This window comes from Haliotis cracherodii, unplaced genomic scaffold (genome assembly GCF_022045235.1).
Source record: "Haliotis cracherodii isolate W230 unplaced genomic scaffold, xgHalCrac1.p SCAF_29, whole genome shotgun sequence".
In the NCBI taxonomy this organism is placed as follows: Eukaryota; Metazoa; Mollusca; class Gastropoda; order Lepetellida; family Haliotidae; genus Haliotis; species Haliotis cracherodii.
This window is the reverse complement of record NW_027266285.1, coordinates 3,391,746-3,463,834: the sequence shown is the minus strand read 5'-3', so window position 1 is coordinate 3,463,834 and position 72,089 is coordinate 3,391,746. Positions and strand designations below refer to the sequence as shown.

The 72,089-nt window shown below is 40.4% G+C and overlaps 1 protein-coding gene across 1 annotated transcript; it reads left to right on the top strand.

Annotated features, from left to right (window-relative positions):
• Positions 1-27,124: 27,124 nt before the first annotated feature.
• On the top strand, positions 27,125-68,016 carry LOC139473512 (cephalotocin receptor 2-like). Its single transcript, XM_071256132.1, has 3 exons — positions 27,125-27,229; positions 51,074-52,112; positions 67,481-68,016. The coding sequence occupies exons 2-3, from the start codon at positions 51,089-51,091 to the stop codon at positions 68,014-68,016; spliced, it is 1,560 nt and encodes a 519-aa protein (XP_071112233.1). The 5' UTR covers positions 27,125-27,229; positions 51,074-51,088.
• Positions 68,017-72,089: the final 4,073 nt, after the last annotated feature.

Here is a 72,089-nt window from a genome sequence, read left to right as displayed (position 1 = left end):
CCTTCCTGTGACAGTCCTGATTAACGTCGATGTCAAGATTTGGATGCAATGCCATTGCATAAGCTAACATAACCTCACATTCCCATTCACCGTTATCAACGTCAATTATTTCACGGTAGAAAAATCTAATAAGACTCTGCAAAGATTGTCGAACATGCACTCTGAGACGTAGAGTTGAATATTTGTTTATGACGGATACAGTATCTAATTATGAGAACATTTAGAATTCATGCTGTTTCATTTCTTTGACATATGAGAAGTGGATGGAAGTGTTGTATGGTTTTACCACAGCGTTAAAGTCACTTTGTAGGTTAAAACTATGTCACATTATTCACAGAATTGGAGCTTCATTTACCCTTCGAACATTTACCTTTGTATCCAACACAACCCAAAGCTGTTAATCTTCAGAAAGGCTTAACGTAGGACAAAGGGGCAAAAGGAGAGTTTTTGTGCTTGGAAACCGGAATTTTTGTTCGCCCGCATGTTATTGATTAATAAGGGTATTGGAAATATGCTAACTGCCATTTGAATTGCCAAAGTTTCACTATATCATTTCTATACATGTACATCCTTTACATCTAACTGATATTTGCGTTGACTTTTTTTAATTTGATTTTGGCAAACCTTTATGTTAGCCGATTAAGCAGGATCTCATGAGAGTTGGCGATTGACACAAGTAAAGGATATATCAGGACAAATCATTAGTCACATATAAAGGAATCACGATGGCTTTGATTAAAGACAACTTAGTTATTAGCGACACGAATGTTGCCCTGATTACCGATTCCATGTATAATTCCAATCGACAGACACAAAAAAATCAATTCACTGGCCGTCTCGTAAACCCTTCACCGTTAATCACTATGGATTATTCCCAGCAGGTTCAGAGGCTTCGTCATTAATTAACTCAGTGTATTATTTACTTTGATTTCCAAAGGAATAGCTGTAATTGTGAATGGCCTGGAACACGCGTAAAACATATATTATTGTTCCTATTGTGAGGAGACTAATAATATAAGTTGTGGGATGAACAAAGTGACTACCAGTCGTAAATGACGTATCCTCTCACAGCTGGTGGGTACAAACTGCATGTGTTAACAGAGTGTTCCAGAAATGAAATGGTCACCCTGGTGGCGACAGTGAGGGCAAGAAAACAGAACATTCCAAGACTGCACCCAGTTCAGTCGTATCATATCCAATCGGAAATTTAACATGGTCTCCAGTGGGCAAAAGTAAATTTAGAACCTCATTAGACTACATTCATCTTTTTAGGAACTTCCTGACTCCCGATATGAAGCAGTGGTTACCAGCTTGAACACGTGAACACAGCATATACGTACATTGTGGTGGACAAAATGTCTACTTTTGTCCAATAGTTATTGCCCTGTCATATTTATTGTGCACCTTTGGTATTGAGTAAACACGATGAAAAGAGCGCCAGCATACAAGTACGTTGCGCATTGTACTTACCAAAATAATCATAGCAAGGACTACATAACTGGTTCGACAGTTTCTGGGGAATGTGTAAAACGTATATTTGTTTCTCGAATGCCTGATTACTAAATGCATGCAGAGGTTGAATTGCGAATGTAGCAACCCATGAGAAAAGTGTGAATAAGTCGTGTTTACCAAAGCTAATAGATACTACATTCACTATCGCTAGTATACACGATGTTGTGCTCATAGTGAAATGATAGGTAATGTATCTTACCTTTATCAGGTTTGAATGAACAATTCCTTTTGTGTCATTTTGATACGTTTTTCCATTTCTCTTTCTTTTTTTAAGCAGAGCAATTATCCGGTGGCTCTTTCGTGATAAGCTGGCACAAATACCAACGTAACGCTAATCAACCAGAATATATGTTCTTAAAGCGAATGAATCACTCATGATCAGGATTCAACATACCAAAAGAATAATTGATCATTACCTGTACATATGTAGGTATTTCGACAGCAAAGCGACATACACATACAGCAATTATTAATGCTATGACTGAACAGCATCAGAAATGGCGTATGCACAAAATATACAAAATATGACCTTCAATACTCAAAGTTATATAATTATGTAACAGCAACAAACGCTCACATGCACACTTAGATAAAGTTATATACTCGTAACAGCAACAAACACTTACATGCACACTAAGCTAAAGTTATATAATTATGTAACAGCAACAAACACTCACATGCACACTTAGCTAAAGTTATATGATTATGTAACAACAATAAACACTTACATGCACACTTAGCTAAAGTTATATAATCATGTAACAACAATAAACACTCACATGCACACTTAGCCAAAGTTATATAATTATGTAACAGCAATTAACACTTACATGCACACTTAGCTAAAGTTATATATTCGTAACAGCAATAAACACTCACATGCACACTTAGCTAAAGTTATATAATTATGTCACAGCAACAAACACTTACATGCACACTAAGCTAAAGTTATATAATTATGTAACAGCAACAACACTCACATGCACACTTAGCTAAAGTTATATACTCGTAACAGCAACAAACACTCACATGCACACTTAGCCAAAGTTATATAATTATGTAACAGCAACAAACACTTACATGCACACTTAGCTAAAGTTATATAATTATGTAACAGCAACAAACACTCACATGCACACTTAGATAAAGTTATATAATTATGTAACAGAAATAAACACTCACATGCACACTTAACCAAAGTTATATAATTATGTAACAGCAACAAACACTCACATGCACACTTAGCCAAAGTTATATAATTATGTAACAGCAACAAACACTCACATGCACACTTAGCTAAAGTTATATACTCGTAACAGCAACAAACACTCACATGCACACTTAGCCAAAGTTATATAATTATGTAACAGCAACAAACACTCACATGCACACTTAGCTAAAGTTATATACTCGTAACAGCAACAAACACTCACATGCACACTTAGCCAAAGTTATATAATTATGTAACAGCAACAAACACTCACATGCACACTTAGCTATAGTTAAGATTTTTGGCAAGATGGCGGCAGGCGGAGGTCGTATGTGATATCGCTCCTTGTTGTGTTGCAAATTATGAAGACGCAAAGACGATCTGAAGTAAATTACACATTCTAATTGTACAAATACTATCAGAGTACACTTCAGAGATACCTTGTGAGCAGATTTCTCGACCCAATCACAGAATTGAGCCATGATGTCGACTCGAGAGGGCCGAGAGAGAGGAAACGCAAGTCAACAAAAACACAGACAATACAGAAGTGTGAGTGAAAAACGGAAACCATCAGGATCACCAACGGACTCAATACCACCTAAGACCCCGAAGCAGATGGTCCAATCTACACTAAACATGACTGATGTGTTTACGTTGGGAATGAGCAGCACACCAAATACAACCGACAAAACCAACATGGCGGACACACCCCAAGCTGGGGCAAGTGAAAACGATCCACCCCAAGATAAGTCCCTCAACGTCTCAAACCCGTCCTCGCTATTCAACTTCATTAACGAAGCGTCAAACGACGTCATCACGACGAAACTTATCAACGCTCTTATGATGCCAGAACTTCAGGACAAGTTCCGAGAATCGTTTACGTCCGTAGCGACAGCAGTGATAAGTGGGCTTGTAAAAGATATTGTAGCTCCCCTACAGAAAGAGATAGAGGATCTGAGACAGGAACTAGAAGAAAAAACAGATGAGCTGGAACATTACAGTCGTCGAAACTCAGTGAGGATCACCGGTTTAAAGGAGACTGTGGACGAGGTACCCGAGGAAACAATTCAAGACATCCTGAAGATTGTACATCCCAAGATGTCGGCCCAGGACATAGACAGGTGCCACCGGGTGGGAAAGAAGATGCCAGGACGAAACAGGGCTATCATCGTTAAATTTGTGAGCTACTGGGACAGGAACCAGGTGATAATGAACAGAAGAAAACTTCGAGGACAGATGAATTCGGTGTACATCAATGAGGACCTAACTCAACGCAGGAGCTTACTGTACAAATCTGCCAGAGAATTAAAGAAACAAGGAAGGTTTGATGGCACATGGACGTTTGATGGGAGAATCTACACCAGAGACCAACCAGAAGGGAAGATCCGCCACATACAGCGTGATGCTGATTTGGACAGATACCGCCAAAAGAACTAAAGATGCAAAAACTGCTTTGTGTAAAAACATTAGCTGTCAAGAATAAACTTGTGATATCGTAAGGGACGAAAGTGTATGTGGATTTATATGTGCCATTTCAAAGGATGTATGTGTAAGGATTTCGGTGAACACTTAGCTAATGTTATATGATTATGTAACAGCAATAAACACTCACATGCACACTTAGCTAAAGTTATATACTCGTAACAGCAATAAACACTCACATGCACACTTAGATAAAGTTATATAATTATGTAAAAGCAACAAACACTCACATGGACACTTAGCTAAAGTTATATGATTATGTTACAGCAATAAACACTCACATGCACACTTAGCTAAAGTTATATAATTATGTCACAGCAACAAACACTCACATGCACAGTTAGCTAAAGTTATATGATTATGTAACAGCAATAAACACTCACATGCACACTTAGCTAAAGTTATATAATTATGTTATAGCAATAAACAATCACATGCACACTTAGCTAAAGTTATATACTCGTAACAGCAACAAACACTCACATGCACACTTAGCTAAAGTTATATAGTTATGTTACAGTAATAAACACATGTACACTTAGCCAAAAGAACTAAAGATGCAAAAACTGCTTTGTGTAAAAACATTAGGTGTCAAGAATAAACTTGTGATATCGCAAGGGACGAAAGTATATGTGGATTTATATGTGCCATTTCAAAGGATGTATGTGTAAGGATTTCGGTGAACACTTAGCTAATGTTATATGATTATGTAACAGCAATAAACACTCACATGCACACTTAGCTAAAGTTATATACTCGTAACAGCAATAAACACTCACATGCACACTTAGATAAAGTTATATAATTATGTAAAAGCAACAAACACTCACATGGACACTTAGCTAAAGTTATATGATTATGTTACAGCAATAAACACTCACATGCACACTTAGCTAAAGTTATATAATTATGTCACAGCAACAAACACTCACATGCACAGTTAGCTAAAGTTATATGATTATGTAACAGCAATAAACACTCACATGCACACTTAGCTAAAGTTATATAATTATGTTATAGCAATAAACAATCACATGCACACTTAGCTAAAGTTATATACTCGTAACAGCAACAAACACTCACATGCACACTTAGCTAAAGTTATATAGTTATGTTACAGTAATAAACACATGTACACTTAGCTAAATTTAGCACTTTAATTAAGTGTTTCATCTGTTTGAGGTTATTGCCTGTCTGCATCAACATTTTGACGTAATGCTTGAAAACTATGTCTTGCTGTGACATGTCCATTGTATGGCGTCATAGAAATGGAGCGACTGACCCTGCACGCAGTCAGTTTATCAGTATCAAATACATCGGTATCTTTATGATTGTTTCAATAAAGTGTTTGCACACAATGAAATAACGCGGGTCAGTGGAGAAGATGAACCTGTTGAATATCTGAATAACCAGTTGAGTTGGTTAAGTGTGTGATGTTGTCAGGCAGAATGCAGGAAAAACAGTAAAAGAGTTAACAGAATTGGAATAAGCCCATTCTGTCCCAGACACCAGGTTTATAAAATCCGTATAAAGAGACATATATTGCCTGGTCCAGCAAATGTGCCACCAAATCCCTGTCGCAAATGTATTTCCACAAACATATGTTCACAAGCATTGCCTTCATGAAATAGACGTTGATTGATTAATATTCTATTTGGACGTCAGGACATACATCAACGACAGAAGTCCATGTACGATGACATCATATTGTGTTGACCTCTAATGGGGACCTCTGACCCATAACATAATGCATGCATTAACTCTGAGTTCTGTTTGTTACAAATCGTTTGCTGAAAGCCGAACCTCCACCTCATTGGTGAAACCCACGAGCAGAAGTATGCTGACTGACCTAAGATGAAAATCAAGGCTGAAGTTGGAAACGACAGTTACCACTGACAAATAATTTCTTCTACGTATTACACCTTCATGCGCACTCAAAATTATTGCTAAATATATAAAAAAAGATTTTTTGTATATAAAAATACTGTAACCAAACTGCAACTGATTTCTTGAAGTGACACCTAACAGAATGGTCAGTAACATTGTGACAGTCAACTCTGAACCACAGCGACAGTCCAACTCTGAACCACAGCGATATTCCAACCAAACTCTGTCATTCTATTTAAAACTTTTCTTCCCATCAAAACAGCTAAGAAATTATTTTAGCACAATTTCAATGGAATATCAGTTTGTCAAACTAAACGCAACAAGTCTCAGGAACATTCAGATGCCCAAATATCTTTGTCAAATTGGAGGCTAAAACATTGAGGCAAGTAGTAGGTATCCCCAATGGTACTAACTGACCCTCGCCTGACTAGTTTAGTTAAATAGAAGATATGACACTTTGCTGAAAAATTCAACCTCAGTTTTATATAAATATATATATTAACAACGGCCAGTTTAAACAGCTGTCCATGTGTCTTGCTGATTGTCTCATCAGAGTGTTGGTTTAGCCATCTGATGTAACTGCTGCTGTACGGTTGCATAGGTAACGAACGTGCATATTCGTTCATTGTTTATTTACCAGTGACCTTTGAATAATGTGACGAATGACATCCAGCCACTTCAGATTGTCTCTCGTTAATTATTTCTAACTGATCATAATAAAACTGTGAAGTTTAACACGTTGTATATCATTTCTTTATTTACGTTTAACACCCAAGTCAAAGGAGCCCCGTGACAAGGTCATACAACAATGCAAAGATCAAAGATCATCTTCATCCTATCTATCCACCAGATATTTAAATCAACTGACAATCGATATTCAGTCCCAGGGCGTGGAAATTGAAAATGATGGAAACCACTGTATGACAAGATGGATGATTTCGATTTTCCAATCGTGATTTTCTAACCAAACTGACAGTCAACTCTGACCTAAATTGACAGTCAACGCTGAACCACAGTGACACTCTACCCTGAACCACAGTGACAGTCAACTCTAACCCAAACTGACAGTCAATCCTAACCCAAACCGACAGTCAACCCTGAATCACAGTGACAGTCGACTCTGACCCAAACCGAAGTCAACCATGAACTACAGTGACAGTCAATCCTAACCAAAATTGACAGTCAAAACTGAACGACAGTGACAGTCAACCATGAACTACAGTGACAGTCAACCATGAACCACAGTGACAGTTACCTCTGACCAAAACTGACAGTCATCCCTGAACCACAGTGAGAGTCACCTCTGACCCAAACTGACAGTCAACCATGAACTACAGTGACAGTCAACCATGAACCACAGTGACAGTTACCTCTGACCAAAACTTACAGTCATCCCTGAACCACAGTGAGAGTCACCTCTGACCCAAACTGACAGTCATCCCTGAACCACAGTGACACTTAACACTTAACTCTGACCAAATTGACAGTCAACTCTGACCTAAAGTCATCCATGAACCAAACTGACAGTCAACTCTGACCTAAATTGACAGTGAACCACAGTGACAGTCAACTCTAACCCAAATTGAAAGTCAGTTCTGACCCAATCTGTCATCCATGAACCACAATGGGAGTGATCCCTGCTGAATCACAGTAACAGTCAACCCTCAACCACAGTGACAGTCAACTCTGACCAAACTGACGATAAACTCTGACCCAAAGTGACAGTCATCCCTGAACCACAATGACAGTCAACCATGAAGTACAGTGAAAGTGATCCCTGAATCACAATAGCAGTCAACCATGAACCATAGTGACAGTCATCTCTGAACCACAGTGACAGTAAACTCTGACTAAACTGACAGTCAACTCTGACCCAAATTGACAGTCAAACCTGAACCACAGTGGCAGTCATCCCTGAACCACAGTGACAGTCAACTCTGACCCAAACTGACAGTCATCCATGAACCACAGTGACAGTCAACTCTGACTAAACTGACAGTCAACTCTGACCCAAATTGACAGTCAAACCTGAACCACAGTGGCAGTCATCCCTGAACCACAGTGACAGTCAACTCTGACCCAAAGTGACAGTCATCCATGAACCACAGTGACAGTCAACTCTGACTAAACTGACAGTCAACTCTGAACAAAAACTGACAGTCATCTATGAACCACAGTGGCAGTCATCCCTGAACAAAAGTGACAGTCAACTCTGAACCACAGTGACACTTAACTCTGACGAAATTGACAGTCAACTCTGACCCAAATTGACAGTCATCCATAAACCGCAATGACAGTGATCCCAAAATCAGAGCTGAAGTCAACCATGAACCAAAGTGACAGTCATCCCTGAACCACAGTGACAGTCAACTCTGACCTAAATTGATAGTCATCCATGAACCACAGTGACACTCAACCATGAAGCACAGTGACAGTGATCCCTGAATCACTGTAGCAGTCAACCCTGTAGCACATTGACAGTCAACTCTGATCCAAACTGACAGTCAACTATGAACCAAAGTGACAGTCAACTCTGACCAAATTGACAGTCAACACTGAACGACAGTGACAGTCAACTCTAACCCAAATTGAAAGTCAATTCTGACCCAATCTGACTGTCAGCCATGAACCACAATGACAGTGATCCCTGAATCACAGTAGCAGTCAACCCTCAACCACAGTGACAGTCAACTCTGACCAAACTGACGGTAAACTCTGACCCAAACTGACAGTCAACCATGAACCACAGTGACAGTGATCCCTGAACCACAGTGACACTCAACTCTGACCCAAAGTGACAGCCGACCCTCAATCACAGTAGCAGTCATCCCTGAACCACAGTGACAGTCAACCATTAACCAGAGTGACAGTCATCTATGAACCAAACCGACAGTCAACTCTGACTGAACTCACAGTCATCTCTGACCTAAATTGACAGTCAACCATGAACCAAAGTGACAGTCATCCATGAACCACAGTGACAGTCAACTCTGACTAAACTGACAGTCAACTCTGACCAAAAACTGACAGTCATCCATGAACTACAGTGGCAGTCATCCCTGAACAAAAGTGACAGTCAACTCTGAACCACAGTGACACCTAACTCTGACGAAATTGACAGTCAACTCTGACCCAAATTGACAGTCATCCCTGAACCACAATGACAGTGATCCCTAAATCACAGCTGCAGTCAACCATGAACCACAGTGACAGTCAACTCTGACCTATATTGACAGTCAAACCTGAACCACACTGACAGTCACCCCTGGACCACAGTGACAGTTACCTCTTACCCAAACTGATAGTCAACCCTGACCCAAACGGACAGTCAACCCTGAACCAAAGTGACAGTCATTAAACCACAGTCAAGAATTTGTCAGTGAGGAGGTGATGTACTCATGACGAAGTGAACATATTGTCTCTGAAACACTTTGATGAATACATACGTTATTATTACCAGATATAATTTGTTCTTGAATGAACGCGTTACATATTAAAATCAAGAGTTATTTTTTTTAAAATGACAAAAGTACTTGTCACCCGAAAAGAGAAGCAGGCTCTCTTCTCGGCCAAACTTGTATTGTCTAATCACGATTCCATTCCGATGTATTGTGTTGTCAGCATGCTAGGTCGGATAAGTCTCCCTATCTCGGCTTCTTTCAGACAGTCTGCGATGAACACGGTCCGCATCATTACCTGTGTTCCGGTAAGCTACTTATGGATGTTTAGTATCGCCTGTGATGAGTAACTGTGACTCACACCCTCTGGTTATGAGCTTTGGACACAAAACAGATTCTTTGCATGTCTCTGTAATGTTAAAACATCAAATCATGTAAACTGTGTTTTGCTCTTTAACGAAGAACCACAAGAACTAATGGGTTACCTTTCAAATTGTTGCAGTTGTTGCTTTGATATTATCACAGATGCCCCTTGCAAGTCAATTTGTGCATCATGCTAAATAGTTTTCATTTGCATCTCATGTCTTAGCTTGGTTCTTGGTTTGCTTTTTGATAAGCTACAGTTAAGGCACTACGGAGATAAGCCATCAATGAATACATTACAATGTTGTCATCCAACTACGTCAGTCATATATACTTTAGGTGAGCAGGGGGCTAAACTTGTGTAACAGAAATATGAGTAATCAACTACAACCTAATATGTCACAGTTGCAAAACAGAAAAAAACACACATTTTTAAAATCAATACACAATTTTAAAAACACTCTGTTTTGACTGGTCGATAACAATCACAGAAGCGCGCAATTACATTCAATTCAATGTACTGCAGCTCCCTAGTGTAACGTATTCATCACCAATAAAATTGCATTTGTATTAAAGTAACTCTTAATATTATGCATTTGCAGATATAATGCCATATATTTAATGTCCTATTTTTGTAAACCTGAGTTAACGTTGCTGTTCCTACTGTGTATATTATCTAAAATATGTGCTGCTTACTGTACTGTTACAGTGTAACTTTCCATGGGCCGCTTGTTTTCAACTGGGTTCTACTAAGCACCTGTGCTAACTACAATCTACCTTACATGTGACATCCATTAACGTAACGTATTTTATGAATCTCTACCCCGTTTGGTATAAACGAAAATCATACAACTTATGTAAGGTTATTACAAGTATCCATGTACTAGGGCTGGTCACAAATTTCTAGGCCTGACTAACTTTCAACTATGTGCCATAAAAAAGTGAAATTAGTAAATTGTTTGGGTAGTGCAAGTGTATTTGGTCTGTTAAGGCCGTTTGTATATTATTGACAGCCCGTTGAACGTGATTGGTATCCAAATTGACACAGAAATGGAAAAGAACGACTACCGAGCAGTCATCAAGATTAGAGAAAAGTACTCCCCAAGAAATCCATGAACGCATGAAGTGCACGGGAATAAGTGCCCTAGGCATGCCACTGTTAAACTTTGGGCTGCTGTGTTTAAGGCTGGGAGAACAAGACTTGATGATGACCCTAGGTCTGGACGTCCCTCAACTTCCATCAATGAAGATTCAATCAATGCGGTAGGAAAAACATATACAGTCAGATAGACATATTACCATTGCTTGAGGAAGACACAGGTCTAAGCAATGGGTTCATTAAAACTATTATTCATGAACATTTACAGAAGAATAAGATATATCCTCGTTGGGGGCCAAAGTTTCCTAAATTCTGATCTAAAGGAAAATTACCAACAGACATTGCGAGAGAAATTTTAGAACTAATTGAGGAGGATTCAAAAAGAGATTAGTAACGGGTGATGAAACATGGGTCTACCACTATGATCCCGATTCAAAATGGACTTCAAGTGAGGACGTTTATGGCCACTGTATTCTGGGATACAAAGGGTGTGAGCCTTGTTGATTACTTAGAAAGACGCAATTTCGGTGCCTACTATGCTGATTTGCTTACTAGTAATCGCCTGAGAGATTCTAAGAAAAGCGGTGAAGAATGCTGATTGTTGGAGTTCTATTACTTCATTATAATGTCTCTTCTCACACCTCTCGACTTGCAAAGGCTGCTGTGCTGTGCTGTGTGGGTTCGAAGAGCTTCCTAACCCCCCATACTCGCCAGACCGGGCACCAAGTGATTTCCACCCGTTTCCTAACTGAAAGAATACCTTCGTGGAAAGCGCTATAGCTACAACGATGACCTCAAAATTGCGGTGAATGGGGTTTTCATGGTGGCTTAAGAAAACTTCTTCCTGATTTGAATTGAAAAGCTTCACTATCGATATAAGAAATGCATTTGAAAAGCAGGGAGATTATGTTGATAAATAAAAATAAAAACAGTTTCACAATTGTTAAAGCAACATAAAGCAAGAGGACTCACCTCATATAGTTCGCAAGACAGAGATGACATTGTATGTCATTGAAGCTGCTTGTGTCCCCTTTGCCATTTCTGTCTGCGAACTATACTAGTATTAGGTCATTCCTCGTAAAGTATGTCGGGTCTTGTTTTACAGGCTATACACCTTCGGTTACTTTCCCATGTTAAAGTGATTAATACATTAATATACACTGAACAGATAAAGAAACGTCGCAAGAATACAGAAAATAGTGAACCGTTTATTCAAATGTCAATAATGCAAAATATAATTGTCAGAAAACAACCACCTTTGGCACAAAGGATTGTTTGAGTGTCAGTCATGTTATTGCAATGTCATATTGAGGGTCTGATCCCGTGATCACCACAGATGGAGGCTGAAAGCCAGTACCTGGTGTATCCACCTTGTGCGTTGATAACGGCCCGGTATCTTCTGTACATGGAGTGGCACAAACGGTTTACAGACGCCATTGGAATCTGCGCCCAGACCCCGAGGAAAGCTGCACTGAGTTCTGCCGCATTTCTTGGACGCGGTTGGATATGGTTTAGTCGTCTTTGGATGTCATCCCACAAGTGTTCAATTGGGTTTAAGTCTGGGCTGAGTGAAGGCCATGGCATTACTCTGATGTTATGCTGTTGGAGGAAGGTCCTGGCGGCTATGGCAGTGTGTGGACGGGCGTTGTCATGCTGAAAGGTGAGGTACAACGTGGGGTCGGAGAACCTGGTCGATGTAACGGGCGGCTGTGACTCCATGGCCTCTGCCTGGGCCAATATTCTGGAAGGCAACAGGTCCAAGTTTCTGATTGATGCCGATTGCACCCCATACCATAATGCTTTGTCCTCCCCACGTGTCTCTTTCACCCACACACTGTTCTGTAAAACGTTCACCTCTCCTTCGCCACACTCGTACTCTGTCATCTGCGGTGGAAATGCAGTACCGTCTGAGAACACTTGGGTCCTCCACTGCTGATGCCGCTGATGTTGTCGTTGGGTGGCCCACGCAAGACGTTGCTGACGATGATGAGGAGTGAGCACTGGACCCCTGTGTGGACAGCGACAAGACAGGTTCTGGGAGGCGGCCGATTTCTGACGAGCTGTCTGTGCCGCTGTGGTGAATCTGTCCTGCAGTGCTTTTGGTGGTGTTGTAACGAATCCGAAGTCTTCAATGGTTCGTACACTGCAGTTAAAAGCAATGACAATGACTTTGGTACGTTGTCCGGCATTTAATCGTGCGATGGCTTGTTCACGTTGTTGGGAAATGGCATGGTTGCTGTCTTCACAAAGCAACTGAATTCTCAGTAGGTGTCAGGTGGTTCTTATACAGATCCCTGGCACATGTTTCACGTGCATTTCAATTCTCCTGTGCATCACTTGCAACTTGCTCCCACGGGCATCTCACAGTTCCCAAGGTTCACAACTGTTACACCGAACGCAATTGGTATTATCAGTTGAATGTCATAAACTGGCTTTTTTCAAAGTCTAAAAAACATATTCATGAAGAAAAATAACAATTTTGATCCTGTACAATCATGTCCTAATAATCCAAAAAATACGACGTTTCTTTATCCATTCAGTATATATTATATATTTAGGATGTAAACCTTCTGTGTTTTGAACTTTGATGTAGTCTAACTGTAGATTAGATACCTGCTATTTTACACAGTATCTAACCGACATATTAATCGCCTTAAATTTGAAAACACAGAAGATTGGAACTCTTTTGGAACGAATAATTACACATGGATAAATAGGTCAGCTATCTTAGAACATTACGAAGAGGGATCACAAGTCATGAAAATGTTACTAATATTACTCAGATTTATAAAATACTTACTTTCTTGCCTGGTTCAAAAGAGGTGTGTCACAAACTAAAATCTTTCCATCCCGAACTTTGATCTGGCTGAAGTTTTCCATAGTTGACAAAATAGTGCTATAAATTGCATGAACCTAGATGACAACCCCAATCTCTACTCATGTTGAACATAAACACCTTTTACCTGAAGACGGGTCGGCCTTGCACCTTGTCTTTTTTAAGTCGGTGATTTTCATGATATCCCGGTTTTCGACGCCACTTTGTAAAGCAACTGTGACCGTTGTGGCCCTGACTGAGTAGTTAGTGTATATTTTACCTACGTGTTTTTAAATATATTACATCATGCTTGATTAGTTGTTATCGAATGTATAGAGTTCTGATGTGTTATCGGCAGGTATTGTTATATGCATCGATATGTAGGCTATGGTAGATCGATGTGTTCAAACGCAATTGTCTTGTGAAACGGCTTGTTAATTATGAAGTATTAGACACCTGATTTAAATCTTAGAATCGTGCATTATTCAGTGTCATGGTAGACTGTGTCATTGACTTTGTATACCTTTGGCGTGTTGTACTTGGTGACTGATTAACATCAATAGTCATTGAGGATAAACATGTATGCCCTTGTCACTCATTGGAGACATGTTAGTGTCCTCTATTCCCATGGAGATAAAAAGATCGAAAGGCCATAAATATAATGCAAACAGAAATAGGAAGGATGCATTTCCTCGATTTTCTTTATATCACGATAGTTTCAAGGTCAAAGTTTCAATATGTGTATGCTCATCATCATCAGTTGATGCAGGGATGCGTCAGATGAAATGATGAATAGTCAGTCTTGAAGAAGCCTCCGTATCTCACGATAATATACTGTCTCACCTGAACATGACAGTTTGCTTATGTACATCATTAGCTGGGACATTACTCGTTTTCACATCAGAAATGTCAGACATTTGTCTTTACTAAGTTCAAATGTCCAGGCACACAATGACAATTGGTTTATGCCATGTCAACATAAAATAATATATTTGCTGGTATGCAGATAGAATAGTTTGGAACATAATCATGTTGTGCAAAACCCATGCATGTTGTTGATTTGATAAATATTCACAATCAGTTATCAAATTGTCTCTCAATAGATTTCCGTTTGATCGTTCACAAGGAGTCTACAAGGTGGTGTTTTCTGCCCTCAGTCGTTAATGAAAGTAGTCGATTTTATAATTCAATACGTGACTACATAGGGGCACAAGGAAACGGTTTCAAGAACTACATGTTGACAGTGTTCAAATATTTACTTAATCTAAAATCCTATAACATTCCAATACTTGGCATATCGACAAAGAAACTATGACCCCTGCAACAGTTAGTGGCATCGCGAGTCCAACAATTTTCTTAGGAGGATCGACCTTATCACTTTAAGGTAATCCGGCAGGAAGCACTTGACTGCATTTGGGAAGCATCAACACATTGTTGACAATAAACCGATCCAAATATGAACTACTTAATCTTCAGTATTTTAGGTGCAAAAGTGAAAGGTTTTTGGTTTGAATTTCCGTAGGGAAAATAATGCTCATGAGCAACATTTCCTAGATTTGATCATTTTTGTTCATTTAAAGACCATTCATAGATAAGGTATGTGTAATGGACAGTATTTATTGTTTCATGCTGTCGAACGGATAGTGACGTTCCTGGCAGTCTAAAGAAACAAAGAAGCAGAGAGCCAGACAGGTGCAACAACGACCTTCTGGACCAAACAAAGTCAACTGCGCTGGTGACTTGTTCATCAATCGTGTAGTTTATGTTTGATGTATCAAAGCAAAATATTTACATTTAGTACTAACTACAAAATGACTTTATCGCGCGTATCCAAACCATTGGCTAATTACGCCCGTAACCCAATCACCCCTCGTAACTCAATCACCCCCGGGTCACCACTCTGCACCGTGCCCGGGGAATAAGTCCGCGCGAGCATCATCCCGCCTTTGTTAAAGCCCCTCATTCGCGCACTGACCCTCTTCAAGTACATACGCGTTTCGCTTTGTACGTTTCCTTTGCACCCAGTTGCGACCGTTTCGCCGATTACGCTTTGAATACCACCTATTTCAGCACTCGCCGTATCGCATTTATTTCGTTTTACTCCCGAACTTCATCCTCGGGACATTTTACACTTGTGGAATACCAACTCACCACCTCGACCTTTCGTGATGCCTCCCAAGAGAAGATCAGCCGTCAACCACAAGCTTGTGAGGGGAGCCAAGCAGGCCAGGACAACCAGAAGACAAACCCCGGGAGTACACATTATGCAGGAGGCAAAAGCTGATGGTGAGTCTTCCAATTACGGAAATATCGAAGTTGGCAACACAATTAACGTGCAATCGGCGCAGCTCGTAAATGCCGCCCAGACTGCCAACTCGGCTACCCAGGTAAACGAGCAGCTGGAAAAAATACTCCAGTTGCTGGAACATTCAGCGCCCGGCCCGGTTAGCGCAAACCAACAGGTAAGGCTTGGTTTTAGTTCGCCCGCCATTTCGCCCAACATAGGGAGAATCCCCGATGCTCACAACGAGGCCGACGGTGACGCGGCTTGGTCAGCCAATCCGAACGCAAGATACGGGGATTCCCTATCCTTCCGTGCGGATGGAATATACGCACACGTCAAACAACAAGTGAGGGAAAAAATCTGGCGTGGCGAGTTTGTCGACCTCGGCACAATCCTACCAAACTCCGAGGGAAGTCACGAGGATGGTACGATTACCATGGCGTACGACTCCTCAGGTAAGATAATTTTTAAACCAATAAAGCAGCAACCACATTTCCATGTATATCTATGTTTGTAGGCACTCCGAGGTCCGCACAACCCAGGGGTTGCTGTCCTACATGGAAACCATAAGAACGGCGGCACTTCGATTCGGAGGGGGAGGCCTGGTCAACCTACGACCAACAATTCCAACACAGAATGTCAAGGGACCCCTCACGACGCTGGGACAACATCGACGGGGAGTTGTGGCTGAAGTACATGGTCACACAGCCGGCACGACAACCAGAATCAGGCGGACGGGGCGCAATGACACGCGTACAGGGGGACATTGCCAGTCAGGTATGCTGGGATTTCAATAAATTTGGCTGTAGCAGGGTCAACTGTAAGTACACTCACAAATGCGGTAAGTGTGGCAAGCTCTAAGACCTGCTTTCGAGGGAATGGGGTCCAACCGACCCCATACAAGCCCAATCAGCCTTTCCCTAACAGAAAAACAGCCGTCAAGGCAGGTAAATTCAATGGCCCCTTCCCCCGTGAATCTCAATGAAATGGCAGCCAGGCTATGGTCAGCATCTGGGTAAGCATGCGGAGGAATTCGGTCTAATTCACCATCTATCCTATCCCAGGGGTAAATCTATAAACGACTTGATAGACACAGAGGCCTGTTCTGTTGTGTATGCCAGATTTGATGAAGCTACTCATAAGGTTCAACAACTGGGAAAGGGAGCACTACTAGCAAAATTCGACATTCAGTCGGCCTTTAGAATTATACCAGTCCACCCATCCGATTTCGAGCTGCTAGGCATCAGATTCGAAGGTGAGTTCTATTTCGATAAATGCTTACCATTTGGCTGCTCCATATCTTGCGCCATATTTGAAACGTTTAGTACCCTCTTGCAATGGTGCATGAAATCACATCTTCCAACATGTCAGATAATGCATTACCTGGATGACTTCCTAACGGGGGGCACAGCAGGCACCAGCCACTGCTCAGACAACCTCAACGGATGCGTGCATACACTAGAACAGCTTGGGGTTCCTATTGCGCACAACAAGACAGTGGGCCCCACAACCAAATTGACATTCTTAGGGCTGTAAATTGACACCAATGCAATGCAGAGCAGAATCCCAGAGTCCAAGATCAAGGAGGCGACAAGGGAAATCCAAGACAGCCTGTCAACAGGTAACATCAAGGTCACAAAAAGGGCCCTTCAGTCCCTCATAGGCAAGCTTAACTTTATGTGCAGGGCTATACCAATGGCAAGGGCATTCAGCCGAAGGCTAATCGATCTGCTAAGCCAAGGTAAGCAACCATTTCACCACATTAGGATTACCAGCTGGGTCAAGGAAGACCTACAAATGTGGTTAACATTTCTTATGAGTTATAACGGCATTTCAGTGTTTCAGGACCAACTATGGGTAGACAGCGATTTCCTCCAGCTGTTTTCAGACACAGCGGGTGGTGCCGGCTTTGGGGCCTACATGCAGGGCAAATGGTTTAAAGGCGCATGGCCAACCCAGTGGGTGACGGATGGAACTACATGGGACTTGACTCTCCTGGAGCTGTTCCCCATCACACTAGCCATCCAACTTTGGGGCAAGCAACTCGCAAACAAAAAGGTCCTCTTTTACTGCGACAACCAAGCTGTCGTAGCAAAAATCAACAAACAGTCTACCAAGGCCCCCAGAGTGATGAGCCTACTCAGTCGCCTAATCCTGCAGTGCCTCCGATATAATACCATGTTTAAGACCAAGTATGTATGTTTCACTGCTAACACTATTGCCAATGCTCTCTCGAGGTTTCAGCTCAAACGCTTCCGAGAGGCAGCACCAGCCGCGGACCGGAACCCCACACCTATCCCGTGCAACATATGGCTGATCTGAGGCAGGAGGCCGGCAGACTCCTACAACAATCACTGTCTACAAATACATGGGCCACTTACCAAACAGGGATAAATGCCTTGCGCCAGTTCTGGTCCACACACCAGCTACAAGAGTTTGGATGGTGGGATCCAGCTGCATGGCCAGGGCACGGCAGTACTTGCTCCTGAAGGGCACCAGTCCGAACCAACCGAGGATGCTATGGCTGGCACGAGGGGGGGATGAGGTGGAAGGAACTGGACACCATTCTAGATGCACAGATCAAGGCGACACGGCGCAGCCCCAGGGCCCTCATCATTCACCTGGGCTCTGACCTGTGCTCGGTCAAGGGCAGCCAACTCTACCTTGACATGGTGGCATCAATCCTTCGGATACAACTCCAGCTTCCTGACACCAAGATCATCGTATCCTCAATGCTGCCCAGGTGCTACTGGCACAATGCAAGGGATCCACTAAAGATCGAGGGGATGCGGAAGAATATCAACCGCCGACTGGCCAACCGAGTCAAAGAGCTCGGCGGTACAATAGTGCCACATCCCCAGATCCTGGCATCAGACAAGACATGGTACGCCTGGGAGGGCGTCCACCTCAGCGACAAAGGACTGTGTGTGTTTACGGATAATTTATTGCATGCCCTGGCGCTTGTTTTGCGCCAGTAAGGATGTTATCTCCACAGGTTAGTGTTTCTTTTCAGTACACAGGCAAGCTGGGCAATAATGCTATCTCCGCGTGGCCGTGGGTGTGGGGTAGCACTCTGGTTCTTTGTGGATGGGTTCTTGTAGGCTACACTGGTAGTAACAAATTAATTTGCTTACAAGTTAATACTCGTGCTTAAGGCTACCTGCTTTTCAGCGAGAACCTTTCCAGGGTTACCTGCTTCTCAGTGGGAACCTTGTCTTTCCCGACTTTTCAGCCGGGGAATCGTAAAATAACATACGTTGGGGCAAACAATTGCCATGTATATGGGCCCGGCGGCGGAAGTCGTCTTGTCAAGCGGTAGCTGACAGTTGGGTCCGCGGCGGTAGTCGCACAATGGTTTTGCTAATGGGGCCAGGCAGTGGGATCTGCTTTGGCCGTCTACCTGGGGCCGGGCAGCGGTAGTCTGACTTTTGGCAGCGTGGGAGTTGCCAAGCAATGGTAGCGTTTAAATATGCTACCGTGGGGGCCGGACAGTGGTAGCAGTCTCAGGCCAGCAGCGCCACCTGCGAATCGCCGTTGGCCACGCTAGTGGCCATGGCAACGGTAGCATTTTGGTATACACAACTAGCAGTTTAGTAGCCCACTGGCACCTGCACATCCTCGGCCATTTAACCCAATCTCATCTTCTGTTTTTACTATAGGCACGGGCCTCCACGGCTCGGTGGCCCGTGCCTCTCTTGGCATACCGCGGGATAAATTTATTAGTTTCATCATACTACCCCAGACCCTTCGACATTTGTACATACATATGGATCATTGCACAACCCCGCGTAGGTTTGATGTCTCACATGTATCTGCCCTTTACTGGTAACCCAGGATAATGTGAACCAGCTCACAAAACGCGTTTGAGACAAGTAGGCGGTGCTCAGAATATGGGCAAACCTATTTCGATTGTTGCAGTAAAGAGGGTCTACGCTGTTGTGCACGAGCAGGCAATGACGATGAAATTGACTACGCTCCCGTGGACACACATGTTGCTTATAAGACTATCATGTTAAAATGTCGGTGTGACAAGTCGATACCAGAATTCTCTGAAAGTCGTTTGATAGAAGTTAAAATAAAGATGTCACGGCTAGGTAAGCATGGCCAAATCATACATTCTCAGGCTGAGAATTGTCATATAATGTCATAAATTACATGGCGAAAGCATGTACAAATAAATCTCAAGCATTGTCAAAAGCTGGCATTGCCACTGGTCTGTCTGTATCTACGCTAAAACGACTCAGAGCAGAATGTGTCGCTCGTGACAAAGTCAAGAGTGGTTTCATTAGCCCAAGTAAGTCGCGCAATGGCCCAGTGATCAAATGCAAACTTGACGACACTCCTCAATTGTTGTTATCTATCTATCTATCTATCTACTGTCACCGTTTTCACAGTCTTCGGGTACCTCACATCAGCACGTACCATTATATGTTATTGAACTCACCACTAGAACTCGTTGTTAGCCGAGACATGACACGCACATATCAATCGTACTACTTGTCGAGAAGGATGACCCGGTACCCCTTTCTTCACAGTGGGTGGACCTCATACATAGTCATACGGGGTTAATTGCCAGATCACAACTCAACTTATCCTGTATTACCAGACTGTACCGGGTTTATTGTCAAACCCTACGCAACATTTCACTTGTATTTCCAAAACAACAAAGTCATGGCTGAATAGCAAAACATTAATAGTTTGTCTCGTGTGTCTAATCAGAGCAGTTTTAGGAACAAAAACTCTTCTTCTCTTACCGAAGATTGATGACTTTCAAGCCTACTATTTATTACCCTAAAAGCTTGTAAGGAAGAAAGAATGACGTCAGATCATGGGAATACTCGATGATTGGCTCTTAATGTGATCTGAGAATTTAAATCTTTACTTTACCAATGAAATGGCAATCAAAGGTTAAGATTAAAGCCTGCCGGCATTTGTCAATACGATATTGATTTTCCTACTTGATTTTCCGGATAATGTGTGTGTTCAAATGGGCTTTTGCGTTTCGTTGCTGGTTTAATAAGATCCATACAATTAAGGAAACAGGACTCCAGAACATGTGTTGGTTTATGTATTGGGCATTCCATATGTTTCAATCAATGAGACCTGTCGTGCGTCTTTGCTCGCCTGTATTCCATTGAGGTTTCCTCATGAATATGCTAGTTTGTGTTCCGGCCGGTTAAATTAGTGAAAGACATTTAATTTGTGATGGCAGGGTTTCTTTTTTGCCAAATAACTACAAGAATATAACTGGTAATGGCTGGGTCATTTTAACAACGCAGAATACACAGAGATGACACAGCTTCTTGGTCCCTCATGTCGTGACACTGGCACACCTGATTTTATACAATCTTCTTATATCACTGTGTAATTTTGTCTCTGACATTTCCATCTTTTGATTTTTCAAATTTCGTCGACAGCTTGGTTGTATTATGTATAGTATTATGAAGGTGACAAAAATCGTCTCATAACATAGTGCTGCGATCCCGATTGTGTGCGTGTGTGCGTGCGTGCTTGCCCGCGTGCGTGCATGTGCGCGCAAGCGTGTGTGTCAGCGCGCATCTGGCGTCGTAATGTAGATTGGCATGAGTGGTTTATCAACCAACCTGACTCATCAAGCAATTTACTTGCGGTTAGTTTCATAGTGCCTCGGTATGAATATTGCCATTAAGTCGTATGAATTTGTGAACCTTATATTGTCATATGGCTACGCATTCTTAAAATGATTGCCAGTGAAGAAGAAAAAGTCAGCGTTATTAGTAGTTCGCCGTCCACTGTAATCTGTCAGAAGGGAATTGCGATGCATGATTCACCAGTCCAATCATAAACGTAAAATTAATATAATTGTGTCACGTCTGTGGATCAATAAATGTACACGACTCCAGTATTTCGCGCATATTTCGACATCTACATTTAGCTGCAACTCGGCGACAACAGCACAGTAATAAATGCATTTAGTTAAGTTTCGTGTGAATGGTTAATCAGGCCTCGCGGTGTAAATCCAGAAGGCTGTTTGGGCCACGTTTACAGCTGACAAGAGCAAAAACATGTGTTTTCTTTTCCTCCTTAGAGTTTAATAATTTTCTGCAGGGCAATCATGTTTTAAAACGTTTGCGATCCCAGTCCTGCTTTAAACCCTAATCTGCACATTGAGTGTAGCATATGGAATCGCAAATGTCTAGGCATGGGAGTTTGCAGAATTCGGAGAAAAGTTTTACTTTTCGTTAAAGGTTGCAGCGCTATCTACCGAGCGAGGCGATTGCTAATGCTGTCAACATACAAAACAACATGGTTCTTTTTAAATTGCCGCCATGACATGTGAATATCGTTCCGGCAATCATGATAAAATTCAAACTTGGCTTAATGTGGAATTGTGCTATTACATTTCCTTTCCCTATGCCAAACAATCGAGATCGCTCTAATACAAAAGTATAAAGCATTGCCGACAGGCATTAAATAGAGGTAAAACCTCTCAGCAAGCAACTAACTCAGGCTATTCATACTATTGTATATGAGTGTTTTACAGTGATTAATGCAACATGGTCGTGACGTGGTCATGCAAACACTGCATTAAATGTACTAAATCTTTGTCTGTCGCTATAGTATTTCTCTATTACAGTGGATATGTGAATCTTTCATGAAGAATGGTGTGAGGAAAACATCGATACAAAGGAGTAATTTACTTTAGCAGTTATTTGTCGGAAATATTTTTGTCCCACTTCTTTCATTGTCTCAACTGATGACCATAGTTTCAGCTATCAGCTTCCTCAATAACCGGAGGATGTTGAGTCCATGTAGGTGAAAAGACAATGCGTCTTTAGAAATTAATCAGTTTTAATGTATTCACTGACATGTGTAGCTTGTTCACACTACACCAGAGTATTATGCATTCGCACAGACAGGCTGTTATACTCCCAAGGGAGTTGAGAAAGCAAAGTGATGGATCCGTTTGCCGATGAAATAATATGCGCTGTGAAAATGCTACTTCGTGATTAACGACCAAAGTGTAATCATGATTATTATTATTTTGAATATACTGATCGCACGTCACAAACGCACGCACGCAACCTCACGCAAACCTTCAATATCTTCTGCGTAGAAACTTGCAAGATATGTTTTTTAAGTGATATTTATCTGCAAAAAAATCGATCATTAGTGAAATCTAATACCTCCGCAGCAATAATGATATCAGCAAGAAAGATATCAGTAAAAAGGATATCAGAAAACGGCAAACACAGTTCCATGCATTTTGCATGGAGACAATACTTGAAAGTTTGGACAAATTTCATCTAGTATGTACAGACTGCACTCTGAAGATTTGAAATCCTATATGGGTCACCGAACCACATGACTGTTGATCAAAGTCAAGAACATAAAATGTCAGCACCTAAAGCAGTAGACACGTGTAAAGTGGAACAATAATTAGACCAGCAGTTGCGGATCAATATGTCTTTCACAATTAATTGTATTTGAATTCATATAGTTTCCACGTCAATCCAAGGTAAAATATGGATCGCACTTGGGTGGGAAAAAACAAAGATTTCCACATCCCGTCCACATTTATCCAAGTGACGTAAGTACCTTCATTTAGGTACTTGATATAAGAGAGTAGTGGATGATATTAGTGATTATTTTGTTGAATTCTTTGTGTAACATTTAATAAGTTTGAAAGTTAGACTTTGTTATAGGAACAGGCATTTCAGCCCTTGGTCTTCTGTCGCTTCTAAAGATTTTTTCATGAAGAAATCCCGTTGATAAAAAGTACAAAAACGTCTGTGTGTTGTGCCGCGCCTCTATACCGAGTCTGCGTGTTGTGCCTCGCCTCCATACCGAGTCTGTGTGTTGTGCCTCGCATCCATACCGAGTCTGCGTGTTGTGCCTCGCCTCCATACCGAGTCTGTGTGTTGTGCCTCGCCTCCATACCGAGTCTGTGTGTTGTGCCTCGCCTCCATACCGAGTCTGCGTGTTGTGCCTCGCCTCCATACCGAGTCTGCGTGTTGTGCCTCGCCTCCATACCGAGTCTGTGTGTTGTGCCTCGCCTCCATACCGAGTCTGCGTGTTGTGCCTCGCCTCCATACCGAGTCTGTGTGTTGTGCCTCGCCTCCATACCGAGTCTGTGTGTTGTGCCTCGCCTCCATACCGAGTCTGTGTGTTGTGCCTCGCCTCCATACCGAGTCTGTGTGTTGTGCCTCGCCTCCATACCGAGTCTGCGTGTTGTGCCTCGCCTCCATACCGAGTCTGTGTGTTGTGCCTCGCCTCCATACCGAGTCTGTGTGTTGTGCCTCGCCTCCATACCGAGTCTGCGTGTTGTGCCTCGCCTCCATACCGAGTCTGTGTGTTGTGCCTCGCCTCCATACCGAGTCTGCGTGTTGTGCCTCGCCTCCATACCGAGTCTGTGTGGTGTCCTGTGGCGCTGTTAAGTTAGCAACAGTGAGTCGCTATGATAATGAGTATTGGTAATTTAGAAGTATATTCGTGGTCTTTGGATTCACAAAAGTGCCTTCGAGCTGCGCCCTTGAGCTTCTCCCCTCATGAAGCTGGCACATCGTAGTGTAACTGAAATAATGTGCAAAGCCACGTTAAATATTGTTTTTATTTCACTTACTCCAAGATGATAACACTTTTGTAGTGGGTGTGACGAACCTGTGTTTGTACCGAACAACTAAAACTAAAGCTTTACAACATAGCTCTGTGAAACATAGTATCCTGTACAAACACTATTGTAAAACATAACTCTGTGGAATATAATACCTTGTAAAAACATTATTGTAAATCGTAGCTCCGTGGAATATAGTACCTTGTAAAACATTATTGTAAAACATAGATCTGTGTAACATAGTATCCTGTAAAAACATTATTGTAAAACATAGCTCTGTGGAATATAGTACCCTGTAAAAACATTATTGTAAAACATAGCTCTGTGAAACATAGTACCCTGTAAAAACATTATTGTAAAACAGCTCTGTGAAACATAGTACCCTGTGAAAACATTATTGTAAAACATAGCTCTGTGAAACATAGTATCCTGTAAAAACATTATTGTAAAACATAGCTCTATGGAATATAGTACCCTGTAAAAACATTATTGTAAAACATAGCTCTGTGAAAGAGTGAGTGAGTGAGTATGATTTTCGCCACTTTTAGCAATATTCCAGCAATATCACGGCGGGGGACACCAGAAATGGGCTTCACACATTGTACCCATGTCGGGAATCGAACCCGGGCCTTCGGCGTGACGAGCGAACGCTTTAACCACTAGGCTCCCCGACCGCCCCCTCTGTGAAAGATAGTACCCTATAAAAACATCATTGTAAAACATAGCTCTGTGAAACATAGTACCTTGTAAAAACATTATTGTAAAACATGTAGATATGTGCATTCTCAATGTTGTTATTTAGAAACAATGTAAGGTATAACCGGTGACTTGAATAACAACAAGGTCAATGCCTTATACACTAACCTACTGGTACATCTTTCTCTTTACAAAAAAACCCCGAGAGTCAAACACAAGTAAAAACCGCTACTACACGCAATGTATCCCAGATAGACTCTAGGAGGGGTTTGCCTAAAAGTCGGGCCGGGTCGGGCCGCTGGCAATTTTAGGCAATGCCCTCTAGGAGGGGGCCCATTAACACAGGCAGGCTGTAGACATTCACGCTGTTGGGGTTGTGTTCAAACAGGCCTCGTGTTCATCATATATAGTCAAAATCTCACACTGATGAAATAATTTTTTTCAATGCGTCCACAATCTCCATCATGAAAATACATTACCGATTTCACAAATATAGCCTATTAACACTTAATGTGTCAGGTGTTTCGTTCGCGCATCTTAATTTAGAGGACGGTACTGTTTACATGAACCCTACTTGTTGTGTGTTCTGTAGCCACACAGGGGATCCGTGTACGAATGATTGCGTGGGCACGAATTGCAAAACTCAAATATTGTTGGAGCTGAAGTTATGGAATAATTACTAGATAGTATTGCCAGTTTTAGGTTAACACTAAAAATGGTATAACACTTTCGTTCTGGTGTCTCTTGAACTACTTGCTTGTCATGTGAAATACAATCTCACATGAATGTGAACATACCTATGTGCTATCCACTCGTACACAACAGTCCGAGTGTTCAGCGTGTACCAACTGTACCTGTATCATGTCGCCCTTGTGTTGCTTGGGAAACAAAACGTAAGCCTCGCCTGACGGCGTTTCCCTCGACAGTTTACAGGTACACTCTAGACGTAGTCCGGTACTTATCAGTGGAACAAGGTCAGCGATAATAACAGTAATGATAGCTTTACAGGTCCTCACCATTCGCCGAGTCCTATAATTTCCATATCCTACCGTCTTATATCGGCAGTAAGATTTAGCAACGAACCTAATGACATTAATTGCTGTGTACGTTGACTGCATGTTCTGACTTGGGTTGTACACGTGACGGACATTTCAAAAGAATATGTGAAAATGATGTTGGCATTTTGTATGGCGTATGGCTGATCCCTTCAATCTTTGAAATTTCTTTGAAACATGACCACTTTGAGATATTCAATATCTCAAGATATACAATGACAGTAAGGTAAGAATAACAGTGTCATGAATCGGCGTATCCGACATTCCCTGTGTATGATAATACCGATAATTCTCGTTTGAAAGGTAATTCCTTTGCTACATTAACAAATCAGTTCTATACTGACACATGTGATTGGAATTATTGGCATCAACAAAACCATTACTACTAATTGTCGGCACTTGTTATGTCAGGGGTTAATACCATAGAGCGTTCCAACACCACAATCAATAGCACACTCGCTGCTAATGCATCCGTAAATTCACCTGCAGTTTGTCACAGCCAAGGCTAATTAAGACACTTAAAGCCAAGCTTGCTCAATGGCAAAGCTTGTTGACAAAAGTAAAAGTGTTCCATCCCCTGTGTTTACGAAGTGGGCATATACTGTTAATGTATGGAAGCAGTTGTAGTTGGTGGACTCCATCGAACCATTCCTCCTCAACACTCAGCGAGTGCGCAGGCGGGAGTGTGTCGATGCGGAGGTTTCAGTCGTGGTGGTATCAAGGTGAGAGGAGGAGGCAGAGTTATTGACCTGGCCACGCATCAGTATGGATCTGACAATTAAACCTGTGAAGAACTTTACTAGAAAACAACGCAAAATTTGAGTTCATTTTAGAGGTAAGTAAATTTTTGGTTTAATTTCTATCGCAAGTGGATTTTCAAATATATATTTCATATTTATGACAAGGTAGATTTATATCTTGCATATTGAAAACTTTAATCATAGAGTTAATATTCAATGTACTATAATCCTCTAACAGTTGACTCCACGTATATAAGTTCATAGATGTCTATATTTAAATTATCTGAATGAAAAAAAAATCTATTCGGATACCAATATCACGCAAATACCCATCCCCCAAATGGTATTAATTTACCAAATGCTACTGCAATTATAAACCCGCTTACATCGATGAATACATATTTCAAATTGACGCATCAGGCGTCTGAAAACATTACAATGTTTTTTTTTACAGATTTGAATATTTCGTTGTTTTGAATATGTGTATAATACGTATATGTTCCAATGTAAAATAATGTTCCTGACAATATGGGATCCACTGTATGTCGGTTCGTAACTTAAACGAAGGCTATTCTCTCAAAACAAAAAAACCCAACAATTTATTTTAACTGATGATGTCTATAGAAAATCACCAAGGCTCGTATATTTACCATCCCCAAACACACATATGTGATAACCTCTTTTATGATTTAATGTCATTCTTCAATTCTGTGCTCGAAAATCTTTTCCCATCTCTCACAAACATTACCTAAACATTGCAAGTTTTCCTTGCAAAACAACAATTGCGCACACAAATTGTTTCTCCTTGACTTTCGCGGCAATCCATCGGTCTGTCCGACACAGTAACTGCCCTTTATCAAAGGGAAGCAACTCTAACCCTAGTCTAAGGGACGTTGTTCACAGTCGGTCTGTCCTGTCATAACGTTACGAAGTGCAGTCAGAACAAACAGCGACAAAACGAAACAAGGTAACAATTCTGACATTTATCGGCCAAATCCAACTGTTTCAATTGTGGAAAAGGTTCCAAGCAACAGAGGTCTCCAAGCACAGATATGGTAACTGATCACGCTTGGGTAGTGCCCTCGCAAAATTGTTTCGCAATTAATGTCTCCAAAGTTGCCCAAACTTGAAAGATGCCTTAGCTACATAACAGTTAGACACTGAATTTCTGATTAGTAGACTATTCTTTTGATAATGATAGCAATTATTCCAGTTGTTTATCCAGATTCTCGATGGTTAAATCTGACTCGATCGCCGAATGACAAGGGCGACGCCATGTTGGTTTATAAAAACTGAAAGTAGCTCCTACTTGACCTTTGATATTTGCATCTCTATCCGCATATGGCACAATCGTTTTTATCCGTTGGCTTTATCCTGACGAGAAACTTACCCATAATATGATAAATATTGATATGAATCAGCAAACTCTAGAACTGTCTCACACTCTCAAGGGACATATTTGCAATGAATACTCTCCGCAGCTTGACACTTGCGCAAGAACTTTTCTTTGCTGTTTTCCATTTCTTTAATAAATAGATAATAAACCCTGAAGAACGACTTGAATTGACTGAATTGATGTCTACCTTGTACACATTGTAATTCACAAGCGTAAACATATCCGGAGATGATTCATTGTCAATCTCCAAGAGATTTAATGAATATTTCTTAATTCTTCACTCCCGTACGTACAGCCATATTCGGTTTTACAGAGAAAATACATTGATACAAATAAACCCTTGCCTTTGAAGCATTCTGTTTTACCTGTTAACCTACAGAGACAGTCAACATTTTAGTTCTGCATCGAAGAACAAGGTACCATCTTAATGGTTGTTGAGACAGTTTAGATGACGTCTATCACAGGCATATGCGCAGTTCATTCAATTAAGCACTTTATCAGGTTCCATGGGACCATGTGTACACAGGCAGGTCTCAAGGATATTCAATTTTCGTTGTGATATTCTATTTCATGCCACAAATTGTCTTTTTTTGTGGAAACAAATCGTTGCTCTATGCTGTCTAAACATTCGCACAGGAAGTGAAAACCAAAGTAGTCTTATCCATGGAAAGATCAAGGATTACCTTGTGCCAAGTTCTTGACTAAATATCATGTATTGAATATGTAAGTGGAAGGTTCCCCTGTCATTGTTATGGAGGAACGTTAAAGAAAGGCTTTCGTTGTCTCCATTGTGTTAGGATAACATGCGTAAATTGTAGTGCGGTCTAATCACCGTCAATCTGTTATCTAAAAGTGGACACTTGTAAGAACAATGCGTGTGTGTAGGTTGAATCCACATTGCTGATTGGCGGTAATCAGTCCATCAATCTTCCAATCGATAATATTGATCCAAATCACGACCCACGCACCATGGCGAGCAAGGAAGGCAGGTATCGAATGTTCAGTGAATCTGCCCATGACTTGTGACTTTATTGACTTTATCATTTACTAATTCGATTATTGTTCAGGTACGTATGGCAGATGTTGTGGCACAGCTTGTTCATTGTAAAGATGGTTTCTGGGTTGTTTTTTACCTGATGTCGGTGTCAATTTGAGTGAAATGACCTTGTGGTATATTACATTATATGTCGACCAAGGGCTTATTTATTGACAGAGACTTGAAAATCACGTCAGGCATTAAAAGTTAACGTTGACCTAAGGGGATCCGGGATGTGAGGGTGGTGTGGGGTGGGATGGGGTAGGGTGGGTGGTGTGGGGGTGGGGGTGGGGGTGGGGGTTGTGTTAGGTAGGGATTAACTCTAGTCCTTACATCGTATATTTCATCCATCAGTCCACCTATATAAACGTTTACATACAACATCTGCTTTTTCCAGTAGAATAAAGGCGGCTTTAAAACCTTTTGAAACATGTCTCAATCTACAATTATGTAAATATTTTGAAGAACTCTTTAATCCTTTCCTTGATGTTTTCCGACCAGAGTTCGGATGCCATTCTCCCTTTCTAAGGCTTGTTGAGTATTGACGTAAGGCCTTTGATAACTATGGGCATTTTTCTGCCATTCCCATGGACCTTCTAACGTTTTTGATTGTCTCCCTCATGATCTATTGGTGGCGAAGCGGTTGGTATATGTGCTGTCGACGGGAGCACGACACTGCGTCGCAGCTACCTCACCAATAGAAAATAGCAGGTCCAAAGGGCTTAAATGTGCAGTGACTGGTCAAATATATTCTACGGGTATTTCAAGGGTCTACACTCAGGCCATTGCTTTTTAAGGTTTACATTACTGATATTGTTTACTATCTGGATTAGCCTTCTCTATATGCGGTTGATATTTAACATTCTATCAAACTCACATTAATACCTCGCCATGCCCAACTCGACACATGGACATGACTGTGCAGCCACTATAAGATGGTTTGACAGCAAGCAGATGGAGGCCGACCAGGGTGAATTACCCAAAGTCAATACAACTGAATCTGAATCTGAAGACTGAATCTTATGGATAGTTCTGCAGATTGTTTCGGATCTGGAACGGTCCCATGTGCAGTTGCTCATTATGTCGATGACTCCTCATCAATTCTACTATATATTATTTTATGTTTCTATCCATCTCCAGTTACCTTCCTCGTCATCTTTTCATTATTTTTTTGTGTGTACATTAGTCTTTCTTTATATTTCTGTTTTGTCATAGCTAATGTTCGTTGTATTATGATATCCGAAGTCAAACAAAGCCTCTGGTATGGTGTAAGTAACTCTAGTCGACAACGACCATCGATCTTCGGTCTTGGGCCCTATCTTCAGTCACAACTTCAGTCACGACTGCTGTCTACCTCCATGTTTCTGGCAGCTGCCAAGGTGTATTACATCCCTTTTTTTATGCAGCACAATGCTACTGGTTAGCGGTATCACATTAATTTAAATTTCAATCTCAACAAGAGTTGAACATCTAAAGCATGCTTCTAAATTCGATATCAAGTGACAGATGCAAAGATTAGCACATGAACGTTTCGCATTTCGTCGTTTATTCTTGATCAGTTATGTCTTGTTAGTGTCGAAAATGAGTTAAAACACATTTCACGGAGTTAGTGTTAGTATTTAGTGTAACTATTATTTTATTCAACCTGCCTCAAATTGATAAACAAAACGGATATAATCGACAGTAAGAAAACTAAAGGTAAGATCTGGCAACTGCATCCCTTAAATAATCTGAACCTCCCTGTTCGTGTATATATAAGTGTGATAACGTTTGTAGTGTTCTTATAACAACCATATGATAAAACAGACAATAATAGAATCGCAAACAAGTATATATATGCATCATCTGTTGTTGTGGCTGGTATTGTTATTGTTGATTACGATGGTGCCTGGACATCTATGTTTTATTAAATAGACTTCCAATAAGACCTTCTTCCTCCATCCGTGTATACTGGACCTACAGTACCATGGTCGGTGTACTTGGCTGATATTGATACATTTAGCCCTCCAGATCTAGCATTCATCTCTCATGCTAGTCTGTTCCTTGCACCATTTTACAGATCTGTCCTGACCCTTCCAGTGTCAGTTAAAAATGTGACAGAGGTTGCAGCAGTGGTTGTCTCATTATGGCGTTTGACGTGATGTATAGCAATTGATATATTGCATGTGTTAAGGATTGCTGTGTCTTTTTTTCGATTCATCGAGGTATGAATCGAAAAACCGATGTGCAAAGTGTATGAATCCGCGTAGCGGATTCTTACAAAAGTTTGTACATCGGTTTTTCGATTCATACCTCAATGAACCAAAAAAAATATACAGTCAATGCTTATAATTAAATTCGACAACGTAAAACATGTTTTATCTACAATAGTTTAACCCAAAACAGTTGCATATATCAAAACAGACGAAAATGACGACATTTATAAACATTCCAGGTGTAGGAATACATACAGTGGCGTGACATGAATCAGGTGATCGTTTAATTTATGCACATAACAATGAATATGCATGAAAGTCGCTAAATGTCCTGTGCATGACGATAAACGTGAGCAGAAAGGGAATTCCCTCGACCTTAATATTGGGCTTCCCCGACATTCCGCAGTTATAAAAGTAGTGCGCAGCTAATCGGAATGCAGGAATCTCCATGAACACAACAAAAATTTAATTATTTGTAATTGAATCTTACCTCAGTGATACAGCCGCATCACATGAATTAAGTACAAGCTGCTTTGTGGATATTTACATGTATTAGTGAAATGACCTTATCTGTAGCAATGAAATCCACTCCGCCAGTCCTGAATTTAGCGTTTTGTGTCACAACGATTGCGGACTATACAAATTTTGCAGGCAACGTATTTATGGTTGAATGATATTGCCTTGCGAAACCTGCACTTGACTCCGGCTTTCTTACACGCATGCATAGCGGAATACGACAATGGTGGTCGCCACAATCTTCGCTCCTGTAGGACATTTGTTGGATATTGCTATTTTAGAGTACCAATGATACGGAAGTAATGCCATATTACATGTCCTCGTGGCCACTGAAGAGAGGAACGTAACACACTCAGCATGTTCAACGTAATCGTGCCGGCTTTGGATAGCGGTCACATCTTCTATTACAAGTATATAGCCAGTTTGAAGCACATCAACTGCAGGCTTCAGACTCTATATACTTAGGTTATGTATAGCTAAGATTTTTTAAATTAAAATAATCAGCACGTCTTGCAACAATGTAATTTTTGGTGCAGGCATTTTTCTCCCCCAATAGTCTGAAGCAACAATTACTATTTTTCCAAATGATCCCATGTATCAACCCATCCCCTACACCCCTACGGTCCAGAACAGCGAAATATAAAACTATATTGGTGCTAATGTTACCTACGGTTAATATCATGTAATGACAGAAAGGAAACGAGTGAAGGGTCTGAGACTTACTGCAGCAATTTGGGGACGGTGGAGAGAGTGACTATATTTATTTTAATGTATTACATAGTGTTTGGTGCCTGCTCTGTTAAAGTGTCTGCACCTATCGACATTAGGTACACGTTACAGAGATATATACTCAACATTTTGTACAGTTATCCCTGAAGCTGCGGAGGAAATAAATCCATAAATGAAATTTCGTAAAAATGCTGTTAGCAATTTCTATTTTGTATCTTTGTAAAACCAAATACGACCCATAGTTAACTTATAACCAACAGAAGCAATATAAATTTCAACATTTTCCGTGTTCGTAAGGTATGGCGCGCACTCATCGTGGTTATGGGTTTTACACATCCCCCGGGACCATATTTGGTTTCACTAAGGGATAGAGCCTGCAATCAGAAGCCATCCGGCTTGCCGTCTTCACCTTGTCAGTTTCAGTTCTATGGCCTCTTTACATATAACTTTATTCGGAACGCTAGCAAACTTTAATTTTATTCAAATATATCTAATTGTAAGGCTAATTGTACAATGTTGCAGGTGGTAGGCCAGAGGAGGCGGCTGGATCGGGGGCAGCGGGTTTATGGGGTTCGAACAATCCATCTTTAGGGAATAACATATCGAGAACCGTTGATTTGATATATACAATGAAACACAGTGTATATACGATCACAATATTCAAAATTAAAGGTTATTTGATTTATTTAGAGAACAAAAAGACACGAGTAAGAGCGAATCTAATATTAGGTCTTCCAACAGCCTTTAGAATGAAATCCACTACCTTAAGTTAAGATCATTATTTCTTCTCGACACCAGGCACAAAAGTATAACTTAAGTTTAGGGTCACGGATTCGGATTTGCTCATGATTAGATGAAGAGTTCTTCGTGGCAGTTACTGTAATAATTCTAATAAAACAATGTTACAATTGGCATGTCTCCCCATTAGTACAAGGCCGGTACCTGGCTGCATTCTGAACTCCAGCGTGTCGACAACAACAACCTGCACGTCGTCACGTGACTGGTGTCAATCATTCAAGTATACTCGTGTTAACAGCTAAGGTCCCGATGATGGGTTTCGTTTTAAATGAGCAATCTCACTCTTCAGTATCGGCTGTTGTATTGACCAAAGGGAAATTGCATTCTAACCATGGGCAGACATGACTGCTGTTACTCCCCACTGTCACGCCGGTTATGTCAGCCTATGTCAGTATAAGGACGTTGTAAAGCTGGATGTGCACATGTGCCTGTGGCCATAAGGCTTCAGGACACATCAGGCGCTGCGATTGAATTACGACAATGCAAGCATGTCGAACAGCTAATGAAAACAATAGCTATTTTATTTTCCCAACAAATTGGTCACCTTATCCTAAAAGACATTATTGTTCGAAATATAAAACACAATACATGTCCAGTATTATAGTAATAATATTTGTTATCAATAATAACGAAAATAAATCGAAATCCACAAGGTACGCTGAAAAGTAGACAAATCACTCCTTTCAAAACAAGGATGCCAGTACTGGAACTGTCACGGACCCACCAAGTCATTACTCAACGTTACGACGGGACTTATTTCATTGTCAGAAATGAACATAACTTGTAGTTTTAACCGGTGACGTTACAAAACTGACAAATTGCGTCGAATTCGCGGAACGCTCTGCTATAGGGCGAAATCTTACACTTTGAGGGGTTTATTTAACACTTTTATTACGTTAATGTATTGTGTAAGCGTTATTGCGAATGGCCTTGACATGGAAATGTTGTCTGTAGTCGTAATACATACGTGCATGTAATAAGGGGATGTCATTAATAGGAACAATAAATAGTTTTCTTAAACATTAACCACGAAGTAGATTTGTGTTTGGCCCTCACTCGATTTATCTTCATAGAAAGGTCTGTTAAGAACTACCTCACTAAGTCAGTCACAAAGACAACGCGTCGTAATACATTTACATCCAATACAAGACGTCAATATGGCCGACACCTAGGAAACCTGAAGGATTTAAGAAGTTGTTAATGAACCTGGGACGATTACAGACAGAGAGAAGACGTGTTTATTCAGTATTTCGGCCTTCTGGCCCAGAATACAATTCAGTTAACAGCATAAAGTTGGCGGTTATGTGACTCACGTGGCATTTGTTAAATTAACAATTCTTTGAATGTCTTAATAGTATGTACATAATTTGTGTGGAGTAAATTGGACATAACTTGGTGATTTACGTATGTAGTTTCTAAAGTCGCAAATATTTCTTTCTTTGGGAAGCAAAGGCATCGCAGATAAACAGAACATGGAACTCGTCTTCAATGGAGCCGGATTTACAATATGTACAAATAATATTTGAATGGTATATGTCTTTGTTCTTCCTAATGTCTTGTATTTTTAAACAATTCAAAGAGATTCTAAACTTACACAGTGTGGCGATTACAAGTGTCATCATGTGTCAAATAGATACTGAGATATACGCATAGACTGCCACTGTCAGCCTAGACACTGGTTGAGTCCACAGTTTGGGTGTGCATTTCCTCGTTTTGTTCGCAGGGATGGGTCGGAGCGAGGATACTCGTGAACGGGCATACAGTCAAACTTTCTGACTCATCCCCATGTATTCTTAAACGCTGGGTTGACGATTAAAGTGTCTAAATGATCGGGAAACCGTCTATGTGTTAATTCGTGTGGGGAAATTCCAGGGTTTCCGCAGGAATGTGGAAGCAGTCAGTCAATGCTTACGTAATTTGTCTCGTTAAAAACGCATGGAAAATGGAAAAGCCGTATAAACTTCACCTGAAAACCTGAACAAATATCCAACTATCACCTTGTCAGGTTTCAATAGCGCATCACATCGACATGCTCGTAACTTGACCAAATGTACAAGCAGGAAATAATCCCGTGATCCATAAAAATCACATTAAAATAAAACTGCTATGAGTATTTTTGAACCATACATGATAATGACATGCACAAACACTTTTTCATGAATGCCAACGATGACCCAATAATGACCCCTCTCATTACATATATCCCATTCACACTACACGTGCCATCGAGTCATTTCAAACACAGAATAAATCGTTGAAGTGTTTTAACTATAAAATGCAATTAACCTCGTGAATGTTATGCCACGCAATAAGCGGTTGAAATGCTTGAAACCGGAATTGCACAAAACGTTGTTGTTAGGCGTTTTGGTCTTCATCGTACAGTCAACTCTGGTGTCGGTACCAGACTGGCAACAACAGGGACTGACCACGTTCTGGACGTTCACGAGTAACGTCACGTCGGCAAGACAATCATATCCTTCTAGTTCAACTGCGAAATGAGTTTCAGACTGCAACTTTCAGAGCCCGCAGCATCCCTGGCTTACGTCCGATTAGTGCAAGGACTGCGAGGAATCGATTACGAGACCAACCACGACGTCCAGCTGTAAGTCCAATTTTGCTGCGCGTCTGGCATGGTCGAGACAACTTGTGATGTTCAGCAGGGTCTAGATTTTGTATACGATCTAATGTTATCGTAGGCAAATCGTAGACTGTCGTAGCCAATTTTGGAAACTATCGTAGCCCTAAGATATTATCAGAATATCGTACCTGTCGTAAGTTCATGTTATCTTCATCGAAGATAGCAGCACACTTTGCTACAGATATATTTCAAACAAATGAGCTGCTTTACGTTCAAACATTGACATTGTTAAGCTGTGTGATTCAAAATGACACTTTGAAAACACGAATAACGTATCAGGAATGTTGTTAATCGCGATAGCGATCCTCCCAACTGTGGAGTCGACAGATTATAACATATGTCTTTCCGAGTCCATGTTGAAAGAAGTGTGAAGCACTTCAGGCTATAGTAATGACCGTGCCCTTATCGATAACTCAGTGGCAACTAATCTTAGTTCATACTCTAGCTGAGAGTGGTTTCCCTTTGTATTCGCCCGGCGAGACCATGCTCAATGCTACATTTTCATCTGAAAGCGCATAGTTCCACCGTTACATTTTCTGGATCGCATTTTTGCTAATACTCTAGTCTCTATTTTCGCATTTTATAAGATTATATCAATCGAAGAAGTGCAAAACCATAAGCGTTTCTCATCAGTTTTTGTCCCCCGCCGCGCGAAAGCGAGAAGCGGGGGATATAGTATTCACGACCGTTCGTACGTACGTCTGTACGTCCGTACGTCCCACCTGTTTGTTGCCGCGATATCTCAATCTAATCCAGGATTGTCTTCAAATTGGAACTATGGTGTATATACAGACTCCGCAGACACCAGTTGGTTTTGGTGACCTTGACCCCATTTTCAAGGTCACAGCAGGCAAATCTGCTTTTGGAGTTGGAAAACGGTGTTGCCACGATATCTCAAGAACTAAACACTGGATTGTTTTCATATTTGGAACTATGATGTGTATATAGACTCCGCAGACACCAGTCGGTTTTGGTGACCTTGACCCCATTTTCAAGGTCACAGCTGGCAAATCTGCTTTTTGAGTTGGAAAACGGTGTTGCCGCGATATCTAAAGAACTAATCGCTGGATTGTCTTCATATTTGGAACTATGGTGTATATACAGACACCGCAGACACCAGTCGGTTTTGGTGACCTTGACCCAATTTCAAGGTCACAGCAGGCAAATCTACTTTTTGAGTTGGAAAACGGTGTTGCCGCGATATCTCAAGTACTAATCGCTGGATTGTCTTCATATTTGTTACTATGGTGTATATACAGGAGGGGGTACATTTCGTCACTTTGTGACAAATACTTAAATCTAAAATTACATCTAAAATGGTGTGGGACGAGCGGCTTTAACAATTTTAACTTGTATAGCATAGTGTTTACTGATTTAACTAGGAAAGACATATGATAAATATTTGTAGAATCTATTTGTATAAAAAGTATAATTATTTAATATTTTCTTTTAGCAAAGGTAATTGTATTTTATTTCGTTTTAAAAACAACACTTAGATTATCTAAATTATTATGAATTAGTGAATAAATATTGTCTGTTGAAAAAATGCATTCTTTAAAAAACAGGTGATTAACGGCATACATGTATTCCATTAAATATTGCAACATATTAAAATTTTGACAGCAAAACTTAAGCACAGATTTTCGTATCGTATTTTCGAGGATGCGACTTCAAGAATGAAATATAAAATGGGTTTCCATGCTCTTTTGGTTTTAAAAGTAGTATATTGTGAATACTGTCCAAAATTCACTTTCCAGTATTGTTTTTCAGAACGTTAAGTGAATGAAACGTGCTGATCAATATGAAAACGACATATATTTTAACGACAATAGTCTTTTAGTAATTAAATTCAGTGGACCGATTTTTAAATAATAATTGATGTTGGTCTTTTTAAAATTAAACTGTTAATTAAACCCGGTTCATTTTCGAAAAGTACAGATGCTTGAAACCATTCAAAAAATAAAATCATTGTAAAGGATAGGTCCTCGGACAAATAAATGACCCTCTGCAATGTTGCCAGACACGCCAAACGTCTGTCTTTGTGAACGAAACTAAGTGTCATTTTCACATTTTGAAAATAAATGGATCTACATAGATAGAAAAAATGACATAATCTAAATATAACCAGCTTGATATTCTCTTTGTGTCCTTCATTTATTCGTGAAATATATTGGATACGTAAATAACAAAACTTAAGCTTACACTGATATGACGAGACGCTCATGGGTGCGCTGTTTTGTGGGTTTACAGGTATAATTTTGGTGTTTTCACTATTAACTTGACCTTGGACATAAACACACAAAAACAAGCTGTATTTTCAAACTGACCCAGTAAACATCACGTAACCTCAGACTTTAATGTTGAAAGCTGGCTGTTCGATCAGAGGTATTGTCATTTTCTTTCAGAATAACGTCTCTTACTTTCGTCCTTGACATTGTACTCGATGTGTTTACGTAATGTTCTGTGCACTCGCGAGAGGATGATTTGAAGAGAAAATAGTGAAGTATTTTATTACAATTCTATAAGCTATAGTGTGGCAACACTACAAATATTGATTATAACATTTTATTGGATTGAAACACAAATGCTATATTCAACAACAAAAGTTCCTGCGACACCAATATTGTAGTGTATTTTTCAAACAAGTAAAGGTTTTCAATATCGTAGTACATGTATGGAATCAAATGATAAAAACGCAACTGCTAAAGAAAAGCATGCATTCCATGCAAAAGTTGACTTTTATGCAAGCCCCATGTATTTCACTACCCAAGAATGGGTATAAAAACGTGTGCGTTAACGGGATTCCACATGTATTGTTTAGCATCGTGCTGACAACAACCGCTCAGAAAAACAACAAAATTACGCAATTATTCAACATTACGAAATGTCCGAAAATGAACGTCTGCGAGCCATTGGTATGTTTGTCGCAGGATCGAGTCAACGTGATGTTGCAAGACAATTTAACGTCCACAGAAACACCATTTGGTTTTTCCAACTTGGCAACAAACGAATGCAGTCAGAGACCATCCTCGGAGTGGCAGGCCACGCGTAACCAATAATCGACATGACACACCTACGAAATCGATGCCAGCCAGCAACAGTGACTGCAAGAAGCATCCCTGGCCTTGGACGAATATCTTCACAAACTATACGTTGTGCATACCAGATGTGCAGGGATTGTCACCAGAAGACCCACCAGACGTCCCATTTTGACAGGATCGACGAGATCATCGACCCTGTTGTTCTACCGTTTTTGCGTCGTCATGGCCCAGGCATTACCTTTCAACGCCCGGCCTCATATTGCTCGACTTGTTCGGGATTCTCTTCAACAAAACAACGTGAATGTCATCCCCCGGCCGGCTCGCTCCCCTGATCTCTCACCAATCGAGCACATGTGGGATGAGATGGATCGGCGCCTTCGACGTCAACCGAGTGTTCCACAGACACTCAAGGAACTTCGAACATGCTCCAGCAGATATAGACAGATATCCCACAGGACTGTGTGCAACGCCTGGTTCATTCCATGAGACGAAAATGTGTTGCTTGCATCGCAACCAGAGGTGGACACACACGCTATTTATTTGTAATCTGACATTTTGGCATATTCATGTTTTTTTAATGAAATCACCCATTTTCTGAAGTCAGTATGGCAAATTAAACCATTTGAACACTTACAGGAGTCTTTTATCTGTTGCAAACCGAAATTGTTTCAGATTTTGTAAAAAACATTACTTTGCATTAAATCTTATTCAATGTCACAGGAACTTTTGTTGCTCAGTATATTTGTGTTGGGGTAGTCATAGCATCTTTTATTATAAGAACAAAACGTCTACGTGTAGGATTATGCGGAGGGTCACTCAAATAGGTGCGTGTGAAACAATGCCACTTTTCAACGCAATCAACATTTAAAATGAATCTTACAGCTTCCGATAATGATAGTTGCCCGAATTGAGGTCGGGTACCAGAAACAAGCTTTCAGCGTAATGGACAAAGGGCACACTTCTAAAAGTTCAATGACACGTCACATTAATAGCGTGTATGGGCAGCCCCTACTACAAGATACACCAAAAACTCTCTGTCCTCTGATGACGTCACGCGGGACACGTCGCCATTCTTCTTGGAGGGCCTGGGTCAGTTCTTGTTGGTTGGCTGGAAGATGTGGTGGCTGTCGAACACGACGATCTATGATATCCGAGAGGTGTTCTTTGGGGGACATGCCTGGGGAGCGAGCAGGCTACGGCAATACGTTGACGTTGTTGGCTGCAAAGAAGTTATGTACAATTCGGGCCCGCTTTTCAATATCTGACGACGATGTTGATCAATAACTATCCTCTGTAAGATCCGTAAGCCCTAATTCCTTGAGCCGTGAGTTGCCTGGCCACTGTTTGTCCACTAACCATATGCACAAAGGCATTCGTCGCTGGTGACGTCACTGTCAGAATTCAAATCCGGAGATGCAGAGTACGCAAGTACCGGTTTTCACTGGGCGTAGTTACCCTGGTTCTGCCTGTTCTTGGCCTGTCTGATTTCTGCCCGGTCAGTGTGTAACGTTGCATCAGGTTAGTTACAGCAAGACGGAAGCGACCAAAAGTTCCAGCAATGTGGGAATGGATGGTTCCCATCTGTATCGTACCCAGGACCCGCTCTTGTTGTTCGGGTGTCAGTCGTGGCATTTCTGTTGTGTTTTTATACCAGTGTGAGTATCAGCGCCGTCCGTAACATTTATATACCCTCATTGTTTCGCCTGCCAATGCGGCATGTGTTTGTCACTTTTTCGCATATTTCTACACAAACAATCGTGTCGTGTTCGTGTATCACTTTCTGATACATTCATGAACATTGTATTGTTTGGCTGATATGTTTTGCATTGATTTAGTTTGAACTTGTGTTTTGAAACATTTGCAGTTTCATTTTTAAAGTGGTAAAGTTTCTTTTGGCCGTCAGTATATGAAAGATTGTCAAATATTTGTATAATCCTCAAAGGCTTAGAAAATTTCTGAAACAGTGTGTTAGTTTGTGTTATCTATAATGATGTTCATGTTCTAGTAATTATTATACATGTATAACCCTTTCATGAAAAAAAACCCTAATAGCACATTTATTCAGCGTCATTATCGAGGGGTCACGCAGATAATAAGAGCTATTATTTAAACTTCGCATTTTCACTTCCAAGTTTGCTATTCAGTTGCATCTGGAATGAACCGTTTTATTCCGCATGTCTCTTAGCCCTGGGTTCTAAAGGACCGGTGAAGCTTACTGACCAATATTGATCTCCAGTCGGTATTTCAGTGGTTTCGTGAAAGGGACAGGTCTATGGATAGAACAGTCAGGCATGTTGACTGTCAGTGGCATGGTAGATGTGGATTTATCAGGTAAATTGGTTCTGGAGCAAGAATGAATGAAATATGAAAATGTGATGAAAGCTGCTTTACACATTCGACCCAGTTCTGAATCTGAAACGTTTTCAAATAGTTTGCTCTTTTTGATGTGTTAGTTTTAGGAATAAAACTAGGTAACAAGATATTCTTTTCAATGCTGATTACTATCAACCGCATCACGACTAGTTTCTGAAAGGATGTTTTATTACAAAGGAACTTCCTGAGACGTATTGGGTCGGTCTCTTAAACGTGTAGTACTCAATCCATTAAATACGTTACAATAATCTAGTTAAGCGAGAGGCGCCTGGTGTATTTGCCATCGAGCTAGAAACGACCTTTCAATGCAAGCCTAAACAGTATATTGCCTCAAGGATATCTAATATTGCCACATGGATATCTAATTATGATTGTAAATTGATATGTCCTTTGGACTTCCATGATACAAGGACACAGCCTATATTTATTACACAGCTATCAGCAACTGCCGGTGGCAAAACCAATATAACGGACCAGTCGGTCCTAGTTCCATTTCATAATACCCTGATAATACATGAATTAAATTTCCGTGTGTACGGTTTGTGAAACTCGAGGATTTCCAGAATACTTGTGTAGTCACGTTTCAGATGCATGCAGTTATATTGTTACAACGATGTTTTATCGATTTCTTGATAATTGAGGGACCTACATGTACCTTTAGAATAAAGTGCCACACACTTTTCATACACGTCACAATACTCTATGATGAATTTGTGATATTTTGTTGCCAGATAGAGTGGTGAACCTAACCCCCGTGGCGTCATCCGAGCAACACGGTTGCTGGGGTTCACCGAGTGTGCCTACGCTCCTCTCAGAAATCTATCATCTCTGCACACAATGTCAATGAATAAACCCAGCGGTGTTGAGAGATTTCAATATTTGTTTACTAAATATGGCCTGTCGCGGCGCTACAATGGCAGACGCCAGTTTATGAAAGCCTTTTCATTTCTAATACATAAATTGTGTTTGGTTCAACCTAATTCATAGGGATAAAGGGATCTTAAATGTCAAGCAATGTACTCGATTCTGTTGTCTTTGCAGTTTATAAGGTAGGTATTTTGTTGACGATGCATGTCAGCCTGTTCCAGTTGCGTCGATTGATGCTCATGATGTCAATCACTGGATTGTCTGAAATGGTTCATCCTTGTGGCATCTTGTAGATTACAGAACGGGACGAATGTGCCAAAGTACGTGTGTGCATCAGTATTATTAGTGCATCAACATGTTTTTATCTTAAACATAATTTCACGTTGACGAATAAACAATGTACATATCATTATATACATTTTCACATGTGCAGTTCGGGTGTTCTTTATAGCAATTCTGAATAAAATCATAATTCAATTGCCTACATAAATATATCATATTTTGGTGTGTAACATATAAAATTTCCTTTTTCCATATGCGAAGTACGCAGGTTACGCTTGGGGTGGTGCTTTTGTAAAGAATCTTTAAAACAAGAAATCATTCAATTTCTTTAAACGTGTTTTGGTATGACGCGGGCAGATATCGAACCCTCAACCTTCCGCTCTACCTCAAGACCAAGGAGGCGGTGGAAAGAAGGCGTAAACACGCGGTGGATTTCGTCTCTGGGGACAAGAGACGAATTCATCTTTCGTGTAACAATTGTGACCAATGTTTAACTCACCCAAGCATAATATCCTTCCTTTGTCGGTAGTTTCCGTTGAATAGTTAAGAGTTCATGAAGGTGCTAATATTTACATTACGCAGAATTATGTAAAAACACTGCTAGAGTAGCAGGGTGGATGTGAAAGAGAGAACATAATTTGATTTTTATGAAATAATCTATAATGGGTACTGTATTCAATAACAAAAGTAATAATTGTAATTATCATCTAAACCTATTGATAACTTACGTTGATAACATGGACAATATAGTTTTCACGTTCCTTCCTGTCAGACAAACCAGGATGTCAACAAGGGCACAACCCACATTTTCAATCTGTAATACATCTGTAATTGAAACTGAAAAGACAGCCACGCCACTGGAACCGGCGTGAAGATCAAAATCTGTAACTGAGAATATTAATTATTTAGGTTTTAATTTTGATATCCACAGGTACTATTTTCAGTTCAGTTAAACACCAGTCCCGCGCATATGAAAGGAGTTCCTGAAATCAAGATAACAATTAAATCACATTTCTGTTTGGACTACACTTTCTAGAGGATACACTGCCTTCTCACTTGCTTCTCTTACAAATTGCCTTCATCCAGAAATGATTCGAGAGTAAACTCTTTCCTCGATTTAGGCTGTTCATGGGCCAGCACGACTGTGACATTGACATATACTCACGATGAGTAATACCGGTACTATATGCTCATCAGTTTCGCAAACTCCCGTGTCGTCACTGTTATTGGAGATTTTCATGTCAATCACTCTCCCTTAAACCTTAAGGTTTAGTGTCCTCTTATTTCTGTCTGTTACACTGACATTATGCTTAAAAATAAATGTGGATGGATTTTACTGACAAGTCAAACTGTAGTAGAAATTATGGTTTCTTCGCAAGGTGTTCTGAGTGAGTGAGTAAGGTTTTACGCCGCTGTTAGCAATAGTTCAGCAATGCCACGGCGTGGGGCACCAGAAATAGGCTTCACACATTGTACCCATTTAGGGGAATAGAACCCGGGTAGAGCAAACGCTTCAACCACGAGGCTACCCCACCGTCTTCAATGTGTTCTGAACAAGAAAATTTACAACCGAAAGGCATGCTGAATCATTGCTATCCTTAAAAAGGAATTAGCTTTACAGCACATGTAAATACCCTAGTTTAAGTTTTTAATTTACCACAAAAATAATCAATTAAATATGCATGACCAGGATCAAATTGTTGATTGCCCCAAATGTAGCTGACACGCTGCTCTCACGTAGTTCACAAGTGGCACATACGTAGCACACACGAGCACACACACACACACACACACACACACACACACACACACACACACACACACACACACACACACACACACACACACACACACACACACACAAGCACGCACGCACACACACAGTACGCACAGTACACACACAAACATAGTACACACGTTGCACACACGTACGTCACTCTTACTGAACACTGAATGCATGTAGCACATACACAAGTTTCCTACGCCTGATACGTGTACCTCCGAGATCGGACACACGTACCTCATGTGCAGGATACGTGTACCTTACAGGTCGCACACACGTACCTCATGTGCAGGATACGTGTACCTCACAGGTCGCACACACGTACCTCATGTGCAGGATACTTGTACCTCACAGGTCTCACACACGTACCTCATGTGCAGGATACGTGTACCTCACAGGTCGCACACACGTACCTCATGTGCAGGATACTTGTACCTCACAGGTCTCACACACGTACCTCATGTGCAGGATACATGTACCTTACAGGTCGGACACACGTACCTCATGTGCAGGATACGTGTACCTTACAGGTCGCACACACGTACCTCATGTGCAGGATACGTGTACCTCACAGGTCGCACACACGTACCTCATGTGCAGGATACTTGTACCTCACAGGTCTCACACACGTACCTCATGTGCAGGATACGTGTACCTCACAGGTCGCACACACGTACCTCATGTGCAGGATACTTGTACCTCACAGGTCTCACACACGTACCTCATGTGCAGGATACGTGTACCTTACAGGTCGGACACACGTACCTCATGTGCAGGATACTTGTACCTCACAGGTCTCACACACGTACCTCATGTGCAGGATACGTGTACCTTACAGGTCGCACACACGTACCTCATGTGCAGGATACTTGTACCTCACAGGTCTCACACACGTACCTCATGTGCAGGATACGTGTACCTCACAGGTCGCACACACGTACCTCATGTGCATGATACACGTACCCAACAGGTCTCACACAAGTATCTCATGTGAAGGATACATATACCTTACAGGTCGGACACACGTACCTCATGTGCAGGATACTTGTACCTCACAGGTCTCACACACGTACCTCATGTGCAGGATACGTGTACCTCACAGGTCGCACACGCGTACCTCATGTGCAGGATACACGTACCTTACAGGTCGCACATACGCAGTACACATGTATCTGGCCGGAATCTCACACATATCTGACAAGTAGCACGCACATATGACACATGTACTAATATACATATTTCTAACCTGTCGCACACGAACCAATGCAAGGAAGCAGTATCGCACTTTTCTGTTACATCGATAATGATTAGGAAATCTCAGTATCATTGTGAGATTGGTTGCGTTTTGTAATAGTGTTCCAACTGGAGTGCAACTAAACAACTAAGGGATTCGTGTTTTACATTCTGAACAAATGGACATGTGTAGACTTCGACCACATGGACCAGAACAGGACATTACGTGCTGTTATATTCTCGCTTTGAAACCTAAACGTGAGCAGCTTTAAGGAATGTGTTACGTGATTAAAACTGACAAGGGAACAGTGATGAAATCACATATACTAATAAATGCCGTTTTGATGTACGCCTCCGCACCACTCGACAAGGCCACGTTGTCGAATGACGAAGATGTCACTTAATGCTCATGGCAAAGTATAGTGATGGTATAATAAGTGAGTCAAGACGAGCAGGTCCGGATTTTCAGATAAACTGTAAAATAATGACAGAGCACAAAGCTCTTTACGAGGACTAAACATAGCTGACTATTTCTTCATCTGAAACATTTCTTTAGAAGTCATTACTGTTGTATTCTGCACAGGTTTCTATTATCGTAAATCCTCTGAATGTGAAGTAAAAGGAGAATAGTTAAGGTGCAAAGTTTAAGAAAATGTGTAAGAGTATCTAAACACGCCACATTGCCAAAAAAGGGAGAAGGGGTATTACAAGGAGTTTTTTATATGCTTGCTGTCTTTTTCCTGTTCCTTACACGATTCTTTACTCTTGAAACAAAAAATAGTCGTTACTGAAAACAAAATTGCATTGAGGTAAAGTGGACTATCTTGTACGATGAGGCTACTTTGTCACGACTGTCGAGTGCCCTTTATGCGCTCCACTCGGAAATGAAAGCAAAACGATTTCAACTATATCATAAGCATGTGTTTATGTGTGTGTTCAAATAGTGTCTCTACCAGGTGTTCGCGAAAAGGTGAGGGTATCCTGGGAATTGCATCGGACATCACTGGTGCGTCGGTTTGAAACATCCTTCACATGTCTGATTTTTCACATTTTGAAACGCTTCACTAAGCCCTTGAGTGATGTAACACCCATCAAACAACTTTTGAGCAAGAGTTGTATGACGTTGTTTGAAATCTGTTAAGAGAGCACGCACAATTCTACCTCAAAAGATGTGAAATATAGACAAAAGACTCTGGTTGAATATTGCTCAACGCAAAGGGAAAGTTTCATACTCTGAATCCTCATGCAAAAATCTAAATATGAAACAGATGTGGTGGATTCACTGGTATATTTTGTTTCTAGCTAGTATATATAGTTTGCGTACTTTGGAATCCAGTACAAAAGAGAAATGTTTTAGAAAGAATCCAAAAAATCGACTAATGCGTGGTTTATGGCGTGGTTCTTCCTCTGTTATCGTTACATGGCCTTAATTGTGGCTGTGGAAATATCACTTACACAAGTTCATCGAGCAAAAAACAACTAATGTAGTGATGCTTATATGCAATGGTCATGCTTCATGCGCAATAGGTTTATCTTCTCCTTTGGCCCATTTTCATACACTTTGGCAGCATCCATAATGATTTTAAGGTCGTGATCACTATTGTTCACATTTTTTTGGGCTACATTCGACTAACTGTCGACGGTGGCTATTGCCAACAATAGAGAAGTCTCCTGTGTTGTGATTATATGACCAGCAGTTTGGTTGCAAGGTTGTGACACCCCGCAACCACAAGAGGTGGCTTTACGGGAAGAGCTGTAAGATGATATTGTATTCGTAAGTGGTGGTTCCTGAAATTTGAATCCTGATGTTTGTCTAAAATTTTACTTGATTTCAAAATACCGTGTTTGCAAATTCAGGAACATGCGTTTTTTTCTGTGTTAGTGGATTCTTTTTTCTGGTTTTCCCATCGTATGAAGGCAATAACAAGAACCATACCATCTAGTCGATACTGTGCAAAAGTTCGTAAACTTCGTTGAAGTTCGTTGATTTCCTTCAACGACATTGACAACTCTTGATCCTGCTTTGTCCTGTTCCATTGGCTCCAGTGGGAAGGGCAACAAATCTTCCAAATCAGTGGCATTATTTGGCCTTTGTTCTTTCTTGTGCCGAAGGCGGTGGTATCGTTTTGGGGATGCGAGAAACATTTTTGGATATTTTGGATACATTGATGTTAGCAGTTCGTTGAGACAACATCTTTTTTTTCTTAGATTCATATAGATTGCTGTACACATAAGTCGACTCCAATTATTTACTCGACATCCTATAAGGTTGACTGTTTTTAAAACTATTCAATGGATGGTATATTTCTTTTCCAATATCCTAACGATTGCAAAGGATTAAATGATGATACATATTTCTGATGATGCCTGATGTATGCTGCCAGACCCATGTCCATTCTTTCTGTTGTGTCTCTTCAGCATAAAATAATCAAGAGAGTACATTCAACGCAATAGATGACGATTTTAGTTTGCTTGATGACTGATCTTAAAACGGTTTTGTGCAGTATGTTGTAGCTGAAATGTTAGATTTGAATTCGGGATCCGTTATCCAAATAGGATTTGCAATAGTCCATGGAGATGTGTTGAAAGTAAATGTCCTCAAGCTTTGCTGAACTTGTTAGTTAATAACAACAGTCCAGCAGTCCCGTCTGCGGCATAGCAGGTCGCACAGTAGGAACTAGCTGCTCTTTCGTCTGTTCAACGTTTTAAGTAAATAGTTACATGTCTCAGGGTCAAAATGACCACTAGCAGACAAATCGACTTGGTTCATGAAAATATAACTAACTTCCCATGACACTGAATTTAAGCTGGTCAAAAACTTTGATTAGTGTAAACCTCTCTCGCAAAATAACAGTGCTTTTCAAAAACAAGTTTTGCATTGTGTTGTGCTCCATTACGAAATATTGCATGGAGGCGGGTTCGAAAGAAAATGTCCTCTGAACTTTGCTGAACATTTCTCGTGATGATACTAAATGTAATCTATGCTTCTGAAATAATAGTTACCCTGATGTTGAACGGACACGTAAGTAAATGTAAGGATGAGAATTTATAGATGAACAACTTCTTTATTACAATTAAGAGCGACGTTTCGGTGTAGGTTCTAACACCGTTATCAAGCAAGCATTTGCTTGATAACGGTGTTAGAACCTACACCGAAACGTCGCTCTTAATTGTAATAAAGAAGTTGTTTATGTGCTTGCTTGATAACGGTGTTAGAACCTGCACCGAAACGTCGCTCTTAATTGTAATAAAGAAGTTGTTCATCCATAAATTCTTATCCTTACTAAGTACTCAAACTTCTAAATGCCTCTCAAAGAAGTTATACGTAAGTAAATGCATGATATCCGAAAGGACCACCCTAGGACTGCAATCCAAACCATATTCTATCAACAGAAGGATGAAAACAAGGGTAACATGCCAGGAACGGGATATTGGACTCAAGTCTGACCACCCATATCTGTTCATGTTAGGCTTGTTACATTGAAATTGATTGAATTAAATTGGTTTCACTTGATTAATTCAAATATTGCCACGTAAGAATAATTTCCTTACGGACACTAAGCATTAGCTTAGTTTATCATATATGCTCATACGCTTTATAAAGCAAACCCGTTAACTTTATGCATGTGGATTAAAATCTTCACCCGTTGCCTTCCACAACCAACAGCTTAAGTAGGTTCTCTATTAATGTAACCGTGTTTCTGAAATATAGTGACTTTAACAGGCTATACGTTTTTAACTTCGGCCATCAAACTCTCTTTGCAATGTTAATGGGAACATATCATGAGGGGATATGAAGCAGTTTGCAAAACTTAGTCGTAATAGTTTCTATAAATCAAGGAACCATTATCTACACTGCTTCCATTGGAGAGCTATGTACATAGGTTCAGGTAATGTTTAAATGCTATTCCCATGCCAGTGTATGTATTGGTCTTTGATCGTTTGTGAATAGGTGAAACGTATTCTTCCTAATGAGACGATATGGAGTTCCGGCATTGCCCCAATAGACTTAAACGGAAATCAAACATACAGACATAGTTGATGATATTAGGGGATGTCCATGTATATTTGACAACATCATTGGAGAAAGTAATAGAAATATGAGAATGAAAATGTGCATTAGTCCCATCATGCAATGGTTGTTCTTTCAGGAGAGAGCATCACTGGCACGCCCAGCACCCATACCGACACACAATTAACGCATTAGCGTAATATACATATAATTTCACATTACTGACAAAAAGTTGCCAGTTAGCATCATTTAATGAAATTTGGATCCATTTCGGTAAACATGTCAATCGGATGCTGAAATCTCATGAACAACATTTACTGTTGGCCTCCACTACCCTTCTCGCAAGTTACGAGCGGTGTTCATAAAGAGCTTGTTATTGACTATATGCGATATCGATCGATATATTATTTGGGGGTGATGGTGGTAAGAAATTGTGTTTTCTTTCGAGACATATTATTCGTCAATCCTATAACACTGGCAACCCACCCTCCTTTCTCAATACATTTAAATCCCTTGCTTAATCCGTCAATTCCATTGCAAAGGTGGAGGAAGGATTATTGGCCTTTGACTTAGTCTACATAAAATGTTTGATCCTAAGGGTTTAAGTGAGTGAGTGAGTATGGTTTTACGCCGCTTTTAGCAATATTCCAGCAATATCACGGCGGAGGACACCAGAAATGGGCTTCACACATTGTACCCATGTCGGGAATCGAACCCGGGTCTTCGGCGTGACGAGCGGACGCTTTAACCACTAGGCTACCCGACCGCCCCCCTAAGGGTTTAAGAGCATCAGAGAGTATTATGTCATTAATGAGACGCTAAGATGCATCCTTTGACGTGTATTCACATTCTATGATGAAATTGACTAGATGGTGCACTTAAGTGAAGATGTGTTTCATATTGTGTGTGTTTATTCAGTTCGAGTTTATTCAGTGTATTTCTTATGTAATATGGAAAACTTGCAGACTACCATGACAACAATAACCAGTGAAAAACAACCACCACTACATGTTTATTTATAATAATGTTTTACATTTCAGATTACAATATCGAAAATGGCCAACAGTGATTCCGCCGTGGCGGAAATCCGACTGATTTTATCGCTTCAAACAACGTCATACCCGACTGGCCTCGGTTTGAACTATACTGATGTCAGGAACGATAACTCGACCAATGTTACATCGAACGCTAGTCAGCACATAAACCAAAGTTTGGCTCAAGCGGAAGTCACGGTACAGGCCGTTATTCTAGCACTAGCTGTGTTTGGAAATACATGTGTCTTGATCGCCTTGGCCAGAAGACGTAAAATCAACAGTAGAATGCATATGTTTATTATGCACTTGAGCATAGCCGATCTGTTGGTAGCATTCTTTAATATTTTACCACAACTTATATGGGATGTGGCGCAGAAATTCCAGGGAGGAGATGTTTTGTGTCGCTTTGTGAAGTTCATGCAAGTGTTTGTGATGTACCTGTCGACGTACGTGCTGGTGATGACAGCAATTGACCGATACAGGGCTATTTGTCACCCCTTGTCAAACCACAACTGGACAACCAAAACTGTCAATCTCATGATAGCAGGAGCTTATTGCATTGCGGGTGTTTTCAGCATACCCCAAGCCCTGCTGTTCAAGTACCAGGAACGTGTCGTTGGTACTGGGGAATATGATTGTTGGGTCCATTGGGATCCCCCTTGGATCCTGCAGTTGTATATTACATCATTCACATTCCTAGTGTATGTCATTCCGTTTTTAATACTTGTTTTTGCGTACGGGTCAATATGCTACACAATTTGGTCGAAATATAGAGTCACACGTGAACCCCTGGTGAAAAGGGAGGTAACAAATGGTGCTGTGGGTCACGTGATGTACACTTTATCCAATCAGAGTCCAGGAAGGACATTTGGAATTAGGAATGCCGGGATGCACCCAAGATCACATTCCAGTAGAGGTTTCTCCAGGGCCAAGCTGAAGACAGTGAAGCTGACATTTGTAGTGATCCTTGCGTACCTCGTCTGCTGGTCGCCATTCTTCATCTCCCAGCTATGGTGGCTGTACGATGAGTCAGCTCCGATGTCAAGTGAGTACATTCTTCCTTGGTATGAATAGCATAATAACTAAATATCAAGTGTCTGTACATTTCGACGAAAACTGTTATTTTCAAGGATTTATCTGCACGTTTTTGACAACTGATGACGTCCTTGGTGTTTTATGACGTCACTACACCGTTCAGTGACACCGTTGTATCCGCAGCAACGATATCAATTTACATTCACTCCTGAGAGATTGAGAGGATAACATACAATCCACGAGAAATTACGAATTGTGTCTGTCGACTTAGCTTTGTCGAGGAACTGAATGTTACTTCAATGGGGATAGATAATCTGCAATTCCCCGTGTCTCGTAAGGTATTCTTTATATTATCCATAGTCATTTTCACCCTAGAGAATTTTGAAAAATGTAGGTCCCACTATCCAAGTGGAGACGACAGCAGTGTTGGATCAACGTCACAAAACATCAATGACAACAACAGAACAATTGGAACGAACAATCATCATATAACGCTCAGTGATTACTAAAAATAATTTCACATATATCAATGCCATCATGGTCTTATTTCACGGAGACATTGGGCTAACTCACTCACAAGTATACTAAATATCAGCATAGCATGAACCCACTGACTCATTACCTCCTGGTGCATATAAAAGTAAAATTTCTTGATGCCAATCAGTATCCCGAAAGACGCTTACTGTTGAACTTAGAATTTGCATTGTTTCAGAAATATAGACCAAGTTGATAGGTCTCCGTCAGCGATATCATTGGTAAATGACAACGGGGTGCTAATAATGGAGACAGGCCAGTTGTTTCAAAGCGTGTCAAACGTTCCACGCCGTCGGGGTGTGCTGACAACACCCGACCCGCTGAAACTGACGTTACCAGTGGAGACATAATGCATGTTCATACCTTTGTAGGGGGCACGGGTGGCTCAGTCGTCTTAAGGCGCCGCGATTCGCTGTGCAGAGTTGCGTCCCTTGGACACGCCAGAAACCTATGATTCTGGGTTCGAATCCCGGGTCGCTCCGATTATGTCTCTAGGTTTGTCAGCACCATACCCGTGCTCGTGGGTTTCACCGAAGTGGTAAGCGTCTGAGACCTGCATCACTTCGGGCTTGCCTCCCACATTAAGCTGACACGCCGTGGATACTGGAATACTGTTAAAAACGGCGTTAAACCTAACTCACTCACTCACTCACTCACTCACTCACACCTTTGTAAAGTGACACATGTAACACCCTCAGATGGCTACCATGCAGAGTTCACATGGTCCTTCTATGACAATAAAGTAATGAAATGAAGCAAAAAAGAGTTCATCAATTCCCCTATGAACTTCATGTAAAACATGCTACCTCAACAAAGAAAAAACAGGGTTTCGCTTCCGCCATCGTACTTGAAACATACCTATACTAGACTGTAAAGGTGCGTTTTCCTTTGGAATCCTATGAAGTAAACGAAGCTTGCTTTCATAAGCCGATGTGTTGTTAGAAAGAAAATATAAAACGTTAATGCCTGAGAATATTTAGTTTTTATTACTAGTATCCGCCGAAATAAATTCTACTGGGCGTAAAAGGCAAAACAGCGGTGCAAATAATGAAAATGGACCACTGAAAATGAGTGTGTTTGCGAAAAGGGGTAAGTGTGTACTGCCCTATTGGCAGCACCCGCCACTCACACGATGTTCTTCAAAAAGTAAGTGTGTGTTGCCTGACGCCGCTCAGCAGAAGTCCTGACTAACAAATGCTGGGACAAACGGTATATTTTTAGACATGAAAGGAAGAATGACGACTTGAAAATTGTAGTCATCACTTTTGACATGAATCAGTGTGAGTGATGTCCACTACCTTTAATTACAACCACAGATTCTGGTATCGGTCAAGATATGAAGGCGATGTGAAGCTAGATTCAGTTGCTACTTGGATGTCCAAGCCTGGTAGATAATAATGGCTATGTTTTCCACTACTTCATTCAGTCACAATTTATAGTTAGGGGGCTCAGGCAAGACAAGTTGATGACACAGAATTTCACGAGAAGGAACATGTATATTAGTTATATATGTGTAGGTTACATACATATACGTCAATAGTTAATAAGGAAGAAGACCAGGGTACAAATGTACATATACTATATTTGCCATGCTTATTTGGGTCTTCATTCATTGCATATATTGTTACACAGTCGTGGGAAGAATTAACAAGACGGTGCATTTGCCAAATTTAGAACTGACAATTTCAGAGAATGTATAAATGTCTTTACCGTTATCATTCCGACTCCTCCATCATTCTTAAAATAAATATTGTTCGTTTCTCATATCCCTTTGATCAATTTAAGTCTGCATAATGCTAAATTCATCAATGAATTCAATTGGAAGAGAATACATGTACTTATGTTGACAGAGCCAGGATTTTGACAAAAGTAATGTTAATCAATGTTCATTTTCTTATCCTTTAATTCTTTTAAATCCTATGGATGATTTTAAATATTTTCTTGTGCTAATTATCCACTGATAATTTAAGTTAGGAATAAACTATATTCCCAATATTTCCAATACGTCCCTACTGTGGCACTCAATTTTGAGATGCTGACATAATTTTACGTCATCAGGCCTGTCCATATTGCTTTAGTTTTGCCAATATTATTCTTTAAATCTAGACATTTCATGAATAAACATTACGGTTTCACTGGTACTCAAACTGTTCCATCTATAAATATATCTGTGTCGTATGTATATTGTCCAAGTTAATGCTCCACATTATTCTTTTTGACACCTATTATGGCATTATTGCATACGAAAGGAGGTGTCCTGTTAGATCCAATCAGATTGTCATATTACATGTTTTGTTTTGAAACAGTATCAAAGCATTTTTCAAACTCTGAAAATAATGGAAGACCAAGTTTATTTTGTTATCATGTTCAAACGTGATATCATATGGAAGTCTTTAGTTTCCGCTTACACATCTTCCAGGAATGTTAATACATGTTCAAGGAATAGTTGCTTTTCGTATATCAGAGTATTAAGTGTCTTATTCTATTCTGTTTGTTGTACATATTCATGTATATTTCTTACAATGACTATAAGGGAGAAATAGGTTGTCATTTTTCTGTAGTTTATCTTTAGTGCCTTTAGGTATACAGATAATGACACCTCCGTTGTATGTTAGTCTTAAAATGTTATTTCTAAATATTTCAGCAATCTAACTACATACCCATTTTGCAATCTGTCCCAACAAAAATTGAGCAATCAATACCTGGGTTCTTTCATAGACTCTACATACAGCCTTTGTTATTTCACACTTAGTTTGGATGTGATAATGTTTCCTTTCACTTGTTGTTTCTCCAGGTGTAGCGTATAATGTCGTTGTTCAGTAAGAATGGTTCATCCATCGGTCATGAACTCAACTTTTCCAGTAAAAATACGATGAATTAGTTAACTGGCATAGTGCATAATAAAATGACAAAATAGTGTCGTGATTTCTCGCTTTCCTCTAGATTCTGTTCTTATTTGTATTCCGCTTCTTTTGCTTTCTTTCGGATTTTAACTTTATGTTTAGATACTAAGTACGTTTGGCATTCTTGAGTATTCACTTATCTTCTTTCTACTAATTTCTGTTCCATTTATATTATCTTTTCCTTAAATGTTTACAGTTTTCTGTATTTGTTCCTAAAAGATATTAATTTTTTTAATTTATCTCTTGTATAGATAAATGTTTCTAGCAATCTAGTAAGGATTTGTTGAACTTCTAGAAGCCCCAACCTCTTTCTTTGCAAGTGCGTTTGAAAAAAGTAAAAATCTTTTGCAAAGAGACCAGAGTTGTATTCTCCGAATAGAATCAATATTTATTTTGTAATACATCGTTCGAAAATTCAAGATTCGTGTAAAAGGAATATTGAATATATTCCGTAACGCAACGCATTTCCCCCTGTGACAAAGTAATGCCAAGTTTCTAGTGCCTGTACAGGACTGTGTTTGGCTTGTCCTCGTACTTATATAACCCCCAAGGGCATCAGCATCGAACTTAATAATCATAACCTAATACTAATGATGCTGATTAGTACTGGGTGTGTGAGCTTTATGTACACATTAGAGGTAGAGGTGCCTTCACGTATGTACATAATCAATGTCAAGATGAGGTGTTTATGGAACTGATTGATTCCGTGGAGTTTTACATGTACGACCGTACATGTGCAACTAAGACGAAGAAGGATGGTAAACAATATCATCAAATCCCTCAATACAATGATGCTGTAAAGACTTCTACACACAAAACTTAAGGGGTTGCATATGTGTGTATATTGTTATAACGTGTAGTATTTTGATATTTGTTAACAATTATGGCATTGTTAATCATGGACGTAAAGTAAACGTTTAAAGAAAAACTTAATCGAAAGATGTTACTCGTGCATATTGCTTTAAATATGACGTGGATAAAACACTTCTCATCGAATATGCTATAACGCATGATAGTAAAAATCGTTACTTCGACCCAATACCCATATTTGATGAATGTGTGTATAGGCATATAAGCGAAAGATCGCATTCGCCATGACAGTGATATTACAGCAATGCGTGTGATTACATCTGGTGCAGAAATCCAGTGGCTAAAACAAACATAGAAATTTAATCGTTTCAATGTGATCGTAAAAAGAGGCCGGCCTAAGCTTACAGCCTTCTAAGTCTGCGTCCAATATGTTTTGACCAGTATATCTTTGTTTAATGCAGTAGCCATTGAGCCACGCTATGCATACAACACAGGACATCTGCAGGCAGGAAACATAAACACGAAGACATTTTTCTAGAGTACGAGTAGGGTGAAATTAAATAGCACTGACGGAAAACGACATTTAAGCTTTTCAAAACAATTGCTGCAACAGTTTGTCTATTCGTGACAATTATGCATTTGAACAAAAACACAACAACAAAAATCTTCAGAATGCCAGTAGGACTTTTCTTTTGTCTAGTTTGGATAATTAAGGCAATATTGTCTATTTGTATGTAATGGGGAAAATAATCACATCAATTTGCGAAAAGCCTGAACTTTGGGACATATAAAACTGAGAGAGCCTAAATTGCTTTGAAATTGACACAAAAAACATTCCTTGGAGATCTAACGGCACCCTCTGAAAAATAGAAAAGCTATAAGATGCCAGCACTTTAATAACATTGCCAAAGGGGAGATTTGTTTCAACAAAGCTTAAAACACAGGAAGCAGCAAAGTGGGCAATTTAAAACACTGATCTTTGAGGACTGGAGAATGAATCTGTCAGCTATGTTTTTTTCTCCTAAATTTCATAAAAAGGTGAGTAATTTGATTTTCAAGCAAAGTTTATGTTGAAAGTCATGTGTTTATTCGCATAGCATGATCTGGTACTATATTCTAGAAAAGGTAATGATAAAAGGCTGTATTTGGGGTAGCTTAAAACAGTAATATTGACAGAAGCTGATGAACGTCAACAAATACAACTTCAATCCTTAATTGAATGATTAATTTACTGGTCTCAGATGATTGGAGGATGTTATGAGGGTCTGGGGGTCAAGACTGTAAAACCCACAAGTAAAAGTATCCGCAGTTCATTACACATGATCTAGCAATGATAATGTCAACTTAACACTCATAATTATTGGCTCTCTATCAATCCTGAGTTTAGTCCTATCTTGATAAATGATCATGAATTTAAAAATTCACAGCTGAATCATACTGCATAATACCTTTTGAAGAACTTCCATGTCAAGAAAAGAACGTTATCTATGATATTGAATGTACCCTCTGTGGATAGATTTTGTTGGAGAGACACATGCTTTGGCATGTATTAGTTCTAGAATTGCCACAGTTATACAAGTAGGATTGTATCGTCTAAGTAACCATAACTGAGAGACACAACAGAAAATTAGCCAGCATAGATCTGGCATCAACATAAATGTTTCCATATTTTGTCTATCAACATTAAAATTCAACAGTTGACTCCATCCATTGAACTGTTAGGATGTTCGAAAAAACACTATACCACCCATCTAATAGCCTTAAATGCAGTCGGCCTTATAACACGTCCATAGAAAAAGATATGTGGATTCGACTGTTATCATGCCATACGAATGTAATAACAAAATCAAAGACGTTGGCAGTCATTCTAACCAAGGAACTGCAAACGTCAATGTTTTTATTCTGTTTCCGCCATTCCAAAAAAGCCGACGCATCCATAATAACAAGAAAGGACGAAGGCCAAATGATACCAATGATTTGGTAGACATGTTGTCCTTCCTCCAGGAACCATTGGGACTGTACACAACACAAACAAGACAATACTCTGTGTCGTTGATAGAAATCGAATGGCCCCAGCAACTTTTGCTGATGGATGGGTGTTCAAACAGCAAGGGCCCACAGCATCGATCAGAGAGTCTAATTCTTGATATTGCTTTGAAGCGTTTGGCCAAACCAGAAAGAGACTCCACTAAATCACAAAAAGACTGCATGTTCCTGAATGTTGCGCACAACGGACTTGATGCTTTAAACTTACTGGTAAGCAGGGATAAGTTGAGTTGGCTCCTGACAACTCCGTATGACTATATATGAGGTCCACCCACGGGCGCTTACCGTTGTGAGGTACCCGATGACTGTAAAACATGGACAGCAAATTTGAATAGATAACAACAACTGAGAAATATCGTGACGATGAAAGGAATTCATTTGGTGTTAAAATGGAGTACTTTTTATCCCAGCGAGCAATAATGAATAGTGTCATGTTATTCATCAAATTGTTGTAGACCTTACATGTCGTCAAAAGATTACAGTCCACGGGGTTGTGAGAACATCAGTTTTATTCAGCAAGGCATAAAGAAGACACTCCCTGTGTGTGACACGACTTTGAAACATGCCTTCTGCCAGTCGTCTCATTCGACACTCACATGACCTTTGATTACTTGATCTTTAATCTATTGTGCATTGCTGTGCAGCGCAGGTGTGCCTGTAGCATAAGATTAGTATACGCAATGACAGGTGAGAAAGGGTTTTGAATTTAAAGGTATACTAATTGGCTAATATCATGTAAAACTAATGATGCGCAAACAATACAACAAAACACCCTTGGAAGTAAAATAGACTGGACCATTGACCCTTGACCCAATAGAAGCTGATCAGTAGCAAATATTGATAGGAAACAACTAATAATATATAGGAAACCAGGAAATGACACAAACCTCTGCTGAATCAAACAAGCTGAAATAGAATAAAAGTGATACCTTATCTACACTAAACATACTTACATATCTACAAGCTGCAAAATGAACACGTACTACAAAATGATTGTGAAGATCGAGACTTTAACGTAGTGATAGTTTACTCAAGGACATACTCCTTAATTGATACCATGTGATTGTAAATGGTGTTTCAGCATACTGGATTGTACTGTAACTGTAACTAATATTTATTATATGTAAGCACCACTACAATAATTTTTTAATCAAAGACATAAGTGACATATAAAACGATGCCTCATAATTCACATCTAAAACCTGAAGACATGTCCATTCCCCTTTTGTAGTTGATTCCAAAGCTCCATAAAAATCCGTAGAAGGGAGATATATTGCTGGGTCCAGCAAATGTACGACAACATCCCTGCCTCAAAGACTAATAATAATCTTTAATACAAAATCAGGGAAGATACCATATGTTCCCGCGTTATTAAGGTGAACAATTGACATGCCTTTTGATGTGTTTGTGGTGGGTGCCCCCGGTGGGGCAGGATACGCTCACCTTTTCGTGTTATGATCCCTGGTATCATCACTACATGGGGATGATTGATAAACACATGCTCATTATGTAGTTGGAATTGTAACTTTAGTGGCAATGTCTTATAATTATGTAAATGTCTTTTGTCGATTATATTTCTTAGATCAACAGTTAAGTTATTTGTGACAAGTGACAATCTGGATTCCCTAAAACTGAAAATATTTACTTAAAAATTTTAACTCTCAGAAAATAACAAGTTCAATTTTGTCAAAATATTGACATTGAGCAATCTAGCCCACACCGCTACCGAGGCTTCAACAAAAATTAAAGTCCGATGAGTATGCAAGATTCTGACTTTGTGTGCTGGCGATAAGGTGCCTCACTCTGGCAGTGAGAGTTCGAATCCTGGATGGGACTCAACCCCCCAAACACTAAACAAGAAAATGTTATCCTAAATATGATATTTGTTACATTTGACCACTTTCTAAATGGCATTGTGTTTTCATAACTCAATAACGTGTTTATTAAGTCACACATGTGTAACAGACAATCGTAGTGTTGTCATTATTAATATTCAACTGAAAGTTTCAAACAGGTTTCGGCGGGAACAAAAAAATAACAATAATTCACTTAGGGACAGACCAGGGACCAGTAATCACCTATCATACTTATTGAACGCACACATGGTTCCATATTCTGAAATGATAAATAACGTAACGTCACATCCTTGCTTCTCTTGGAAATTGGAAATACCTTCCATCGAAGGTATGGATAACAATGCCATAAGGCACACATGTCTTTTACACAATTTAACCACTTCTCAAGACTGAACAGAAAATTACTTTGGCAAATACAGCTAGCCTTTCTTTCAATTGGTGCCATGCTATTGTTCCCGCTCCAGTTCTTCTGATTGAATCATGCAGTTTGTAATTACTGCAACGCGATTTTAGTGAATCCGCGATTGTTATTTTGACACGGAAGGATCCTTTACAGAACTCACTGCCCAGTTACAGGCGTTTCGTGGTCAGCATTGTTACGCCCTGTTTTTCTTGGCGCTTGCAAAAGAGATTGAATAGCACGAGTTATTCTTCATTCAAAGTTGCTTTGATTTTGATTGTATTGTCAAAAACAAATAATTGTATTATTAGAATGTATCGCAAACTTAATATGCTTCTCGAAGAGGCCAGCGATCAAAGCACTATATAAGCGGTACAGCATTAGAGTTTCGAAAGATTGATTTTTAGGTGCGCACGACTGTTTAAACGATTGAGGGACTATCATTTACCACCGTATCGACATTCTTGCAAGACTCGCGACACAACGCAACTTGACCGAGCAGGAGTTTACAATAATTTAGAAATGCTCACGTACGACACTGATTTCCACAGTACAGCCGTGTCACGGGTATGAGGTACATCTGTCATTACTATTTCAATAAATATAATACTGGTAGATGGTATCAATGTCTGCCACAGAAATACGAACTTTACAATAAGCAACGTATATGTCTACTACCCATTGTAAAATAACTCAATTAAGTTGCATATTAAATGAATGTTTTTACAGCTATACGCTAAATCTTAGACTTAGCAGGTGATACATCTAGTCTATACTTTGGAAACATAACTGTAACAGTCATGTAGAAGGTACTGACAGATGCTAATCTTTTGGGAGGGGGATTAATGCTGTTTAGATGGAAGTAATCTCGAAAAAAACATTTTAGTGTTGACTGAAGTACTCTTGTGTTTCTCTGATTATCGTGACAGTTTTTCGTGATGTGCACTGTGGAGGTTCACCAGACGATGCATGTCGCTCGATTACAGACGTTGGTATGTCGAGGTGGCTGTAAGTTGTCTGATTGTCACGTATAATATAATGTCCCCGGTTTTCATTTCCCACTTTCCGCCAGGCCTCCTCATATAAGGGCCAGCATACAGTGGGCTAATAATCTCTCAAAATAGCCCATAATGGGCACTTTTATTACAGACCCGTTTGGTCTACTCAGCGACATCACTTGGCAGAATTCTGTTATTGAATTAATGAAGACATCGATCTGCGTTATTTAGGTTGAGAACACTGAGGTTGGGAAGAAATGGGCCTGTTGAGTACTGAGGCAGTTTTCTCTTCAGTTTTAAAGTTTCACAGTGTTTAATGTTTAATGTTTCAAGATAACAATAAAACTTCATATATCAAACCATGCTATCCTTGCATCCATCCGCGCGCGCGTGTGTGTGTGCGTGTGTGTGTGCGTGTGTGTATGTATGTATGTATGTATGTATGTATGTATGTATGTATGTATGTATGTATGTGTTTATATATGTGTGTGTATGTGAGTGTATGTATGTATGTATGTATGTATGTATGTATGTATGTGTGTGTTTGTGAGTGTATGTGTGTGTTTGTCTGTATGTGTGCATATGTGTGTGCGTGTGCGTGTACGTATGTGAGTATATGTGTGTGTATGTATGTATGTATGTATGTATGAATGTATGTGTATCTGTGTATATATGTCTGTGTATTTGTGTGTATGTGTGTGCATATGTGTGTGTATGTGAATGTTTGTATGTGTGTTGCGAATATTCACACATAGTTGAAATTGTGATTCAACATTTACTAAAAAAAACATTTTACCAGTAAATAATGTGATCATGTTATCTACGCCATATCTTACCTCACCGGGGAGGCGATGAGATGAAGAATTGGTGATCAGCTACACACCATGTGACAGTTTGTGTTAGCCTAGAAACCTGAAAGTTTTCAACTTTCACTTTACAACGTGAATACCGATTATCTACGTCAAGTTAAGAAAATACATGGCAGATCATCACACTATATGAACTTATACATATAAACCGTCGAATCGTTTATCAATTTCCAATGTGTTTTTTTTTTATAGAAAGTAAAATCTGCATAGAATGCCAGACAAGTAGTGTAGCATGATCTAATCCACGACTGCTATGTTGTTATTTGCGGTGCACTTGAATAATGATCACGCTATGACATATTGTAGCCTGCTGAAAAAATGCAATGGATGCTGATCATGTTTGGCCTGAATATATCAATAAACAGAACACAGCTTGTACGATGTATACACATGCACAAACAAAAGTTAAGCGCCACACACCATATTTGTGAGCTGTTACTTTTGGCACTTAATGATGACTATTATAACGAGATGTACGATTGTTATAAGCCGTATATGTAAACCTCATGTGATGCAAAAGTTGTTCCAAAGCAAGTTTATCTTGTGTTCCAAAAGAATATGAGCAGAAAGGAATTTTACCGAAGACCACAACTTGAAGGATTAGAAAACACTGAAAAACTTTTTTTGTCATGTAACTGTCATGATATCAGCAGACCATATCAGGTGTCACATAGACACCCTAGGGAGTGTCTATGCAAGACAGAAACGTCAGTCACGTGTGCATGATCCACGGACAATGACCACAGCTTCAACCCTACGCCTCATACTCATTACAAGTGGTTGAATGCTTCTCTGAGGCAAACGGATCCATTCTTCATGAAGTGCACCTTCAAGTCCAGCGAGATTTTGAACTGGGGGATCACGATGTCTGATTTTCCGGCCAAGAATGTCCTAGAAATGCTCAATCGGATTAAGATCCGGACTACAGGCCGGTCAAGGAAGAGTGGCAATAGCTTCTTGACGCAAATAAGCCCAAACTGCCCGAGATCTGTGTGGTCTAGCATTGTCGTCCATGTAAACAGGTCTTGTCTGAAGAGGATGGTTGTCAAAATGAGGGACTACCACTGGACGAAGAACGGCATCTTGGTATTGTTGGCCATTCATGTTTCCACGAATTGTCACCAGCGGAGGTTTGCAGCCGAAGGAAACACAACCCCATTATCTTTTGTGCATGTGTATATATATAGCTTTGGTATTTTAATTTTATATAATTCAGTGCAGCCACAGAGCAGGTGGGTGGGCTGGTGTTAAGTGGTCCACAGTAGGTACAGAGCAGGTGGATGGGCTGATGTAAGATGGTCCACAGTAGGTACAGAGCAGATGGATGGGCTGATGTTAGATGGTCCACAGTAGGTACAGAGCAGGTGGATGGGCTGATGTTAGATGGTCCACAGTAGGTACAGAGCAGATGGATGGGCTGATGTAAGATGGTCCACAGTAGGTACAGAGCAGGTGGATAGGCTGATGTTAGGTGGTCCACAGTAGGTACAGAGAAGGTGGTCGGGCTGATATTAGGTAGTCCACAGTAGGTACGGAGCAGGTGGAAGGGCTGATGTTAGATGGTCCACAGTAGGTACAGAGCGGGTAGGCTAACGGTTTATGCTGGATTGGATCGGCACATGGAACGATCGACGGAGGAGGGCACTTTCAGATTGTAGAATCATGTGTGAAGAAATGCGAAGACTAGATTGGTGATTTGCATGGAAAGAAAGGATGGGTAGGGTGTATATATTAATTGTAGTGACCGACGACAGAACCACCAATTCCTCGGACTTGCTGAACCCTAAAACACACCAACCATCTTGGCTAAAAGTAACATGCATGATGTGCCCAAAACTTTTTTACTGTGATGCATTTAGAACCTTGACCTGACCAACATGTTGCCGATAGTGTCAGGTACACACAATCAGTTACTGATATACACAAAGAAAAAAAGTTAAGGACACCCCTATTTCTGAACCATGACAAATGGCAAAAATCACGGCATGGGATGACTGACCATAGGAGCCGGGCGATACCAATGTCATCGGATAGAACAAACAGTTGACAACAAATAAAGAAGATATTGGTGAGTTGTGATTGAAATTTACTGACATGGTAACACACGTACTGTTTTTGACCTTAGACAATACCTATAAAAAGTATGGAACTGCAGGATTAAGTAAACAGGATGGAGTAAACGAGTTACGTTTGATGTTTCATGTGAAAATGTTCCTTTAAGCCTCTACTTGACATGACACGTGAAACAGACCAGTAGCGGGTATAACCGCCACGTGCCCGGATGACGCACCCCACCCTACGTCTCTTACGTCCTACGTCAGACGTTGGATCTGTTGATGGGTCAACAACAACCACTCCTGATGCAATGCTGCTTCCAATTGTCGTAAATCTTGTACAGGAGAATCTCGTGCCTGTATGCGCCGCCCCAAAATACCCCAAATATGTTCCAGGGGGTTCAAATCTGGGCTGATTGCTGGCCAGGGTAGAGTCGTTATTACATTGGCCCTCATGTAATCAACGACTGCATGCGAACGATGAGGCCTGGCATTGTCATCCATGTACTGATGTCGAGTAGCAAGAGGGTGGTTGTCAAAATGAGGAACGACGACTGGCCTCAAAACGTCCCGGATATACTGAGCCCCTGTTAAGTTGCACCTTATGGTGATCAAATCCAACCTGCAATCATGAGAGAAACACCCCAAAACCATTACCGAGCCCCCGCCGTTGGCAACAGTCGGTTTAATGTCCCTGAGGGTGTAGGCCGTCTTACGGTGCCTCCAAACTCTCGTTCTTCCATCAGTGACTTGGAACAGAAAGCGACTTTCGTCTGACTAATGGATCCGTCTTCAAGTTTTCAGATTCCAGTTCTGTCGGGCAACACACTATGCAGCTTTGTGGTGATCTTTCAACAATGGACGCTTTATGACTCGTCAAGCCCTCAGTCCTGCTGCTCTCAGCTGGTTCCTGGCTGTTCTGGTTCTGAAACAAGGATTGGGCAACCACAGCTGTTTCAGACGAGTACTTGGTAAAAGGGGTTATCGGCGTATGATACGAAGAAGGTCCCTGTCTTCGCGATGTGTCGTCACAGGAGGTCTTCCGGATCTGGGACATTCCTGTACATCATCGGTCTGAGCATGTTTCTCGATGTTTCTAAACGGCTTACGACAGTGTGGTCATACCCCAAATTCCGACCAATGGCATTACAAGACATTCCTGCGTTATGCATGCCGATTATTTGACATCTTGTGGCGTTTGATAATCGCCGTCTTGCCATGGTCACACAATGTCATGGAATAACTGTTTAAAACCGAGCTTAAGAAAGCAATTTTAACGTTTGGATATACTTCTTTTAGAGATACTCGAGGGTAGCATGCTGCACGGGCATACCATGCATGGCACGTGAGCTTTCGTCGCGCATGACTGATTACATCATCTCGAGAAACATAATTCTTCCCGTAATTATATCTTTATGACTGTTACAAATATTGGGACCAATGAATAATGAAATTTATTAGGGTGTGCTTAACCTTTTTCTTTGTGTAGTTTGGTCTCAATGGTGGTTAACGCGATGATCCTCACCATCTAGTGCAATTATATGACACCGACGGTATAGCGTTTATAGAGATACAGTTCGACTCGAAATCTCTGCGGGGTAAGCCAATATTGTACGGTCATAACTTAGATTTCGCTATCTTTTTTAGTATCCTAGGTCGTCGGGTTAACTGTTCTTGTGATCTCAATTATGACCCTGCGAACCATGAATATTAAACCTCGAACTAAGGCCCAACGTCTTATATTAGTGACATACACTACAGCCAGAGCCAAAAGTTCCCATTTAAGCATGCTGGTCCACCACGGCAAAGACTGGGCAATGACTACTGGACTGCGTCATTGATGTCCTGGAGTAAGCTGATGTTTTATGACATAGTAAACAGTATTCTGTAATATGAAGTGTCTGAGATGATTAAATACTCTCTTGCTTCGTTTAACATCAGTTTTAGTATAATGAAATATCACAATAATGGTAAATCAATAGTTATCTTGATATTACATTGAGAATACTCTTGAAGAGAACTATCAGTGCCTGGATATAAAATGAAAGTTTGTAAACAGCTTGTTCTCACTGAAACATGCGATTTTGATAGCACTACAGTCTGAACATTACACACCAGCTTCAGTTACTAACCAATTATGAATGATTATATATAGTTATGATAATCATAAATAGTTATGATTGTTATACGTATAATTCGTTATGACAAATCTATCGACAGCATCAAACTTACTTAGCCATAGCTAGAGCGTAAGGAAAAACATCAATCAGTGGAGTGGAGTGGAGTGGAGTGGAGTGGAGTGGAGTGGAGTGGAGTGGAGTGGAGTGGAGTGGAGTGGAGTGGAGTGGGGTGGGGTGGGGTGGGGTGGGGTGGGGTGGAGTGGAGTGGAGTATTTTGCTAGATGTAGGTGTGTGTTTGTACAACTTCATGTACAATAACATGATAAAAATAAAAGCAAAAAAACCCTGTTAGTTTCGAGCATGACCCAAATACAGCGTGATATCCAAGTCATGTTCGGTTCACGACCTTTCCGAAAAATCCTATCGGGAACGGAGAACATTTTTTTATTTATCGCCAGAAAGACAAATCAAAAGAAACACACACAATGATTTCCAGCCTGACAATTAACAAAAATTCTCTGGAAACCATGTAGTGAAACAATGTTCACTTACTGAAGATGAACATAGTTATTATTGCACCGAGCTGCCTGGTTACGTTGACACACTCATGCAAGCCTGCGATGTCATACATTCTCACCACCAAATTCTATTTAGTCTTACGACAAAGAGGAAGCACTGAGGACCTTTTGCCACAGGTAGAAACAAATCAATGAATCCGAACAAATCTCCTTGACATTATAACATAACCAAACTCGGGTGATAGTAATCTTGTGACATTCTCGTTTCAGACAACAGCATTGTAATAATGCTGCTCCTGGCAAGTCTCAACAGCTGCTGCAACCCATGGATTTACCTGGCCTTCAGCGGGAACCTCATCAAATATCTCTCCCCATGTTACAAGTCAAGCTGTATGTCTGATCAGAGAAATCAGACGTACACCAATTCTAACACTGACAATAGCCTCAAAAACAGATCCACTATCGAACTGGAGAAAATGGGCACCAGGGAGAAATTCAAACGCATGGGTTCTTTGACATCACTCTTAACGTCGCGGATCTCACGGAAAGAAACCATCATTACAACGACGTTGAAAAGACCGCAAGCTCCAGTACAAGATGAGAGTCCAAAATCCCCTCACGTGACCAAACGTGCACGTGTACACGAAAGACCAGCCAATGAAATTGTGGAGGCACAAATGAAATGGGACAGGAATATGGGCATGGAATGTACGAGGTCCCCGATCCTTGTGTTAGCGGACGAACTGCCGAATGGCTCGCCGCTATCTGAGGATGACACGATAGAAACTTTAGGGACATCATTCTAGAAATTATGATTAATTTCACGAGGGAAAATTTGAAGTCCTTTACCGATAACAGTGGCTATTGTGGGACATCTAAACTAGCTTTATTGATGACTAGTTATGAAGGATGAACATGCAACGATTCTTCTTTCGCGGTGTCACGTGGACAATAGAGAACATGACAGATGCATAAAAAGGCATTTTTAATCAGTTCTGTGTAAGACACGGTTCAACACAACCAATAGGCGCCTTTCAGCATCGCTTTCGGTGCAACCTCTGTCATCTTGCCGTATTCAAGGAAGGACAGGAAGAACATAGTGTAACTTATATCTTTTGCCTACGACTCAACTGACAGTGGAATAATAGAACAGACTTATTTGCTCAATATAATGATATAGTACTCATACAAATATAATTTCTTATCTTCTTACTTCCATACCAGTTGAATGTGTATCTTTTACTTTTGTATGTTGTGAGTCAAAACTACAATATATTATTGTACTGTACTTATGTTTTATCCATTTAAAATTGATTAAAGTTGGGGAATTCGTTTGCAACCAACGCAACACCATTATTAACTTTTTTATAATTTATGTCAACAGAAACAAATATATACGTTGATGACATCATAAATATATATACATGCCTAAGGAACACGTCTGTTGACTTCCGTCAACCGTGGGGCGGATGACTGGTAGAATAGTTTATGATATGATAAAAAAACGGTTCTTATCTTCATTTTTACACCAGCATTGACACTACATGTGTGGACAAACATATCTGTACCGTTTGATACCCTAATCAGCGTCATGTATTATTCGGCTTGGTAATCCCAACTAGTGCTAATAAGAAGAGCGTGTTCCTGTTGGTCCCAGGTTAAGTACAGACATATTCATTCGCTTACGAAGGAATATCTCAGGGCAATTGTCAGTATTATATACTTAACCGCAAAAGAAACGTCACCATGGATAGATATATGAGAAACCTTATTTGTCAATGCACTGTAAACATACTTTGAGACATATTGAAAAGATGAAACTTGGTAAAACTGATCATCAATGTTGAAGTTTGAGTGTCAAATGTTCTTAAAGTGAAACACAACACAAGTCTCTGCGGAAATGGCATCACAAGTCAGTATCTCGTGTGTCCGCCGTGTGCATTGATGACTGCCGTGCAACGTCTATACATGGAATGGATGAGGCGGTTGATGAAGGCCATAGGCACTTGAACCCACATTCTGAGGGACGCCTGACGCAGTCCTGCTGCGGTTGTCGGCCTTGGTCGGACGTCATTCAGGCGTCTTTAAATCTCGTCCCACAGGTGTTCAATGGGAATTAAATCGGGACTGAGGGAAGGCCACTGCATGGTTCTGATGCCATTCTGCTGGAGGAAGTCTCTTGTTGCTCTTGCAGACCGGGCACGGGCGTTATCATGCTGAAACTCGTGGTTGCGGCGTGAAATGAGGTATGGCGTGTGGTCTCAAGACTTGATCTATGTACCGAGCTGCTGTGACACTATTGCCTCTCCCTGGACCGATGTTCTGTGCAAGAGCAATTCCACCCCACACCATGATGCTCGGACCACCCCACGAGTCTCTCTCAACAACACAAGCATCCGAATAACGTTCCCCATGTCGTCGCCAGATCTGCTGTTGAGATATAGTAACGGCTCTCGTCTGAGAAGAGGACTCTCCACTGCTGGTTGCGCCAATGTTGGTGCTGTGTTGCCCACTGAAGACGGTCCCAGCGATGACGTGGTGTCAGAATGGGTCCTCGGTGTGGCCTGTAACAGTGGAGGTGTCTGCTCGTCAATCGTCGTCGTCGACGTACGGTGTCCGCACTAATGTGTCGCTGGTGTGTCCCCATGGTCTGTCGAGAAGTTTCCACCGCAGTAACAAAGCGATCTTTAAGATGCCGTCGCACAATCTGACGATCCTGGCGTCGGATGGTGACCCTTGGTCTTCCACTACGTGGTTGGTCATCTGTAGTGTTGGTGGTCTGGTACCTTTGCTGGAGCATGTATAAGGTCCTTAAGTGGACTTGAAATGCATTGGCTACTTACCGGGCGGTTTGTCCAGCCTTAAATCGTCAAAGGGCTTGGTGTCGCTGATTTCTTGTCAATCTTGGCATGTGGTAGCAATTCAACAACGAATGAATGTTATCCGATCTGGGTGGATTTTTGTAGGGCAAGAAATGGGGGAACGCATGTGCATTTCAATTTGCACGGAACTCACGTAATGCGTTTGGGCGATCGGTTTTATTGTCATCTGCTTTGTTTTTTATCATCAAATTCATTTTTCCGGACAAGGTAATGTTACATATTAGATACTTTGCCAAAAATTACCCAGATATTTAAATGACAACTTTTCATGCAATGTTACTTGGGGTGACGTTTCTTTTGCGGTTCAGTATATATGCCTGCGTTATATAAACAAAGTTGGGCATTGTTAAACTAGTGTTGCTCAGTGGATTGTGGTTCAGTCAACTCTAACCGCCAGGCTTAACGATCCCGCTTGCTGATCACCCTACATCCTACACGATTACACTGTACGCTGGTGGTTGTGACATGTGAAATGGCAAACTTATAGCCAGAACAAAATATAATTAGATTTCTTTTTCTTGAATTCTGAGACTTTAAAAATAAACCGTCTCTGCGTAATGTTTTTGACAGATATTTGTTCAACAGCGGAACTAACTAACTTTATCACTTGCAATGTAGATCTATTGATTTGTGTAACCGGATAAAAAAGGAAAAAGGGTTATGAAATTTGAAAGGTAAAACTTCATTGTAAACATTAAACCGATATTTTATCATGGCATGATATTAATCAGCCTTGTCCCATCACATACGTAAATGATTCAAGTATCTTAAATTCCAGTAAGAACGCTCATATCATATCTACAGGGAAAGTCCATCGTTTAAGATCCGCCGTGTAAATATACAACCCCATCTCTACTCCTTGGCTATTCAAATTCAGTTCTCAAATGGTAAGCTATAATGATATATAGCTGATAATATTTCAGATTCAATGAAACCGCCCTGAGCATCAAATGCTGTTAATCACACCATATTTACTGCTATTGTTGATCAATGAATACCTATCGATTTCGAAAAAGGCGTCTCTACTTATATCAATATAAAGTATTTTCCAAGCAATATATAGAACATGGTTCGTATAATTGTATTAAACCTCAAATCGATATTACAGAAAGCAAAGAAGTTCTGTTCTCCATCGATCACTCTTGGTGACTTCAAAAATGCTCGAGTAAGTTCCCAAAGTTTACCAGTGGATTTCAAACAAATTATGGAAAAACGTGTTTTTCGATTGAATAACCAGTTAATTATAAACCATGTCAAACTAAACTGTAACCCCCAATAGACTATAGATGTTTCTTATATACTACATTAGCGACAGTCGCCTGACGTAAAAGGTAACTAATAGCTGTATGGTGGCAAAGTGCCATATAAAGCGTTAACGTGTTAAAAAGGGTCCTCATAAGTGTGCCACATTCGTTGAACTTGGACCGTAAATGGAGTTCTCTGAAGTCAGTTTAATGGAATCGGCAATGTTACGTAAGTGAAGGAAATAAGAGCCTCTTACTTCAATTTGCCAACGGAGTATGAACGTTCATGGGGAGGTAAAGAGCTGCCTTGTCCGATATAGTGATCTTTATCTATAGAAAATCTCTCATGTTTACAGAAAGTACAAATAATACATATGCTGCATTTTGGGCTTGACAAAAACTAATGGGCAAGTGAGAATACTGAGGGACCCACGTTAATGGATTTTAACAATGTAAACAATATTAGTATCATCATTGACAGTGTGCAATGTAACGAAATTATTCCTACAGGTTTGGGGTGGGGGGGGGTGGGGGGTGGGGGGTGTCGAGTGGGTTCATAACATCAACTACTTATAACATCAACTGCTTATACATCAATTGCTTATAACATCAACTACTTATAACATCAACTCCTTATAACATCAACAGCTTATACCATCAACTGCTTATAACATCCACTGATAAAACAATCAACTCCTTATACATCAAATGCTTATAACGCCAACTGCTTATAACATCCACTGCTTATAACAT

Bases quoted from the DNA above. Each gene is read 5' to 3' on its own strand.
- LOC139473512 (XM_071256132.1), top strand. From the start codon at position 51,089: ATGGCCAACAGTGATTCCGCCGTGGCGGAAATCCGACTGATTTTATCG. The intron at 52,113-67,480 runs GTGAGTACATTC...TTCTCGTTTCAG, and splicing joins TGAGTCAGCTCCGATGTCAA to ACAACAGCATTGTAATAATG.